At 43.1% G+C, this 64,459-nt stretch overlaps 2 protein-coding genes across 3 annotated transcripts; one reads left to right on the top strand and one right to left on the bottom strand.

Annotated features, from left to right (window-relative positions):
• Positions 1-8,286: 8,286 nt before the first annotated feature.
• Positions 8,287-16,089, bottom strand: LOC122735416 (zinc finger protein 501-like). Its single transcript, XM_043976958.1, has 5 exons — positions 15,958-16,089; positions 14,805-14,896; positions 12,318-12,444; positions 11,760-11,852; positions 8,287-9,698 (listed from the first exon to the last, which is right to left on the bottom strand). Exons 2-5 carry the CDS (start codon positions 14,862-14,864, stop codon positions 8,539-8,541), a joined length of 1,440 nt encoding a protein of 479 aa, XP_043832893.1. The 5' UTR covers positions 14,865-14,896; positions 15,958-16,089; the 3' UTR covers positions 8,287-8,538.
• A 22,668-nt stretch (positions 16,090-38,757) lies between these two features.
• LOC122736927 (zinc finger protein 879-like) lies at positions 38,758-56,546 on the top strand. Of its 2 annotated transcripts, XM_043979326.1 has the most exons (5): positions 38,758-38,884; positions 40,664-40,757; positions 41,820-41,946; positions 42,239-42,334; positions 51,836-56,546. In XM_043979326.1, the coding sequence occupies exons 2-5, from the start codon at positions 40,725-40,727 to the stop codon at positions 52,834-52,836; spliced, it is 1,257 nt and encodes a 418-aa protein (XP_043835261.1). In that variant the 5' UTR covers positions 38,758-38,884; positions 40,664-40,724; the 3' UTR covers positions 52,837-56,546. The 2 variants fall into 2 exon arrangements, with proteins under 2 accessions (XP_043835261.1, XP_043835263.1); XM_043979328.1 differs by lacking the exons at positions 38,758-38,884; positions 40,664-40,757 and having other exon boundaries at positions 41,845-41,946; positions 42,092-42,334.
• Positions 56,547-64,459: the final 7,913 nt, after the last annotated feature.

The raw sequence follows: 64,459 nt of genomic DNA, 5'->3' as shown, positions 1-64,459 counted from the left end.
TGAAAGAGACTTGAAAACCCTAATGAGTCTGCTTAGACAAGAGACTAAAGAGACCTCATCTCTCTCCACTTCTCACCAACTTTGCCCCATTCTTCATTCAGGGACAGGACACTGATCTCTAGCAATGAGGTTTCGAGTCTCATGACAATGGATGACCTTAGTAACTGTCAAAAATGAAATTTTTAACATGAATTATTCTTTTTCACATGAATTTTGTTGATGCCTATTGTTTTTTTCTATCATTTCTAATATTAGTAACTGCAGAGCAACCTGCTCCCATGCCAGCCAGCCTGCCCTTGTAACAAAAGTTAGAAAATGAAAGAAAAAAAGAAAAACCAGGTCAGCCTAGTCACCCAACGTGCTGACCATGTCTGAAAGAACATGCAAAGCCCCACTCGCAAAGTCTCCCAGCTCCGCAATGAAGCTTGGTTCAAGTCTTCTCCAGCAGTGAGAGTTCTGTTGTCTTGTTCTTCCCATTGTTTTGGTCATTGTGGGTATTGCTTCCCTGGCTCTTCTCGGGTAGCTCTTTGGTTCATCTGAATTTTCTCATGTTCCTCTGAATTCTTCACATGCATCATACTTTCCAGCACAGTAATAACCCATTACCTTCACATGCCCCAGCTTGTTTAGCCATTCCTCAATCCATACACACCAATTTTGTTCCCAGTTTTGTTTTCTGCTGCCACATAAAATGTTGCTATATTTATTTTGTTGTGGGTGGGACCTTTCTGTTTCTGGGTCAAGGGTACAGCCCTTGACAATTTGTACAATGCCTAACCCATAGCAATTGACTGACTTTCTTAAGTGCATTAGTGGGCTTCCTTATAGTTCATTTTAACCTACTCAGCTTCTCTTGGATGAGAACAGAACTAATTTTAACATTTTTTACCGAGCAAAAGAAAAAAATCTAAGGAGGGCTAGAAAGGTCTCAGACACTGGGAAAACAAATCATTTTTTCCTATGAAAGCAAAATTTCCAAACTATTAGATTACGGCCTCAGGAAAAGTTGGAGTTAATACCTCACGAGGGTCTAATACAATATTTCTTTAAAACCCCATTCATGATGACATCTGGTGATGGTTCTATATTTTTTCATTTCTCTATGAAGAACAAGGCTGACTCCATCTTCAAGCAACCTTGATGATAAGATCATTCTTCTGAAGTTATTGTTGTCCAGTTGTTTCAGGTCACGCCCAACTCTTCATGCCCCCTTTGTGGGGTTTTCTTGACAAAAGTGCTGGAGTGATTTCCCATTTCCTTCTCCAGCTCATTTTGCAGATGAGGGAACTGAGGCACACAGGGTTAAGTGACCTAGTCAGGGTCAAAAATTCAGGTCTTCCTGACTGCAGGCCCAGTTCTCTATCCCCTGCACCACCTAGCAGCCCTTCTTCTGAAATTACAGGGATATTTTGGAGATGTTTTAGAATGTGAATCAAACTGCATGTGGGAGCATTCTTGTCATGTTTCCATATGGCTTAATCCATTACTCCAAACCTACAAAAATGTTAGGTGGTGCCACACAGAATGAAAGGCGGAGTGATCTGTTTCCCCTTCTTTAAATAAGAAAATTCTTGTGGCTTCCACAACCTAGACTCAGTCTGGTTTTTGCCAATGGTGGAGGTCCCCATTGAGATGTGCCCAGTGTAACTAACCCCTTCAGACCATCAGAAGCTGCGCACTTAAGCCCCACCGGGAGCCCAACTAGCCTATCATCTCAGCACTCCAGGGCCAAGTATCAGGAATCCCTGATGAGGCATCTAGAGCCTTTGGATCTGTCTAATTGGAACTGGCTTTGATTGTCATGGGGGTTGAAGTGATTTGTTTGGGTTTGTCTAAATAGGAAGTACTAGCGACCAGCCTGCTCAGCCCCTCTGAAAATGGTGCGTGAAGCTAAAGTCAAAGATCTTCCCAAACCCCTGAAACATGATTTTAATCCCTTTCACTTTAGGAGAAACTCAAACTGTTTTGTACCCCAAGTGGGTGCTGACCACAGTATTTGTTTTGTGTGCCCTGGTCATCTGGATGGAATTCTTGTGTTCTGTGAGCTGAGCAGCCAAAGGAAAAAGGGTAAAAATAAAAAGGAGAATATGTAAGCTGGAAAGTTCAAAGCTTTGAAAGTATTTGGTCTTATCTCTGCATTCATAGGGGCAGCTAGGTGGTACAGGGGATAGAGAGCTGGGCCTGGAGTCAAGAAGACCCAAGTTCAAATCTAGCCCTAGACACTTACTAGCTGTGTGACCCTGGGCAAGTCACTTTACCCTGTTTACCTCAGTTTCCTGGTCTGTAAAATGAGCTGCAGAAGAAAATGGCAAACCTCTCCAGTATTTTTGCCAAGAACCCCAAATGGGATCACAAAGTGTCAGATATGACTGAAATAACTAAACAACAACTGCATTCTTAACTCTGGTCAATTAAGAATTCAGAAAGAATGAAAGATTGGAATTCCTCTCCCATCTGTGCATATACACATATTTGCAGTTTCTGGAAGTGGAAGTTAAAGAAAGTTAACTTTGTCATTCAGTTATGATCTTTTAATGAGGAAGTCCAAAGTAAGATGCAAGTGAGTTTTGAGTTTATGCTGAAACAATCTGGTGGTTTGGTTTTACTTATTTTTTTTGGCAGAGTATTTATAAGAATTGTAATAGAAATGATAACTAGTATTTACATGGTGCCTACTCTGTGCCAAGCGTTTTATAAATATTACTTAATTTAATCCTCACAACAACCCTGAAAGGTAGATGCTACCCCCATTTTATAGATGAGGAAACTGAGAATTCCAGGTTAAATAATGTGCCTAATATCCCACAGCTAGTAAGTAGCTGAGGTTAGATTTGATTTCATGTCCAGAGCTCTATCTACCGTGTCACCTAACTGCATCTGCTTAGGATTATTAAAAGTAGAGATGCTGTGGAAGTTTTATAAAAATACACTGAGATCTTTCTGCCTCCTTCCTTCTCTCTGTCTCTACCTCTCCATGTCTCTGCTTCTCTCCATCTCTGTCTCTCTTTATATCTTTGCTTCTGCCTCTGTTTCTTTCTGCCTCTTTCTTTTTCTCTTTATCTGTGTCTCTCTTTGTCTCTGTCTCTCTGTCTGTGCTGCTTTATTGTTCAATGGAAATTTACAGCTTGAAATTTGATATGACTTCAGAATCACTTCTCACATTGAAATTTAACTCCTTCCCCCGAAAGCCTGACAGAATGTGCATGTGTGTGTGTGTAATAAGAGCTTAGTACATTCTAACCTGAGACTAATTAGGAAACCAGCTCACAGAGGAACTTACCATCCCCTTTCCCTCCCCCCACCAAAACACACTCACTTAAGAACCTTTTGTTGTTGTTGTTGTTGGCAGCAAAAGGTTTATTTAAGGATGTCCTTGAATATTGCAATTGTTTCATACATACTACCTCAAATACTGAATTCACAGTTCTCTCCTCTTTATATGGTTAAGAGATAAAGATTATTCTTAATAAAAGTGTTGCAAAATAGCGTAAAATCTTGATTTTTACAACTGCCTTCTTTTCACAGGCAAAGAAATGAATACTTTCTGTATCATTCTCCTCTAGTTCACTTGGAAACAATCCCAGGCAGTTCACATTCCCTTGCTGAGTAAAGAAAAGGAAAAAGATTTATAAGACAGCTTTCATTTTTCTACCAGGATAATTCACTTTCCAATTGTTACTGCCTGAGTCCTAACCCCACCCTAGGTGGTCACAACCATTCTGCTCCTAGGTCATGCCTTAACTTCTCTTTAAACTTTTACAGGCCACGTGCTCAGATTCTAAGCCTTCCCCCCTCACTGTCTGTCTGGCAAAGTAAGCTCACAATGTTCATCCCAGGAGGAGAGATTCTCTGTCTTGCACAAAAGAGGGACTGAAGAGGAGGAAGAAGAGCCATCGCATCTTGGAGATGATTAGAACTGATAGGAGGAGCACATTTTTGTGAAAGCAAAGGGATCCACAGGAGGCCAAAGTTTTAGAATGTAAATCGACATTGATCAAAGGCAAATTAGAAACAGAGAAGTGAAGAGTGTTACTGTCCTGAACACATTTCCAGAATTGCTGATTCCATTCTCCCTTTAACGCTATAAAAAAAATCTGCCATGGAGAATGGGAACTGTGCCTGACTCTGTTTCCCCTCTTTAAACAAGTAGAAGTTTTAGCTCATGTGACTGTGACTCGTTCTGGTCTTTGACACCTGCTGGACCATGGAAGATAGTTAAGAATGGCACGGGTCAGTTTTTGGCTTTTTCTTGATTTTTTCCTGAAAATTCTGCTTTGTTTTTTTGGCTTGTGTCCTTTTATGTGTCCTTTTGCGAGATGTTCTCTTGTTTCTAATAATACTTGCCCGCTTTACTATAGCACTGGCTCTCTCTCTCTCTCTCTCTCTCTCTTAAGTGACTTGCCCAGGGTCACACAGCTAGTAAGTGTCAAGTGTCTGAGGCCGGATTGGAACTCAGTTCCTCCTGACTCCAGGACTGGTGCTCTATCCACTGTGCCACCTAGCTGCCCCAGCAGTGGCTCTTGACAAATATCTCCTTTTATCCTTAAAATAATCCTGGGAGGTAGGTGCTATTATCCCCATTTGACAGATAAAGCCAAATATGAACTGAGGCTTTCCTGACTCCAATTCCCAGCACGCTCTGCCTCTTTATTTCTAGGCTGCAGCTGCCTTGTGAATTGATACCCTCCTTCTTCCCCAACCTCTGCCCTATCAGGGTACAGTTGAAGCTGGGAGCTTGGCCAGAACTGAGGTGTCTGTGCATGTTTGCATATGATTTACTGGGGACCTGTGGCTTGGGGTTTGAAATATCCAACTCTGAGCTCCAACCACTCTTTCCTTTGGGTTTCAGTATAACCAGGACTAGCAGAGATGCTGTGTGTCACTGTGGGATCAATGATTTTCATTGGGTTGGTGTGATTTTAGCCAGGGGTGGCTTTTGCCATGTTCTCCATCAAGTTTTGGCCTGGGGGTCCTGGTTCCAAGTCCTGGGGAAGTTGAAGTTGGGGTTCTCTCACCTAACCCTAACCCTAACCCTAATTTCTTGCTTGAGACACCTCCCTGGATTGCCGCTCTTTTAAATCCTTCCTTCTCCTGGAAGCTGAGATTCCATCCTGGAAGACGTGAGACCTCCCTTCCATGCAGGGACTGGGTTCACAATCCTGCACATTCCTCTTTCAGACTTGTTCCAGAGCTTCCCACACACCCCACACACCTTTCTCCTCCAAGGGGGAAAACAGTTATCACTGCTTTGTGGTTTAAAGACTGCATCAAGCTAGGGAAAGCTCAGAGTGAGCTGGTGCTGCCCTCTCCATAGGATGTTGCTTGGGGTTAGAAATGCAAAGCCATCTCATTATATGGACAACATGTTTAAGTTTCAGCTTCAGTATGACCTTCCAATGAATAGCCTGAATTAATTTTATTAGATCTCCTTGTTGTCCAAGGGACTCTTAAAAATTTTCTCCAGCACCACAATTCAAAAGTGTCAATTCTGTAGCACTCAGTTCTTTATCAAGAAAATCCCATGGACAGTACTCAGATAGAATATTTAAATAATTTCATCAGTGCAAATTAAAACAACTCTGAGGTATCACCTCACACCTATCAGGGTGGTAAATATTGTACAAAAATATTTATAGCAGCTCTTTTTGTGGTGGCTAAGAATTGGAAATCAAAGGAATGCTTATTGATTGGGGAATGGCTAAACAAGCTGTGGTATATGATGGTGATGGAATATTATTGTGCTATAAGAAATGACAAGCAGGATGATTTCAGAAAGGACTGGAGAGACTTATATGAACTAATGTATAATGAAATGAGCAGAACCAGGAGAACATTGTGCAGTGACAGCAATACTATTTGATGAAGGGCTATGAATGACTTAATTATTCTCAGCAATACAATGATCCAGGATAATCCCAAAGAAAAATCTGATATTGATTGAACACGGACTGAAGCATCCTATTTTTCACTTTCTTTCATTTTTTCTTTTACTCACATTTTCTTATACAAAATGACTAATATAGTAATGTTTTATATACTTACACATGTATAACCTATATCTGATTGCTTACCACCTCTGGAAGGTAGGCAGGGAGGGATGGAAGGAGGGACAGAATTTGGAACTCAAAACTTTAAATAAAAATATTTATTAAAGTTAAAAAAAGAAATTAAACTTCTGATTCCTGGTGTGTGTGTGGGGAAACAAAACCAAAGGATAAATAATAGAAACATATGTAGAAATAACACTGGACTCAACAGGGAGAGAGGGAAAGGGAGAATAAAGGGAAGCTTAAGTTCAGGGAGGGATTAGCTATAAGGAAAACCACCCCATAAACTTGGAGTAGGGCATCTTGAAGAGAGGTTTAAAAGGAAAGACTAAGAACCTGTGGCACTGGTCTGGATGAGGGAAGAAGAGGGGCAGGGAAACCACAAATCCCAGCAGCCTTCTCATCCGGAAGGGTCCCCCTGACTGGCAGACCCCTACTCTGAGGGCACCCAAGGCAGCATTCTTTGCTCTGGGAGCCCTGCTCATGAAGTCTCCAGACTTCTTTCTCCACCGAATCACCCTCCATTACTCCTTTTGGCTTTATTTGTTCTCTTCTCTATTATAAGTTCCTGGAAGGCAGGGAATATCTTTCTTCTTCTGTTTATATTGTTAGCACTTATCACAATGTCTAGTACACAGCAAGCACTTAAATCAATGCTTACTGTCCTGCCTTAAATCAATGATCTAGGAAAGATCTTGGAGAACAGAAGACATGCTCCGGGACTGGAGGAGGGCAGGTGTTATCTTGGTATGAGAGAAAGAGAGAGCAAGAGCACATGCATTCGTGTGCACAAGGGGGGGGGGAAGACCCCCTAAATAATAAGGTAGTGAATTTTATTTCAAGCTCATGGGGAAAAAACCTAAAATGGATAATTAAAGCTATGGTTAATGAATATTAATAAAATAAAACAGAAAATACAAAGGGCCAGGATGTCTTCATCAAGAACTGATTATATCAAATTCATTCCCTCATTTGGTGGGGTTAATAAACTAGATTAAGGGAATGCTGTAGGGGCAGTTTACCTGTTTTATCCAATTAAAAAAAAAGTGTTCAACTGATGCCCTTTATTTCCCACATCATTCATTTCCCACCCACCCTTTGTCTTTTATGACAAAGAAAAACAGTTAAACAAAATTGGATAGAACTTGTGTCAATATATAAAATTTACTGTCTTAGTGCCCACATCTGTTTACCTATATTTTAATAAATTGTTTGATCAAATATTTCACACTCTTCTTGTGGAAAAGAGAGATAATTATGAATTAGAGGAGAGTATAATTATAGTATTTGAAACTGGCTGGATAGCCAGACTCAGAGAGTAGTCATAATGGCTCAATGTCAGTGTGGCAAGAGGTCCCCAGTGGAATGCCCCACAAATAGGTTCTTGACCCTTTGCACTCTAGTATTTTTTATCAATGACTTGTATAAAAGTATAGATTATATTCTTATCAAATTTACAAATAAAATAATCCAAAACCATTTGTAATGTACCTACCACGTGCCAGGCACACTGCTAGGTGCTAATGGCACAAAGACAAAAATGATTCCTGCCCTCAAAGAGCTCCTATTCTATCAGAAGAAACAAAATGTACTCATAGGCACATACAAAGCTGGGAAGGATAGCTAACCTCCCTAAATGAAATTCAGTTATCATAAATATTTCTTATATTTGGATCCAAAATGTCAGCTTCTTCAGTGCATTATGGAGGAGAGATTGTGAGGTAGAAAGGGATCTGGGTGTTTTAATGGAAGGTGATCAACAATGCAATGATGCCTCCTGAAAAGCTCATCTGACCTTGGACTATATTAAGATAAGCATCAGTTCAGGATAAGGAGAGAGTTCCTCTGAACTGCTCCGAGGCCAAACCTCACTCACCTGAACAACTGTGTTCAATGATGGCACCACAGTTTAGGAAGGATAAACTAGAGTATTCAGAGGAGGGCAAGCAGGGCAATGAAGTGCTTTGAGTTCATGCTACATAATGATTGGTTTAAAGGACTCTGGACTTTTAGCCTAAAGAGGACAATACTTCTAGGGGGGGACATGATGGCTATCATTGAGTATTTGAAGGGCTGACATACGGACCAAGAATTAACCTTATTTTTCTTGGTCCCAGGGGGGCTGAAATGAAGAGAAATTGCTGGAATTTGGTGGGGGGGGGGGAGGCAAATTTAGATGGCACACCAGAGGAAAACTTTGTAACAATTATGGCTATCCAAAGATAGAGGGGCTGATTTTGGAATCTGTGGGTACCCCCACACTGAAATTCTTCAATCAAGCTAGATGACTGCTTGTTGAGTATATTACAGAGGGATAATTCATCCTTTTTCACATGTGGATTAGACTAGATAGCTACTGAGGTCCCTTCCAACTAAAAACTTTTGTGATCCTAAAAAAGTTGATCCTCTCCAATATAAATTTTTTCATGTTAAGTAAAGTGTATACTCTAGCAGAAAAGATTTCCACATTAATTGCATCCATAAAACTCTCTCAAATATGAATTGTCTGGTGTTTAGTAAGTTGTGTGCTCCAACGGAAGGTCTTCTCACATTTATGACATTTATAAGGTTTCTCTCCAGTATGAACTCTCTGATGCTGAGTAAGTCCAATCCTCCAGTGAAAGGCTTTTCCACATTCATGACATTTATAAGGTTTTTCTCCAGTATGAATTCTCTGATGTTCAGTTAGGTGTGTGCTCTGGCGGAAGGCCTTCCCACACTCATTACATTGAAAAGGTTTCTCTCCAGTGTGAATTCTCTGGTGTCGAATGAATTCTCTGCTTTGGCAGAAGGCCTTCCCACATTCATTACATTTGTAAGGTTTTTCTCCAGTATGAATTCTCAGGTGTTGAGCAAGTTGTATGTTCCAATGAAAAGCCTTCCCACATTCATGGCATATATAAGGTTTTTCTCCAGTATGAATTCTTTGATGTTGAGTAAGTTGTGTGTTCTGGCAGAATGCTTTCCCACAATCCTTACATTCATAAGGTTTTTCTCCAGTATGAATTCTCTGATGTCGAGTAAGGTGTGTACTTTGGCAGAATGCTTTCCCACATTCTTTACACTCATAAGGTTTCTCTCCGGTATGAATTTTCTGATGTTCAGTAAGTCCTGTCCTCCAATGGAAGGCCTTCCCACATTCATTACATTCAAAAGGCTTCACTCCAGTATGAATTCTCTGATGTCGAGTAAGGTGTGTGCTCCTGTAGAAAGCCTTTCCACATTCATTACATTTATAAGGTTTCTCTCCAGTATGAGTTTTCTGATGTTCAGTAAGGCCTGTCTTCCTGTAGAAGGCCTTCCCACATTCATTACATTCATAAAGTTTCTCTCCAGTGTGAATTCTCTGGTGTTGAATGAATTCACTGCTCTGGCAGAAGGCCTTCCCACAGTCATGACATTCATAAAGTTTCTGTTCAACATGAGTTTTCTGACATTGAAGACACTGCACCCTCCAACTGAAGGCCTTGCCACATTCAAAAGGTTTCTCCCTTCTCTTCTGCTGCTTCTCTAATCTGGTACTACATTCCAAGGTTTCTCTCAAATTGAGGACACAAGAGCCATTTTGTATGATTTTTTCCTGGAATGGTGCTTCCACAGAAATTCCCATGTTGGGATCTGACTTCTTGTTAGGCTGTCTACTCTTCCAATCTGAGAAAAGAAAAACATAAATCACTCCGGTTCCCCCTCCACCACACTCAATCCTGTCTCGTTTTCTTCAACCAGAAAAGTGATTGTCAACAACATTGAAGAAGCAGTCACTGTAAACATAAGAGGTATAGTGTTTTTCAGTATCTGCTGCTTTCACATTGTTTTCCCCTGTTCCTCTGAATTTCTCATTGTCATTGTCTTATAGCTTAGTCATAATTCATTACATTCAAGTTCTATAACTTATATAGCCTTTCACCGACTGAAAGGAAGTGACTATTTCCAGTTCTTTGCTATCCCACAAAAGTGTTGCTCTGAGTATGTGCCCAAGAGTGAGATATGAATCAAAGAAAAGGGACATTTTAGTCCCTTTTTAGCATAATTACAACTAGCTTTCCAGAAAGGTCAGACCAATTCATACCTCCATCAACAGCGAATTATTGAATTAGAATGGTGAATTAGCCTGTCTTTCAGAAGCCCCTCCCACACTGACCAATCCCATTTTTGGCTAATTTTCTGGATGTGAAGTAAAACCTTAGAACTGCTCTGATGCTGTCTTATATATGCTTGTTGATCCTTCTTACATGGCCCCAGTCCACATGTGCACTGACTGAGTTATGGGTGAGCATGTGACTGACCGATTGGGCTACTCTGTCACTTCATAACAAGAAGGCCCATTTGATGTCAGGCCTGAAGAGTCACACTGGCTTCCTGCCTGTCACTCCAAATAACACTTGATCTCCTGCTTCTCCAGTGCATTTGATGGTCTCCCACCTCATCTCTGCCTACGAGAATCCCTAGTTTCATTCAAAGCTCTGATCAAATACCACCAGAAGACTTAGATAAAGCCTTCCCTGATCCCCACCCACTCAGCTACCAGTGCCTCCTCCATTCCTAATATGCTGATAATTGTTTTGTATGTATTCATACGTATGTCCATTATCTCCCCTCTTAGACTATGCAACTCTGTTGTTGTTAAGTCATTTTTCAGTCCTATCCGACTCTTCATGGCCCCATTTGAGGTTTTCTTGGCAAAGATACTGGAATGCTTTGCCATTTCCTTCTCCAACTCATTTTATAGATGAGGAAACTGAGGCCAACAGGGTGAGGTGACTTGCCCAGGGTCACACAGCTAGTAAGTGTCTGAGGCTAGATTTGAACCCAGGAAGATGAATCTTCCTGACTCCAGGCCCAGTGCTCTGTGCACTATGGCTCCCCCTAGCTGTCCTAACGAGGGATATTCACAGTATCCCTTGTGCCTAGTACAGCAACAGACATATGGCAGGCATTTAAAACATGCCTGTTGGTTGGCTGCTATGTCCTCAGAGCGTTATAAAAAAACCAGGATTATTTCTAATTTTAAAAACTGGAAGCACCCTAAGGGGACAACAATGGAATCATCAAATCAACTGTGAATAACAGGATACAACTGAGGTAAATGATTATGAGGAAGAGAACCTGAGAAAACACAAGCCAGAGCAGGGCGTGGACTGAGTCAGGCCACATAACAGGAAACCCCAAAGAACCCTGACTTAGAATGACTGAAAGGTGATTTTGTGAAACGTAAAGGCATGAAAAGTTGACTAAATCGTGTTCATTCCTAACATGAGGTTGAAGACAAACCACCAAAAATGAGAGAATGGGCAAGCGAGGGGCCCAGCATCACAGAGCTGTGGAAGGGACCTCAAAGGCCATCAAGTCCAACTCCCTCATTTTACAGATGAGGAAGCCCGGAGAAGTGACCTGCCCAAGGTCACCCAGGTACTGAGTAGCAGAACCGAGATTCCAGCCCAAGCCATCTGACTGACTCCACACACAGCACTCGCTCCATTGATCATGCTGCCTGTGAGAATGCGATGTTAGAAAGAGACCTATCCTCCCCGGAAGGAGGCTGGAGGTACAGCCCTGTGAGGGAGCGATCTGCACAGGTGAAGCATGGGCCACCTGGGCTCCTCTGCACAGACCTGGGGGACATGGGGGAACCAGCGATTAAGAGAGCAGCCCCCCAAGGTCCGGCTGCGATGTTGCTCACAACGACTTCTCCAATAGTCTCCGTTTGCTCACCTGCACAGTCCCCTCTTTGACTCTCTCCTGGTGTCCAGGGCGCTTCCCCTTGCTCCAGCTGGGAGATCAGGTGTGGCTTGGAAAAGGCAAGGCCTGCAAAAATACCGGGATCAGAATTCAGTGCTAATCCCCCTTCCTAGGGACAGGAGGACACATCAGGAAGGCCCAGACAACTGCATGAAGGACATCTGAAGGCTATTTGGCATCCCAGCATCAATCTGAACTCAGTAAAGAAAGGCGTTCCCAAGCCCCTGGCCTTGCTTCAGACATCTGCCCAGGGAGGGGCTTCAGGGGAGAATCTTTGGCCCAAGGGGGCAGAGAGTGAAGGGAGATACAACCCCAGGGACCACCCAATCAAAAGGCCACTTTACACAACTAAGGCCACTCCCCTCTACCAGGGGAAAGTGCCCAGTCCTTTGGCCACAATGGGATTATGGACCTTTGTGGCCTTCACGTCACACCACAACCACTAAACACTAGAGGTATCCCAGAAGGATTGCAAGGGAAAGAAGCAAAGACGCTCAAGGAGGTTCTGGGGAGGGGGGCAGCCGACCATACCCAGGCAGACCAGGTTCCTGTAGTTCTCCAGCATCACCTCCCGGTACAGTTTCTTCTGAGAGGGACCCAGACGTCCCCACTCTTCCCAGGAGAAATCCACGGCCACATCCCCGAATGTCACGGATTCCTGAAACACCAAATATGTCAGTGGGTACCAAGGCTCCTCCTATGAACGGGAGAAGAGAAGGAGCTGCCAGGATGGTAGGAAGTGATAATGCTCATACTGTTCAGCCATCAGTGTGCTCCAAATCAAATATGTACAGAGACCTACTGTTTGTCTAACTGTGTATGTCATGTTTCATTCTGCCTATAGCTTATTTGCATGAAGTTGTTTACTTATGTCTCGCTCATTAGGCTGGGAGCTGCTCAAGGGCAGGGGCTCTCCTTTGCCTGTCTTTGTATCCCCAGGGCCTGGAACACAGTAGGTGTTTAATAAATGCTTGTTGACCTGGCTTGACATTCCTCCCCACAAACCTGTGTGATGAAATAATGGGATTTAGCAGATACTCAAAGACCCACCTGGAGATTAATCTAAACTGATTGAATCAAGTGAGAGTGATTGACTGCTGATTAGCCTACTTCAAAGTTAACTAGATTGTAATCACACCTGGCTAGCCCTTAATGGATTTGGAGGATGCCAACCAATCAGCTTGAAGCAGTGTGTAAGGACCGCCTCTGTTCCAGACCTATAAAAAGCTTCCACAATCAGTTTGCTAAAGAGTTCCTGATTAAAGCAGGCTCATGGAGGAGGACTTGAGGAAGAACCCAACCAGGCTAGAACTCTATTGGAGATAGGCCTTTTCTTAACTTTCTGAACTCCATGGGAATATCTATATGCTTTAATAAATGTTTAATGCCCAAGGACTGGTGCTAAAGCTTCTAATTTAAGGCGACCACAATTTAGATTTTAAACATCACACCTGTAAGAATTGACCACCGCAGTTTTAGAGGTGAGGGGCCACTGGAGTCCCACCTGGACCTGCCTCAAAACCTCCTCTCCCATGAGGGGGAGCCCAACTTCTCCCCAAAGCAGCATGTTCTTAACCAGTAGAGAGAGCATGGAACTGGAGGCAGGAGGAGCGGGGTTCAAAAGGTCCCACCAGCTCCTGATGCCTCTAGGAACAAACACCAACTCTTCTGTTCAGCTTTTCAAGCCCCTCATGACTTGGCCCCAAACTACTTTTCCAGACTTGTTCCACATAATTGCCCTGTCTGCCCTCTCAAGTCCAGACAGACTAGCCTCCATGCCTTTGCCCCGGCTGTGCCTCATGCCTGGGATGCCATCCTCCTTCACTGCCACATCTCAAAGCTTCGCTGTTTGTCTTTGTATGCCCAGCACAGCATTTTTACTCTTCAGGGCCCCCTGCTGAGAAAGCATGAGGTGACCTTTCTGAGGTCCAATTGGTGTCCAGGAAGTTGCCCCACAATTCATGGACCACCTTTAAGTCATGTCAATCAATGGACTTGAATGTTACCAGCCAATTAGCTTGAAGTTGTGTGTGAGGACTGTCCCTCTTCCGGTCCCACAGGGAACTTCCGGTTGAACTGGGCCAGGCTCTTTCTTTTTGATAAAGTGACCTGCTAGGTAGAGGCAGCTTTCTTTCTCTCTCTCCCGCATAGATCTGAGCTAGGTTTTTCTATTCTTTCAGAGATGTGTTCTCCCATTGCTAACCCCTAATAAATGCTTAATGCCTAAACTGTTGCTGAAGCTTCTAATTTATAAGTAAACTCTAGCTAGTTTCCCCCCACACACACACTGGGGGCAGAAAAAGCAACCACACATTAGATTTTAAATGTCACAACTTGGAGTCAGGATATCCTTAAATTAGGGTCTTGTGCATTCCTAATAATAATTTCTAATTTGACAGCACACAGTAAACATTCTCCATTAATAATCAAATATTACTTGTACTAGAAAATCAACATTAACAGTTTTTTTTCAATTAAGAGGCATTTATTTTCTCTCCCCTGCAAAATGAGGGCCTAAACCAAGAGCTCTTAACTGGAGTTCCATGACCTTGTTGTTAAAAGTATTTGATAGGGGCAGCTAGGTGGCGTAGTGGATAAAGCACTGGCCCTGGATTCAGGAGTACCTGAGTTCAAATCCGGCCTCAGAAACTTGACACTTACTAGCTGTGTGACCCCAGGCAAGTCACTTAACCCCCATTGCCCCGCAAAAAAAAAAAAAGTATTTGATAGCTGCATTCCAACATAAAATAAAATGCAGAGGATCACAAAGGATTCCTTCTTATTTCAGGATGAAATGCAGTTTCGACATTGCAAAGATCCCTTCGTGATCCTGAGAAGAGGTTCATGGCTTCACCAGAACACCAGAGGGGTCCAAGCCAAAGGCAAAGAGTCCCTTCTCTGAGTGGTCTCCGAATGTGCTTCCATCAGGGTAACTTATGGAATATGATAAAGACATGTGTTGACACTCTGAGGATATTTCCAAAATGGTATTTCATAGAAGAGGAAATTTCCACTTACCTGGGAGGCTCTGGCTGTCAGGAGTACAGGGGCCACTGCTCCCCATCTTGATGCTCCCATATCTTGGAGAACAGAGTCCTCCAAAGGCCAAGCTGGGGGAGAAAAGGGAACAAGGAAAGGAAGTGACTCTGCTCAGCTTGCCTGGCCTCAATGCTGCCAGACTCAAGGCCAAGACATCACCCTCTCCCCGCCTGCTGGAGGGCAGGAACTAGAATTTGTGGACTCTTCCCCGGATTTACTTCAGCAAATATGTACCATGGTCCTACTATGTATGGGCACTGCATGGGGCTCTCAGCTGCTCTCTTAGAGCAGGGATTGAACATACACACAGATACATCAGTGCTGGGGAACACTCGGGAGACCTGCATGGCTGAGAAAAAGGGTCACACTAGATGCAGGGCAAGGCGTGTGCAAAGGCACGGAGGTGGGAGACAAAACGTCAACTTCAGGCAGGAGGAATCAGTGTGGAATCTCTCAATTACTTCAAAGCACATCAGGGGTCACCTATCCTGATGCTCCAGGCTGTTATGGCTGCCAATCCCATGACCTTGTATTCACCTTGAAGGTCCTTGATAAGTAATATTTGTGTCCAACACTACCACCATTGAATGTAAGTTCCCCATGGGCAGGGGCGATTTTGTTTCTGTGTCCCCAGAGCCTAGCACACAGTAGGCACTTAATAAATGCATGTGGAAGTGAATAGAAGAGAGGTGACCTGTGGTCAGGAAGACCTGGGTTCGAGCCCTGACTCTGGCATGTAGTTACTGTAATCCCAGAAAGGGGTGGGGGTGGGGGGGAGTGATGCTTTTACTTTGGTCTTTGCAACTACAGGGCCTGGTATACAGTAGGCACTTAACAGATGCTGGTTGACTGATGTAGGCCAGGCAAAGGAGAGACGGGTTTAGGAGCCAAGGGAAGCTAAGGCAGGGCTGGATGGCAGCGGTGCCTGATTGGCTCATGATTCTAGCCCCGACCGAGCATTGTCCAATGGCTCAGCAGTCCTCAGTAAGGGCGTGGCTATGAAGGGCGGGGCGCACGCGCAGAACTGTCTCACTCCTCCTCGTCTGGGCACGCGCAGAGGGAAGCGGGCTGAGTAGTATGGTGCCCGGTGCTCCGCCCCCTCCCCGCAGCCCCGTCGCTCGCCCGGCCCTACCTCGCGGTCCGCCCTCTGGCTGTGGTCTCTCCAGCCAGGACCCCTGGGCCTGAGCCAAGCTGGGGCCTGAGCGGGGCCAAGGCGGCCACAGTGGCACGAAGACAAAAGCGTCTGGCTTCCCATGCGGGGAGGAACCAGGCCGGAAGTCACGTAAGCTCCCTTTTTCCTCCCGCTCTGGCAGGGGCTGCTGGGAAACGTAGTTCGCAGGCCAGTGGCGGTTTACGCATGCTCTGGAGAGCTGCCTCCCAATCCTTTAGTGTCTAGGAAGCTGGGCCGACATCAAGTCTATTAGTCTCCTTTAGGGCACACTGGAGACGTCTCAGACTCCCCCCTCCCCTCCCCGCGCCTGCTCTGGCTGGTGTTTCCATCAGTTTCCCAGGGCTCAGTTTTCCCTGCCTGGAATGACTGGTCTACCTTCCCCCAGTGCCTCCCCCGAGCAGTCCCCCGGGATTCCACTGTCCTGTAACCGTGTCAGGGCCGGTCACTTGTCCGCTAATAGGGACAGCAAAGTCCCCCCTGTCCAGAATGCTTCCTCATCTCCGCCTCCCGGCTTCCTTCAAATCTCCAGCCCAGCCTCCTCCAAGAAGCCTTTCATTCTAACCCCTGTAGGGGGGTAGGGTGGGGTGGGGATAAGGGAGCACATTCAGAAGTGACTGTGATGGGTTTTGTTTGTTTGTTTGTTTGTTTTTTACGGGGCAATGAGAGTTAAGTGACTTGTCCAGGGTCACACAGCTAGTGTCAAGTGTCTGAGGTCGAATTTGAACTCAGGCCTTCCTGAATCCAGGGCTCCGTGCTTTATCCATTGCGCCCCCTAGCTGCCCCAATGATGGTGATGTTAATGTAAAAACAAGATAAAAATCTTTGTAATCAACATGCCCAGGGGGCTGAAGCTTCCCAGTTGCCAGTTAACTAGCATTTATTAAGTACCTATTGTGTTCCAGGCTCTGCTGGGTACTAGGTTGCCACAGGAGAGAGTCTCAACTGAACTGCGACTTTTTTCAGAGATTGGACATCAACACACTATCAGCCGGTATTTAAGCACCTACTATGTGCCAACCACTTGTTTGGGGTTACAACAGAGAAAACTATCGAAGATAAATGCTTTTGTTCCCGCTGAAGAACAACCCTAAGTCTCCCTTTTCTTGTGATGATTTCGAGGTTCCATAAACTAGATCCTCCAACATGGGCCTAAAGATAGAAACATATTTATCTGCCATTCAACATGAAAGGCAAGAAGAAATGAAAGAAGTGTGTTCTCTCCCCTCCCTTGGATCAGATACTCTCTCCTCTCCTCACGTCCTCTGCTGTCCTCTCCTCTCCTCTCCAAGTTAGGATGATGAGTTCCAGCTTCATTTGGATTACAGCTTGTTGTCAGAGAAGAACTTGGGCTGGCCAGGGTGGCACACATATGTCCTCTTTGCTGCTGGGGCGGCTGAAGCTGATGGGTCACGTGGGCCCAGCCAATCAAGTATACAAACTAAGATTGGCACTGATATGCAGATCCTCCTGTGTAAGGAGGGGATGATCTGGCCAGGTTGGAAATGAAGCTCAGGTCCAGGTTAAAGGGAAGGGAGGAAAGGAAGGAGGGAGGGAGGAAAAGAAGGAAGGAGAGGAAAAAAGGAAGAAGGAAGGAGGGAAAGAAAGAAAGAGGGAGAGAAGAAAGAAAAAAGAGAAGGAAGGAAAGCAGATAGGAAGAAAGGGAGGGAAGAAAGGAAAGAAGGAAGGAAAGGAAGAAGACTAGTCTGAAGAGGGCAACGTCACTATGCGTCACTTCTGTTTATTCGTATGTTGATTCTATTACACATTACTTTCCTGCATATGTTTCCCATTCCAGCCAAACTAAATAATGTTCTGTCTGCAGCCAATGATATTCCACCCTCCATATGTGCCTTTATGTTCCCTCTGCCTGCAGTGGGCTCCCTTCTCACCTCCATCTCTTGTCTCTGTATACCTGTACTTGTCTCTTGATGTCCCTATTCCTCTCTCTCTCTCTTTCTTTCTTTCTTTTTCTTTTTTCTTTTGGTGAGGCCATTGGGGTTAAATGACTTACCCAGGGTCACACAGCTAGTAAGTGTCAAGTGTTTGAAGCTGGATTTGAACTCAGGTCCTCCTGAATCCAGGGCTGGTGTTCTATCCACTGTACCACCTAGCTGCCCCTCCCTATTCCTCTCCCTTGCCAAATGGCTGTTCATTTTGTGCATACTTTGTGTTTCTCATCTGTGTCCATATTGTTTTCCCCAGCAGAATAAAAGCCCCTTGTATTCAGTTCCTGACTCATTTTTCCTTTCACACCCCTACTGTTGAGCTCAGGAGTCCTGAGTGCATGTATGATGGAGAGTCAAGGAGGGAGAGATGGGGGGCAGCAGGGAGCAGGCACGTCAGACCTCCATCCTCTTGATCACTATCATCCCTCTCATCCTGGTGGGGTCAGCCCAGGAACCTGAGCCCCAGAGCCTTAGGGATGGTGATGCTTCCAACTGTGTTCCCTCATCATCATCCTAGGAAGCAGCCCCAGTGGAGATGCTCCAGTAGCTGAAGACTCAGAAAAGAAAACCCTTGCCACCAACGTCTTCGTCACTGTCAAATGGTTCAACACTAGAAACTGATAGTTTTACCAATGGAAACAACATTGAACAAGAGCCCCGAGCATTTGCATTGCTGTTGTTCCTTGGCCATCATGGGACTTTTCCCTCTGACTCACAGCTGAAACCTTCCATGTGTGTTGTCCCCCACCCCAATTAGAATGTAAGCTCCTTCCTTGAGAGCAGGCACTGGCTGACTCATCTATTCGTGTCCCTAGCACTTAGTACAGTGCTTTGCCCACAGCAGACACACAATAAACACTCCATTCATTCATTCATGTATTTGGCCGTCTAGTTCAAACCGTGCCACGCACCCAGTATTGGGCCCAGTACATTTTGGACTGGAACACACTGAAGTTGGAACCTTGTGTTGCAATTTCTGGCAGTTTTACCTCTTCTCTCATGCTGAGATGGGGGATGCTCCTTGGGTGCCCACGGATATATTGATGACATTCAAACTGTGACTGTGGACTTCAGCACTCTTTTCAGGGGCTGTACTGGAACATTATGCTAGAGAACTAGAGGATCTTTGCCTCCTTCCTCGGCACATAAGAGAGGGTATCTTTGGTTCTTATTTGGCCTGCAAGATCAGTTGTTACTTTTTTGGCAGCTGGGCGACAGTATTTTTTCTTAGCTCCTCAGGTCTAAGATTCTCCCCTAAAGCCCCAGGGCAGACCTCTGAAGATAGGGAAGGTTCCTGTTAGCAAGATCTGAATGAACTGAACTCATTTTTTATCTGGTCCCTGAATCTGGACAGAGGTTCATGCCTTCATCCTTCCCAGGAAGCACCTTTCACCATTACCTTGTCCCATCCTCAATGTCTTTTCAGTATATACATTTATCATAGATAGAAGGAACTAGCATTAAATTCTAAGCTGCTTTCTGAACCCAACACTCTTCCATTGTCAATGAGGAAAACTTTCATTTTTGAATGAGATATAATTGACCCCTTGGAGCCAGGGGAAGCACTTGGGATGCCAGGGGCCAGCTGTTCTATGAAGACCCACCTTCAGAGCTGCCATTAACTGAGAGCTGCTACGTGAGAAATTGTTTCCAGTGACCACATGAACACCTCAATTGAATATTAAATGGATGTTGGGAGTGGGTTACTAGGAAACAAAGTCACTTGATCATTGTATTACCTGGAACACTTACTGAAGGGGACTTCCCCCTCTGGTATTATATGTCCTCCATAGAGGACCACTCTCTCTGCATCCTTAGGCCTCAGTGAGCCATAAAAGCCCCCAGTTTTTTTGGATCAAAGGAGGGAATTGTGAAGTTAATTTCGATACCCCCACTAAATTTACTTAGTATTTACTCATCCATTGTGATTTAATGGGTATCGGTGATTGTGTTAGCAAATTAAGCAGAATAGAATGAAATTTGAGTTAGTTGATACTGCTAGGACAAGAGTTATGATTGATTAACCCACTCCCAACATGTATTGATTATATTAATTATATTAAATTTGTTAGTCATACTGTATTAGACCTGTTATAAGGCTTTATTACCCCTCCTAATGCCTAAGCATTGTCTGCTTCAAATAAGATTCAAAAGCTTCAGCAATAGCCCCTCCCCCTTATGAATCATAACTACCTAAGTGACCTTTGCTTCAAAGCCACAACTTCTTTGGTCCCCTAGGATACTGCTGGCCAAACATTAGTGTCTGATGGCCTGTGGGATGTTCCTGTTGAGGCAGCCTGCAGTTAATGGCTTATAACTGATGACCTGTGAAGGACGTGCTGATGATTTGGTTGTGATTGATGGATGTTGCTCTTAACCAACCAGAGGAGCCTCTCCCCTTCTAAAGATTAGCCAATCATGTTTCCCTGCTTCTGAAGAGACTCCCAAAGGACTCTCCAAGGTCTATAAAACCCCTCAGCCCCTTAGATTGGGTTCCTTGACCATGAGGAAGGTCTTAGATCCAATTGATTAGAGACCACTGGTCTCCCTTATAAATTGATATGTGCTGGGAGCTCTGACTCTGTTGCATATTGGATGTTGGGGGGCTCACACAGAGGCTCCCAGTAACCTCCCTCTTCCTCCCACCCTTTTTGAGCACTTGGGATCTATAAGCACCTGGGATGGCTCCCATCCCAGCCCTGTGGGGTAAGGAAGAACTGAAATCTCATGAGAAACAAGGTATACAAGGGCATGGAAGGGCAGTGGTCACCTCCTTCATGGCTAGAGATATAGAAGATATGAGAATGGGTTGGTAACCGGTAACCAAACAGGAGAGCTGCCATCTTGGGTAAGGTCCAGCAACATCACTGTGCCTGCAGCTCCTGCTAATGCTACCCTTACTGGGAGGCAGGCAGTGGAATGAAACTATAACTGACTGTTTGCTGAGAACAATGCTTGAGTTCCTGTCCCTCAGTCTTTTACCTTGCTCAGGCTTTCTTGCTAAACCTATATCCCATTTCTCATGAGTTCTTTTCTATTTCTGGATGCCCTTGAGTTATCAAACGGAACAAGTCTAGTGTACTTATTGTGTGCATATACATCCTTGGGGGATTAGAAACAGCTAAGTGAGGTAACAGGCAACAATTACTCCAGGACATACATAGAGCCAGGGAGATTCTCTTTTGAAATTGCTGAGATTGCCATCTTGGGGGCTGGAGATGAATCAAAAAAAGGTCATATTGACGCTCCAAAGCAGGGAAAATATTAAATGAAAAAGGACCATCCTGTGTTTCCCTGGAAGCAATGAATCTGTAATATTCTCATTGGAAGAACCTTTGTAAGAAAAACAAAATGGTGGAAGTACAGTTTTGTCCAGCAATCCTGGAAATGAGGAACTATGGCCCTAAAGCTACTAAATTCTCACATTTCAATATTACCTCCCTTTTCAGATGCTCTGTGTTAATTTATCTAAGACACATCCTCCCACCCCCATTCCTTTGACCCCCTCAGGACATGAATACCCAGCATGGTGGTTAATACACTTTTATTGAAGTGAATTGAAGATTAGACTAACAGTGACATGAGTGATGGTTTGGTGGGGAGAATTGTAAAGTGACAATCGGCACAATCACCCAGCTTTCCAGTAATTAGGGTTTGAGGAAAGCACTGAGACACAAGTGGTGGTGACAGATGTCTTAGGTGGTTGGCATGATGTTACCTGGAAGCACAGTCCTGAGGGTCAGATGCACTGATCAGACCCTAACTTGGTTGCTCATAAGTCTCCAGTAGCTGGTTCCCTACAGATAGAGAGACTTTCCAACTCCTTTGCCAGGATTTTAGATGTTCCCTAGTAAGGTACCCATACTGAGGTTATTGGCAGTGCAAATGAGGAAGAGTGTGATCTCAGCAATTAAGCTAAAAAATGAGGTACTGCGGCTCTTTAGAACTGATAAGTGAGGTATGACAAAAGGCAAAAATAGCGGTTAGGGTTTGAATATGGTAAAGCATGAATGGTGGGACCACTGGTGGAAATGATGAAAATGAGGGGCCTCTCAGCAATGCTACTACTGACCTAGAACACCAAAGCAAAGTGGATACAAAGCATTAGCTATGCAAAAGTGATAGATGAAGCCTTGGGACTTATTTTTCCTCAACCATGGTTACTGGAGTCAGAGAGCAATGAAGAGGAAACCTTGACTTAGCATTTGCCCAGTTCACTTAGCAATACTAGCAGCTATGGGGAATAAGTATGCAACATGAAACATACACAAAATTCCCCTTCTGGAAATACAGGACTTCATAGTTAGTAAAACGTGCCCTTCCCTCTTTCAATCACCATGATGCTTGCAGGTATGGCCCCTTTCCAAATGTCACTCAAACAATGGTGGAGGACATCTTGTCTCTACACTTTCCCATCATTAAAATGTTCCTGACACAAATATGCTTAATCCAGCACATGCCATATAGAAACACACACAATATACACACACATATATATGCACCATGTATCTATGCCATACCTCTCTATATACTGTAGTAACAGCCTGGTAGATCTGGGTCCAGTTAGGGATGCTCTGGCCCTGAGGGCGACACTATGACCATGGAGAAATACAGTTGATCAGCTTGCTGGGGTCAGGTAGAGATGATTCTTTCCTTGGAGAAGCAAAGTAGTTGGTTAACCAAGTAGTAGTTGGTCAAATAAATAATAAAGCAGCCACCCAGCAAGCTGGGCTCCTTGAATTGACAACATGAGCTTCCTTTGGAGCCAGTTGTGTTTCCGACGTGATTAGGACCAGGTGGTGACAACAATCTAAAATCAGAAACATGGAGTTTTTATTATTCATAGATTCAAATAGCTAGCATCATTTTCCAAACTGTTGTAACTTTTTCAGTCCTAAGCCTCTCCCCCATCCACTCATCTCTTCTATAAAATTGTCATCTTCTCATTTGTTCAAGGAGATGAAGTTAGACTTCTTCTCCTGGCCATACCTTTGTGTGCTGAATAATAAAAACTTTTACTTAAATTCTGATTGGAACGTGTGGGCGAGTAATTCTTTGAAAGAGGAATATTTTCAAGAACCAATCTAACGGTAACATATACCTGTATATGTATGTGTACACACACACACACACACACACACACACACACGCCATATATATTCTTGCTAAGCCCTTTTCAGGGCTGCTCATCTACCTTTGGTGTCCACCTGTCACCCAACTCTCATCTGTGGCTTCAAGAAGCTGCAGCATGCACAATGGCTACACCCTAGTCAAAACATCTTAGCAGATAGACTAAACCAGGTTGAGGGTACCCAACAGACCTCAAACATATCAGTGAATCTACCCAAAACACATGAAGATTTCCCCCAGAGGAATGGGTGAATGAGAACAATTTGCTCCAACACCCATGAAAGGGACTGAAGCAGGCACTGTGAAGCCTTAGAGCTTTGTCAGACATGTAAGATGCCAAGATCATCCCCTGCATCCTAGGCCACCTCCAGTCAACCTGACTTTTGTCCTGCTACTGGACTTTGATGACTCAGGAAGAGAATGAGGTTGACAGCTTTATGCAACACTGCCACACTTAAATCCAATTCAAGACATCACCTGTGATGCCATTGGTCCTCTTCAAAATAAAGAACAAAAGGACATATGAAGAAAGATGCTCTCTGCAACCTAATAAAGGAGTGATAAATAGAAGTATATATAGAATAATTTTACATAAATGTATGTGTATATATGTATACATACACATAGACACACATATACCTATTTGTGTCTAATGGTGGCCATCTCTAGGGTGAGGAGTGGGGGAAGAAAAAGGAAATTTACATGATAACTTTGTTGTAGATTTAAAAGGACTAGTAAGTTATACATAGTAGAATTGCAGTTTCATGTACAATCATATTTTTTAAAAAATATTTTATAGAAATATTTTATTCCATAAATTAAAAATAAAATTTTAAAATGTAATTGGAGAATGTTTTTTAAAATAAAAATAAAATAAAAGATAGAAAATGTTATTTTGTGGTTTTCTAAGTCAATATCTATCTGGTCCATAGGTATCTGTTTCTATTTGACACCAGTGGTTTTAAGGAATGGAATTGAGCACTGGTGAGATTATTAAAATTTTCTTAGAGAATAGCACAAGTCATTTGATATAAGCATGAGATATGTGAGAGAGTTATTTGGGGATTTGAAAAGAGTAAAAGGTTTAGAATAACCACTATGGAAAATTTAAGATTGTCTTTAAGGTTTTCATTTGAAATCTAACTTGTTTAGGTGTGGGCTATGACTAAAATAGTTTTGGATGTTCATGATCTTCATAAGCCTTGCATTCATAGGGGTTATCTCCATTATTAATTGTCTAATGTGAGCAAAGTCCTACCATCTAACAAGAGGCCTCCCCACATGAAGTATTTATAAGTTTATCTCCAGGATGAATTCTCTGATAAACAGATTATAATGCATGTTCCAGTGAGAGGTCTCTCTCACATGCATTTCATTCATAATTTCTCTCCAATATATATGCTGTAATGGGATGTAAGTCATGAGACTTCTCACATTTAGTACATTCATAAGGTTTCTCTCCAATATAAATTGTCTGCTGTTTAATATGTGGGCTCAAAAGCTTTGCTATATTCAATTTGTAAGATCTTTATCTAATAGGAACTTTCTCTAGTGCTGAATAAGTTATGTACTCTGTCAGAGGTTCTCCCTAAATTCATTAGATTAACAAGATTTCTCTCCAGTATGAACTCTTTGATGTAAAGTAAGACATGCTCTATGACTTAAGGACCTCCCCACTCAATAATCAGGTTTTTTCTCCAGTATTAATCTTCTAATGTAGGATAACTTCTTTCTCATATTTAATACATTCATAAAGTCTGTCTCCAGTATGAATTCTCTGATTTTGAGTATTGTCTATACTTAGATGGAAAGCTTTCCAATATTTATTATTCATAAGGTGTTTCTCCAGTATGAATTTTTTCCCCCTGAATAGCAGATTTTTCTGTTTCCTTTGCTGGGTCCTCCTCCAGATAACGTCCTCTCACCAAAGGTATCCCTCAGGACTCTGTCCTGGGCCCCTTCTCTCCTCCCTCTATACTACTTCACTTAGTGATCTCATTAGCTCCCATGGATTTAATTATTATTTCTATGCAGCTGATTTTCAAATATAGCTATCCTGTGCTCACATATCTGCTGATCTCCAATCCTGCATCTCCAACTGCCTTTTAGAGATCTCAAACTGAATGTCCAGTAGACATCTTACACTCAATATGTCCAAAACGGAGTTCATTATCTTTCCCTCTAATGCACCCCCCCCCTTACCTTCCCTATTACAGTCAAGAACAACACTATCCTCCCAGTCCTTCATGCTCACAACCCAGGAGTCGTCCTGGCTTCCTATCTCTTACCCCATCCCAATTTAATCTGTTAAAAGGTCTGTCAGTTTGACCTTCCCAACATCTCTCGACTATGCAGTATTCTCTCTTCTGACACTGTCCCCACCATGGTGCAGACCCTGATCACCTAATGTCTGGACTCCGGCAACAGCTGCTTGGAGTGGGGGGAGGGTCTGGTCTCTCCCTACTCCAGTCCATCTTTCATTAAAGCCACTAAAGGGATTTTCCTAAAGTTCGGGTCTGACCACATCACCTCCTGCTTTAAAAACTCCAGTGGCTCCCTACTGTCTCAGGATCAAATACAAAATGCTCTGCTTGGCATTCAAAGCCCTTCATAACCTGGACCCTTTCTACCTTTCCAGGCTTCTTACACCTTATTCCCCAACATGTACTCTTCAGTCCAGTGATACTACCCTCCTGGCTGTTCCATGAACAAGACCCACCATCTCTCAGTCGTGGACATTGCCTCTGGCTATCCTAAATGCCTGAAACACTGTCCTTCCTCCACTCCAACTACTCCACCTCCCTGGCTTCCTTTAAGTTCCAACTAAAATGTCACCTTGAAAAGGAAGCCTTCACCAACTTCTCTTAATTCCAGTGCCTTCCCTCTATTGATTATTTCTATTTATCTTGTATATTGCTTGCTTTGTATGTATTTATTTGCATGTTTTCTCCTCTATTAAATTGTAAGCTACTTGAGGGCAGGGGCTGTTTTTTGTTTCTTTTTGTATCCTCTGCACTTAGCCTGGCACCTAAGAGGCACTTAATAGCTAAGTACAAAGCATTGTGGATACAAAAAGAAAAATAAGACAGTCTCTGTTCTTAAGGAGTCCAACATTCTAATGGGAGTGGGTGAGAAAACAGAACTTTTTAGCTGTAAGCTGGATGGAAACTCCCCTTAGTCCTTAGGGTGTAGTTGAAAAAGACAGTAATGTCTTTTCTTTAATGTCATTTCCACTGACAAAATCATGAATCAGTTTCTGATGTTGAACCATTTTCTGGGACTTCAAGAGCCGAGGCTGCATCTCCATGAGAGATGCTTCATGGGATAATGGCCATGGTTACTGCCACTGTCAGGGCTCTTGGGCTTCCCTGCATGTACTTGTAGTGTTGCAGACATTGATCCCCTTCTTCCAGGGATTGTTCCCCTCAAAGAAAGCTGCCAGGCCTGGGTTAGAAGCAGAGCAAATGGGGCAAAAGGGGGACTGCTGACCCAAAGGTCCCTGAGTTCGGGGTCCTGGGTTTCTTCAATTGGGATCTGAAGGGAGGACATGGCAGTGGTTCACCTCATCTTGCAGAGGCCACCTCATTTCTCCTTCACGAAACCGTTGCTTCTACCCAGCTGGCTTGTTTGGGGGTGGGGGATGGGCAGCCGATGTCAGTCCCCTCATCCCCAGGAGTGGCTTCCCCCTAATGGCAGCAGGCTTGGGCCGGAGGCAGACCTCACTGTGTGGCTCCACGATGGCTCCAGTGTCTGGAGGTTGTTTGCAGTCCATGCACCCACACTCTGAAGGCCGGTCATTAATGCCATTTCCAAGGGTGTCCGGGTGGCTGCCGGTTGGGAGGGAATCTGTTGTGCCACGTGATCCTGGGCAGGTCACCCAACTTCTGTCTTCCTCAGTTTCCTCATCTCTAAAATGGGGATAAGAACATTCCTTATCTCCCAGGACTGTTGTGAGGACGGAAGGAGATATTTGGAAAGCGTTTTATAAATCCTACTATGACGCTGACATTCTTATTACAGTGTCAGTGGAAAGAGTTCCTGCCCTCAGGGGTCTTCCAGTCCACTATGGTAGGCAGTTTCGAGCTGGGGTCCTAGATTCATTCAGTCTCGGATGTAGCCCAGGTAAGAGCACCTACAGCCCAGGGAGACTATACAGTCTCCAGGGACAGGAAAACCGGATACGAAACTTGTTCACTTCCGGTGTTGTGGCCAACCCAGGGCACCGGAAGTAACGGGGTGGGGTTTCCTTTTCCAAGGTGGGCAGCAAGGTTTTCTGGGAAATGTAGTTCTCATGCCAAGGGAAGTGTGTGCGTGTGCTTGACAGAACCCTTTTCAGTTCTCTAGGCTGGGGGGAATCTGGAATCATATCAATTCCTTCCATCACAATACATTCCCATCTTCCTGAGGCTGCCAAGAACGGGAAAACTGAGGCCTTTCAGGGGACTCCTCCCTCTGGTTCCTTTCATTTCAGGCACGTCCACTGCCTACAACTGGGACCATCATGATAGAGAGGAGCTGCTTAGAGATCCCGAGCCCAACTAACCCCCTCTGTTCATCAACCAGTCATTCAATCAACGAGCAAGCTTTTTGCTGAGGATACAAAGACTGAACTTTGAGCCTAAAATCTTGGAGCTTGGAGTCTAGCTCGAGGAAACAACACGTGCATGTGGGGGTGCGGACTTGCACCTGCCTTGCATGTAGCAGGCTTACCTGGCAGAGATGACCACGTGCCACGGGGAAGGCTAGAGGGGCGTCACCTATATTTAACGTTATTCTCCACATCTTGGAGTGCTTCTGATGAGTAAACTTGCCACTCCTCAATTAGTTATCAATGATCTCACATTCCCACTCTAATATTAATTATTTTAAAAAATAATTTTCACTGGGGTTAAAACCACCACTATATCCCCCAGTATCCCTCCTCCCCCTTCCAAAAAGCCATCCTATATAACAAATGCTATTTTAAAGACAGAAATGTCAATTATTTAATGAAATGAAGACTCCTTCCCCAGTTGTGATTATCCTTATTTATATTTAAACAAATATTTAGATCGCCAATTATGCACAATTTATTGACAAGTGGAAGCACAAAAACATATATAATTAAGAAATATTTTGACTGTAACTGATGTCACCACCAAAGGCATTTCAGACCTTCAATATATCACCTACCTCTTCTGGTTGTTGCAAGGCTCAAATGAGATAGTATTTGTAATGCACTTAGCGTAGTGCCGATGGTACAGGTGCTTAATAAATGCTTATCCTGCTTCTTACCTTCAACCATCAATAGTTGAATTCCTTTTCAATGATCTGGAAACTCATTCTCAAATCATCGAATTCATTCTAGATAATAATTAAAGCATCTTAATATTTCTCATAATTTGGAGTACTGATAATCCTTCTAAACTCCCTTCTCATTCAATATATACTATTCCATGATGGCTCCAAAGATAGTACTTCCTCTTTTTTTTCTTCTCTTCAATAACAAGAAAGTCTTTGCAACAAATACTGTACTGTGAGTTCCTCACAGATTCTTCATAAAGTTCTCTTTTAAAAGTTGCTTTATAGGCTCACCGTTAAAATAGTTCTAACAGGGAAAAGTTTCTTCTCACCTCCTTCCTGTATGCTCCAGAGTCTTTATAGATGCATATGGATCAGTGTAACCATGTAATTTCCCCTGGCTCCAAAAGAAAAAGTACAAATAGTATAAAGTCTTTACAGATTTCCATAGGTCACAGATAGACACTCTCTCCATTACTCCAAATGCAAATGAAGCCATTTTTAAACTATCACTTCCACTTTCAGCCTAAACTGCTCCCCTCAATTCTAACAACTTTATAGGTAGAACATCAATAATAGGAGCTTAATAAATGCTTGTTAACTGACAACATCTGTAGTCTTTGTGATATAGACATATAAACAAAAGTTACATCCTTCCTGCAGCCATAAAAGTTTTAGTCCCCTGAAAATAATTGAAGCATATATCAAATCTATAGTAATCTTTCACTCATATCAGAATATATAATGCACATTGGTTGTTGTTCTGTTGTTTCAGTCATGTCCAGTACTTTGTGACTTCATTTGGGGTTTTCTTGGCAATAATACTGAAGTAGTTGGCCATTTTCTTCTCCAGCTCATTTTACAGATGGGGAACTTAGGCAAACAGGGGGAATTGATTTGCCCAGGGTCACACATATAATATAGAAATGTTAGTGCATAATATCCCTTCACAGACAGCTTTAAATATAGAGGAGTAATGCCCTAGTAATGAGCAGCTAGGTGGCATAGTAGATAGGGTGCTGGGCCTAGAGTAAGGAAGACCCGATTTCAAATCTAGCCTCAGACACTGGGCTTGAAGTCAAGAAAATTCATCTTCCTGATTTCATATTTGGCCTCAGACACTAACGAGCTGGATGACCCTGGACAAGTCACTGCACCATGTTTGCTTCAGTTTCCTCATCTGTAAAATGAGCTGGAGAAGAAAATGGCAAAACCACTCTAGGATCTCTGCCAAGAAAATGCAAATGGGGTCACAAAGAGTCAGACATGGTTGAAGTGACTGAACAAGCCCTAGTAATAATGATAATTGCTAAATAAAATAAAAATTGCAACATATGTAATTTTGGGGGTGGGGTGGGGCAATGAGGGTAAAGGGACTTGCCCAGGGTCACACAGCTAGTAAGTGTCAAGTGTCTGAGGCCATATTTGAACTCAGGTCCTACTGAATCCAGGGCTGCTGCTTTATCCACTGTGCCACCTAGCTGCCCCCCACAGCATATGTAATTTTAACCATAATAATAGATAATAGAATAAGATAGTTATAAAATACTACAAAACTATTTATATATGTATATGTGTACATATCACACATATATACACATGCATATATCACACCTGTACATAAAAACCTAAATAACTATACATCTATATCTCTATCTACAACACTGGCATACATGTAGCTGAAGGAGTAACCACTTCTCCTATGCTATTATAACCTAACCTAACTATAGGTTGGGTTAGGTCTGCTTCTCCTTTGACTTATTGAACTTTCTAAATCTCTGTCTAAATGGATCGACATTATGAACTCACTATCTTCTTTTTAATCTTTTATGGCTTTCTTCTAGTTGGCAAAGATGACAAATGTTGAAGTTATTGTGGGATAGCAGACACACTAATGTACCATTGGTGAAGTTATGAATTGGTCCAGCCATTCTGGAAAGCAATTTGGAACTATGACCCCAAATTTAGTCAGCTGATGCCATTTGACCCAGCAATACTCCAAGTAGGCCTATGCGCCAAGGACATAAAAAAGGTAGTATATGTTAAAAAATATTTATAGCAGGGTAGCTAGGTGGCGAAGTGGATAAAGCACCAGCCCTGGATTCAGGAGGACCTGAGTTCAAATCCGGCCTCAGACACTTGACATTTACTAGCTGTGTGACCCTTAACCCTCATTGCCCCACCAAAAAAAATATATTTATAGCAGAAGCGAAAAAGAAACAATTCTGACAAGGATGAAAAAGAAGAATTTTCAAAAGAGTCAAGTCAAATCAAATCAAGAAGCATTATTAAGCATTTACTATGTGATAGGCACTATGCTGTAATGAGGCAAGGTGGCGCTCCAGCCGCTACAGGGTCCAGCTGAATTGAATAGTAGGCTATAGGGCATTGGTTAGGCCCCAGTGACTGAGTCAGGACTCCAGAAGCCACCCCCCTTTGTTCATGCACAAAGAGAGTGAAAGGCTTACTATAATCTGGTAGTCCTAGGGCAGGTGCTGATAACAAGGCCTGTTTTAATTCTTTTATGGCTGAGAGATGCTGGGGATCCAACTGTAAAATGTCTGGAACAGAACTTTTTGTAAGAGCTATGAGAGGTTTAGTAATTTCACCAAAAGAGGGTATCCATTGTCTACAGTACCCAGCTGCTCCCAGAATGGCTCTTAATTGCTTCTTAGTAGAGGGGGCAGAAAGTTGTTGAATGGCCTGGACTCTCTTAGAAGAGACAGAGCGAGTTCCAGCAGCCAAAATAAATCCTAAATATTCTACCTGGGGCAAACACCATTGTACCTTTGTCTTGGAAACCTTGTGTCCTCTCTTGTGCAGCTCCAGCAGTAAGTGACGGCTGTCTTCCTGACAAATTTCAGCATTAGGAGAGGCCAAAAGTAAGTCATCTACATATTGTACTAGTGTGGAGCCTTTAAAGGTAATAGAGGCCAGATCCTGCTGTAAAATTTGGGAAAACAATGTAGGACTGTCTACAAATCCCTGTGGGAGTCTAGTCCAGGTCCACTGTCTATTTTTCCAGGTAAAAGCAAATAAATATTGGAAGTCCTCATGTACTGGTATGGAGAAAAAGACAGAGCAGAGGTCTACCACTGTGAAACATGTAGATTCCTAGGGAATGGAAGAAAGTATGGTAGAAGGGGAAGCCACTATAGCATGTCTAGGGATAACATAATTATTAATTGCTCTAAGATCTTGCACAAAACGATAAACAGGTTTACCATCTGGCCCAGGCTTGGGTTTTTTAACTGGCAAAATGGGAGTATTGCATGGAGAGTGATGACATGGAATAATAATACCCTGGCTTTTCAAAGCCTCAATTATAGGTGTGATCCCTTCTATTGCTTCCCTAGACAATGGATACTGTGGAATGGAGGGGGGTGGTCCCCCCTTAACTTTAAAGGTAACAGGTATGGCAGACTTAAGGAGCCCCACCTCATTAGGGGATGAGGCCCATAAAGACTCAGGAATGTCAGAGGGGATTTTGGATACCTCCCCTGCTGTTCCTTGAGCTTCTGTAAGTAAAATTGGTAATAAATGAACAGTATCCTCTGGCAATTGTAGGGAGACAGCCCCATCTGGAGCACAAGATATGGTTGCTCTAAGCTTACAAAGGAGATCACGACCTAATAAATTTACAGGGGCATCAGGCATGAGTAAAAATGAATGTTCTACTGTTAAGGGCCCCATAGATACCATGCGAGGATTCAATTTTGCCACTCTCTGGCTCTTTCCTGAGACTCCTACTACATTCAAAAATCCTACAGGTCTACACCCAGCATCTGGTTTGCTTATTAATACTGATTTAGAAGCTCCTGTGTCTAGTAAACAGTCATAATACGTGTCCCCTACTTTGAGGGTCACATGAGGTTCATTACTCTGGGGAGGTGAATGAACTGGCACAAGTGCATTCAAAAAATCCGGATCTGGGAATATGTTGCTTTCATTATCTTTGTTCCATTCCTCCCCTTCCTCTTGTCAATCCTGTGCCCCCCTTTGAGGGAGTCCATGGTTACCCTGATTCTGGTTCTGTCCTTCTGTTCCTCCCTGATAGGGTCTACGGTTATTCTGATACTGTCTCTTTGTATCCCCCTGAAAAGATTTATATCCATTTTGATTCTGCCTGTAATAAGGGTTATAATTACTCCGGTTGTTTCCTTTCTGATAAAAGTTTCCAAAATTATTTCGATTTCCCCCAAAGAATTCCTCAAGGCTCTCGGTCATTGTCCTCTTAAGGTCTTGTTTTCTAGTTCTACATTCCCTCAAGAAGTGTCCTTGTTTTTTGCAGTACTCACAAAATTTAGGGGGTTGATAACGATTTTCAATTTTCCAGTTTCTCTGCCCTGTTGTTTCCTGTACTGGAGCTAAAATGTCCTGTCTGTTCCTTTCTTCTCTCTCATTTCCTTCGTAAATATATGTTGCTATTTCTTTAAGTCTGTCAGGACTCAAACTATTCCACCCAGGACATTGCCTTTTAAAATATTTCCGAATTTCTGGTAATGACTGGTTTACAAAATGAGAGCAGATAATATGGGCGTCTCTACTGTCTAATGGGTCTAGTCTAGCATATTGCCTGGCATACTTACACAGCCTGTCATAAAATCTATTAGGTCTCTCATCAGGTCCCTGAACTATATCTATAAATTTTTGCCAGTTATCAGTCTTTCTAATACAGGATTCCATTGCCTTCAGCAATGTTTCCCTTGCATCTTTCAACATATCAAAATGCTCAGGGTTATTGGGGTCCCAGTCAGGGTCTTGAATAGGCCACCCAATATCAACCTTTCCCGTGGCTTCCAGGCTGTTTGCTGCAGCTACTATATCTGCTCTTTCTCCTGGGGACAATATTATTTCCATAAGGTCAGTAACATCATTCCAAGTGGGCTGATATGCTCTAAAAATTGCTCTAAACTGCCTGATAACTGCTGTGGGATCTTCATCAAATTTAGGAGTGCTTTGTCCCCATAAAGCCAAATCCTTGGGTGTAAAAGGTGTGTATTGTCTGAGCTTACGTATAGTACCTTTTTGACCATGGGCGAGGATCTCTTGAAGGGGAAAAATTTTTACTTTCTCTGTCTCCTCCACAGGGGAATCATTTCTTTCTTTCTTTATTTGTTTGTTTGGCATGGAGGAAGTAGAGGGTGAGGGAATAAGAGTTGGGTCATTTGGAATTTCAGTCTGAATGGCCTTGGATTTAGTTGTACTATTGGGTGTTTTGGTTTGGCAATGCTAAGTTCTAGGAATACCAAAAAAAAAGGGGGGGGGGAGTCCCTGCCGTCAAGGAATTTATAATCTAATGGGAGACAATATGCAAACAATTATGTACAAACAAGACATAGACAGGATCAATTATTGGCAATCTACAGAAGTAAGATTAAATGTGTGTGTAATTCAGCTAGGCACATGATTTACACTTTTCAAAGGTAGCTCAATGCTCTCTTACCATTATCAAAGCAGAACCCCCCAACCCCCATGGAGACGGTTCACATTGTCTTTGATGATCAGATGCAGTTTTGATTAGTTCCATCAAATAGCTGTCTGGGGTTGCTTAATAAAGAGATCAGACTCTTTCAACACCTAGCATGCCTTTCCCTTAATCACAGCCTGCAGTCCACCCCCAGTCTGGGCTGGCTGGAACAAGGGAGGACATCTGGGGAATGGGCTTGCCTGACATCCCTGTCTCTGAGGGAAGCCACAGCCTCTTCCTACCACTTCAAGCTACACCCTCCTGGCCCAAACACTGCCCAGGACTAACGGTCCAGATTCCTGTGGTTCTAAGTGATGCTTTGGAGAATTATAAAATACAACAAGCAGCAGGAGCAATAGGATTTCTCCTCATTTGGCTCCAGTCAGGAGAGAGCTCTGACCAGTTAGACAGAAGAGCTGAACTTCTGTCCCTTTATCTCTGTCTGCCACAGATTGTTTATTTACTTCCCCCTTCCTTTCTATGATCCTCTGACAACTAATGAAAAACATAACCAACAGCAGTTAGGATCCATCCTTTGCTTTGATACTAATTAAAACCACCATTTCCCCTTAGACACTGACAGACACAGCCCAGGATCCTGAACCCAAGAGCCTTGGGAGGAGCCATATTTCCAACCCAGTGGCTCAATCATCACTTTGGGCAGCTACCCTGGGGAGATGCAGCCTGGCCAATACTCCTGCTGGGGTTGCATTCAGAGTCCTGAAACCCACTAGTTTCAGCTCAATTGATCTGCACTTGTGGTCAAGGGGGTCAGAAGTTTTTATTCTTTCTTTGATCCTGAGGGGGGAGTCAGGTTTTTCTCTCGGTCTCGTAAATTCTGAAAATGATCTGCCATGAATAGGTTTGAAAGGTCCTCCTCTCTGCCTTAAATTGGACCATGCTCCCCCCAGAAGGGTCTTGCTCATTTCATCCCCTATTTTATTCCTGTCCAGACTGCTGGGGTTCCCATCATTTCACCATCTAAAGGCATTACTTCTCTGATTAGGCTTTTCATTCTGCTGTGAGTGCACATTTCACTTCTTACACTCTCACTCAGTCGCAAGGCTAGCTTAGCTTGGTCTGGGATTCTGCCCTTCCAATAACTTAAGAGTGCAGCTTCAGCACTGTTTGGGCCTGCTCTCATCCTTGTTCTCTTTCCCTTTGCTCAGGCCTTTCTCTACCTGAATTCAGGCCCAGGCGTATCTATCTACCGGGTCATTTTTTACCAACCTCACTCCCTCAGACATAGTCTCCCAAGGTTTGACCGTGCTTTTGTTAGGTTGGGCCTTCTCCCGCCTTCCAGTGTGGAAGAGCCTGAGGAACCTGCTTGTGGGAGAGTTAGGATAATGAGCAATTGAAGCACCTTAGAGAGAACTGAGCGTTTGTCGAGATCTTGTCATTGGTTCTGGTCTGAGCTGGGCAGCTAGCACGGGGGCTACCTTCAGAAAGCACCAGCGACCATAGCCCTCAGCTTTCTCCCTTCAGCTGCTCTCTCTTGGTTTGACCCTAGCTGAGGATATCAGGTAAGAGGTAGTGCTGCAGGGGAAAGCCCTGGACCCTTCCCACGGAGGCTGACGTATGGTCCCATAAAATGGAGCTTGATCCTTTGCCCCTGCAAACTGCCTTGCAGTTTTAGGCAAAGGGATTAGACACTATCACCTTATGAGTTTCAAAAGCTCATGAGACTGAACCTCTGGGAGTCCAGGTGTCCCAGCATCTCGATTTTGAAGCCAGCCTAGCCACCTTTGGGACTCAGGCCAACGGTAACCCTGGGGTGTTCAGGGAGGATTGGCACCTCTGGTGGGAGGGAGGGCTGCTGTGCCCTTTCCAGGGCTGCCCATCTATCTTTGGTGTCCACCTGCATTCTGCTCTCACCTGTGGCCCCAAGAAGCTGTAGCATGCACAGCAGCCATACCCTGGTAAACCATTCTGGGAGACAGTCTAAGTCAAATGGAGGGTAATTGATGGGCCACAAACCTGTTGGTGAGTTGTGGGGTGGGGGTGGGAATATCTATCCCAAGCATGTGAAGACTTCTTCTGACAGAATGGGTAGATGAGAAGGTGACTGAAGCAGGCCCTGTGGAGTGCTCTTCCTACTCTCTCTCTGCCACCCCATATAACAAATAATATTTTAAAAGAAATAAAGGAGAAGCAAAATAAATTAGAACAACTGACTATATCTTACAAAAATCTGAAAACATATGCAATGTTCTAGGTCTGTCTGGGTGTGCTAGGTGTCCCATCAGGGAGACTGGAGTTTCCAATTCTGCCTGTAGGGGCCAAATTTTAATTGGGGAGTTAGTTAGGCAGCTCACCGCAATGTTGGGGCAAGGAAGGAGATTAACAGCCTCTTTCAAAAACAGAAGAGGGTTTATTAACAAGAACGAACTTAAAAACACAAGTAAGATTAGTAGAATTAAGGAAAAGGGAAAAAAGGGAATGGGGAAAGGAAAATTATATTACCTACTGTCTTACTACATGCGTGACCTTAGACAGATCACTCAATCTCTGCCTCAGTTTCCTCATCTAGAAAATTGGGATAACAATAGCACCTGTCTCCCAGGTTTGCTGTGAGGATCAAATGAGATAAAATTTGTAAAGTGCTTAGAACAATTCCTGACACATGGTAGGTGCTATATAAATACTAACTAGTTATTATTCTTCATGTTTCTTCTTTAGTTTGTCATAAGTAATTTTATAATAAGTAAGGAAACAAAGTCCAAGCTATGTGATTTATTAGTAAAGCAGCAATTGCAGGACAAATTGGTCTTGGGCTCCTCAGCAGGCATAAGGACCCCAAATTCAGATTTTACAGAGATATTTATACAATAAAAAAAAGGGGGGCAGCTAGGTGGCGCAGTGGATAGAGTACTGACTTGGAGTCAGGAGGACCTAAGTTCAAATACAGCCTCAGACACTTGACACTAGCTGTGTGACCCTGGGCAAGTCACTTAACCCTGATTGCCTCACCAAAAAAAAAAAAAAAGAAAAAGAAATAGGATGTGAACAGGATGTAAGGCTTGAGAAATTTCATTCCTTATTGGAGGAAAGATTTGGGACTTTTGGAGATGGGAGGGGGAGAGTGAACAAGTGTAATACCTTGAAATCAGGTGATTAACAGGAAAACAAAGCTGAAGTCTCAAAATGGAGGTTGTTTACCAAATGGAGTCATTTTGGTACTTACAAGGTCCAGACTGATTCATTATAATTTTGTGACATTCACTTTTGATTGTTTTGTGGTTTTTTTTTCCATTAACATTGTTGAAATCATCAAATGTGTTGTTTTCTTGGCTTTGCTTACTTCACTCTGTATCAGTTCAAGTAAGTCTACACTTCTTCACACTTGTCATATTTGTCATTTTTATATAGAACAGTAATATTCTACAACATTCATGTGCCATACTTTGTTTAGCCATTTCCCAATTGATGGGTATCTACTTTGTTTACAATTCTTTGCTACCACAAATACTGCTACAATATATTCATGTATATTTGGACTTGCTTCATATCAGTCAGGCAGTTAGTTGGTGCAGTGAATAGAATGCTGGACTTGGGGTCAGGAAGACCCGAGTTCAAATCCAACCTCAGACACGTACTAGCTGTGCGACTGTGGGAAAATCGCTTAACCTCTATCTCAGCCTCCTCATTTGTAAAAGGGGTACAATAACAGCATCTACTTCCTAGGGTTGTTGTGAAGGTCAAATGAGATAATATCTATAGTGTTTGGCACACTGTGTAAATGTGATGATGATGATGTCATCAGCAGCCTCTTTGGGGTAGAAGCCTAGTAATGAAATCTCTGCATCAGAGGGTGTGAACATTTACTCACTTTATTTGCACAATTCCAAATCACTTTCCAAAGTGACTTCACAGCTTCACAGATCCACCAACAATGCACTAGTGTGCCCATGAGTGTGCTGGAGCCAGTTCGAACCACCTCAAGGAAGCTGATTATTAAATTTTCAGCATGAACAGTTAGTTACTCTTTCAAAATGGGCAAATGCCTCAAACCAGGGCTCCATATATTGTTTTTATTGCATCGTTGATTGTATAGAACTAAGAAAGTGATGGAAAATGTTCATAATGCAGATTAAACTGAAAAGTGTGTTGTGGGTTCTAGAAAGCCAGTTGTTCAAACATTTCCCAGCACACCACTGGGGCTGCTTAACTTCCCACAGCCCCTCCAACGTTGCCTATTCCGACTTTTGACATTTGTCAGTTTGCTGGGTTTTCAATGAGACCTCAGGGTTGATTTCTCCTGTTACTAGGGATGCAGAGCATGCTTTCCGATGGCTGCCCATCAGTTTGCAAGTCTTCTTTTGAGACCTGGTCGTTCGTATCCTTGGAGCACTTATCTCTTGGCTGACTGGCTTCTGGTCTCATACAAGGTGTCCCCTAAGCCTTTGTACATAAGCCTTTGTAATAACGTTAATAACTTAGATCTTAATTTAATCATTGATAAACAAGTTAATGGTTTAAACATCAGGCTTCAGTGGATTAAAAGTGCACTTAAACTTGGGATGGGCAGTTATCAGGGACAAGGAAGAGAAGGTGGGAGAGCACGAGCAAGCAGGCTCGCCTCTTATTGGGCCAACGTTATAACCCCGCCTCCCGCACGGGCCAATGGGCGCAAGGTGATTTGGCCTTTTTCGGGGAACAGTTCAGCCTAACTGAAGACCCCATTTCCCGCCTCCAGGCAGTTCCCCGAGGCCTGGAGACTCCGAGGCCACTGAGCCCAGGCTGTACCTCCCACGTGGAGACCCTGGGGTTCTCGAGCATGCGCACCAGCCGTCCACGGCCTCGGGACTACATCTCCCAGAAGGCCGTGCCTGCCGACGGGCCAGGAGGCCGGCCCCACGTGGGTTTCCAATTCCCTGGGCGCCTGCGTCACCGGAAGTCATGCACGCCCCCTGCTCGCGCGCCACCTCAGCTAGGCGGGGCTGCCAAGTGGCAGAGGCCAGAGTGGAAGCGGTCAGTCCAGACCACTGCCGACCCGCCCGGTCTCGGAGCTCCAGCCCCGGCTGTGACCCAGGCCCTGCGCACCCCCGCAGACACCGACGTGGTGAGCTACTCCTCTGGGCCGGGCCCCTGGCGGCGGTGTCCGGGCGACCGGACCCTCGGCGTGAAGCCCACTCCCCACCCTGACCCGGCACCCCCCGGCCCGGGGCGCCCCTCCTCCGAGCGCCCTCTTCTCCAGGACCCCTCCTGCGATCTCCCCCCCAGGACCCCTTCAGTCTCCTCGACCTCCCCAAGAGTCCCTTCCCTCCGGGGACCCCCTCAATACCCTGGACCTTCCAAGCGTTCCCTCCAGGAGCCCCCTCCTCTGACCCCCCTCCCACCTCCCTCAATCTCCCGGACTTCTCCAGAAGCCCCCTGCTCCGAACCTTCCCCCAAGAGTCTCCTGGACCTTCCCCCAGACCCTCCCCTCCACTGAGCCCTTCTCCCGGGAGCCCCTTCCCCTGGTGACTCCTCCGAGCCCCTTCCTCCAGACACCCCCCACCCCCCCGCGCTCTGCCCCAAGCTCCCCCCACAAAGACCTCCACTCCAGCCTCCTCCCCCAGGCCTCCCAGACCCCCTGATGCTCCGCAGTCTCCTCTCCCCTGGCACCCCTTCCTCCAAACTTGCTCCTCCCAGGCCCCACTCCCCGAGCGAGGACCCCCACCCTAGTCTCCTCCCCCAGACTCCCCTTTTCTTCTTCCCCCTCCCACTTTGATTCTTTCCCGGACCCTTGGAGAGCCCTCTCCCTGCAGGAGACCCCTCATCTCCGGCCCCCAGGACTCTCCTTAGGCTCCTCCTCCCCAGGAAAAGCCCCCTGGTCCCAGACTGGTAGGAGCCCAGCTCCCCCCATCTAGCTTGGACGGGGGTGGGGGGAGTAGCGGGGTAGTGGGCGGGAGTGAGGATGAGCGGTTTTTCTAGAGCCTGAGTCTCACTAGTTATCCCTTCCACAGACTTGGAGATAGATATAGATACAGAGATAGATAGATACATACATACATAGTTAAATAGATAGAGATAAAGAGACAGATACATAGATGCATAGATAGAGATAAAGAGACAGATACATAGATGCATAGGTAGAGATAAAGAGACAGATACATAGATGCATAGATAGAGATAAAGAGACAGATACATAGATTCATAGGTGGAGATAAAGAGACAGATACATAGATGCATAGGTGGAGATAAAGAGACAGATACATAGATGCATAGGTGGAGATAAAGAGACAGATACATAGATGCATAGATGCATAGATAGAGATAAAGAGACAGATACATAGATGCATAGATAGAGATAAAGAGACAGATACATAGATTCATAGGTGGAGATAAAGAGACAGATACATAGATGCATAGGTGGAGATAAAGAGACAGATACATAGATGCATAGGTAGAGATAAAGAGACAGATACATAGATGCATAGATAGAGATAAAGAGACAGATACATAGATTCATAGGTGGAGATAAAGAGACAGATACATAGATGCATAGGTGGAGATAAAGAGATAGATACATAGATGCATAGGTAGGTAAAATCTCTCAGGTGGGCATAAGAAATTAAATGGGAATTTTGGGGAGTTTTGAGGAAGCCACAGTTGACACTCACACTAAGGCCAGCAGATGACATAGAAGTTCAGAAACTCAAAAATGCATAAAATGTGTGTATAGTATTGTATAATATTAACATGTTTTCTGTTTTAAGACCATAACAATTCAGACTTCTTTTCTGCTACAGAGGGAGGGCCAAAAAATTTTATGGGGGGGTGGGGGTGGGGCCTCCACACTCCTAGTCTCCCCATGATTGTTGCTGAAGGGGTAACTGCCTTTCCTTTATTTCTGTAGGTCTGCAGGCAGCCGCCTCTGCTTTCTCACAGTAGGTAGTGGGAGCTTAGTGGTGTAAGCAATGGCCTCTGACCTGACAACCAGGATGCACCAGGTGAGTGGGAGTTCTATCTTTGAACCGTCCTGTCAGAAGCGCAGTCCTGGTGGTCACCTCATGGCATAACTCAGGACTTTGGGGCTGTTATAGGTGGATTATTGAGGTAGAAAGTTGCTTAACCATCTCTAGGCCAGTTTCCTCAATCAGTCCTGAAGTGTATATTAAATAAATCTTCCTAAATAAAGGGATTCTACCTTCAGCATTCTGGTGTTTCCTGGAAGAATGCAGTAGTTAAACAGTCAATCAGCTGAGCTCGGAAGTAAGAGGGAGCGCCCTCGCCTTCCCTTCCTCTAGTAACATTACAGCACACTCCATGACTGTTCTCTCTGGGTGGCTATAAGGTCCTTAGAAGAGAGTAGTACCTCTTTTAACTATATCATACAAGCGAGCAGTTCTGTTCCTTGTTCATTTAAAAAGTTGTCTTAGAATTATGGTACTGTCTCATGACAAGGGGCAGCGGGGTGGCCCAGTGGATAGAGTGCTGGGCCTGGAGTCAGGAAGATCAGCTCAAATCTGGCCTCAGACACTCACTGACCCTGGGCAAGGCACTCAGCCTTGTTTGCCCTCAGGTTGTCCTCATCCGTAGAATGGGCACTCACAGGAGTAGGGAATGACCCACTCCAGGATCTTGGCCAAGAAAGCATCACTGACAAAGTCCATGGGATCATGTAGGATTAGACACAACTGAACAAGTGAACAAGCAGCATGACCGTTGGTATTCTTTCTGTATGGATCTTTCTCTTCACTTGTTTTATTGTCCATGCCTTGTGAAAAGGTGAGAAAGAAGGCAAAGAGTCCACCTGAGAAGAGTCTGAGGTAAAGTGGTCGACATCTTGCCCTGATCTTTAACACTTAGAAATGAAGTTCTTTTAAATTATTCTTAAATTGTACTTTTTTGGGAAAGTACTACCATGTGCCACCAGCTGTGCCAGGGATACAGAGACAAAGCTTTGAACACTGGCAGAACAACAGCCTAGACCTCTTAGCGACCTCGCTTCTCTTCTCAGATTCGTGATAATAATGATCTTTGGGTAGCCATAAACATATCTGGTGTTTCAGGAATTGCCGACATTCAGAGATGTGGCTGTAGGCTTCACCCAGGAGGAGTGGGGACACCTGCACCCATATCAGAAGGCTCTTTACCGAGACGTGATGCTGGAGAACTATCAAAACCTGGTCTTCCTGGGTAAGGATGGGTTACAGGCTTTCCTGGCCCCAGCAACTGTAGGCAGGGATTCTAGAGGGCTAAGTGGGCTAATTTGTACTCACTATTCAGTCATCTCTGTCTGAGCCCACAGTCTTGTCTGTGACCCTCTTTCTTCTACTTCTAGGAACAGACAGCAGAGCATCTCTGAGCAATCCTTTCTGCCGCCCTCTGAGCATTCCCAGCATGCCTGCTTTTCCCCACACAGTGAAGGGACTAGGATTGACTCCCGAGCTGATTCTGAACCCAGCATTTTTCCATTTCCAATGAACAGGACTCGTTGTTTCCAAACCAGCAATGATTGATCAGTTGGAACGAGGAGAAGAACCTTGGATGCCCGAGGCCGATGTCCCCAGAGGCCCCCGTCCAGGTGAGGGAGTGAATGTCCTTCCTTCTCCCTCAGGCTGGAGAGGAGCCGAGGCACCCTCCTTCCCACCCCGTTGTCCTGTCCTGGCTGTGTCCTTCTGCTTGAGTCTTTTTGCTTTGCACTATTTCATAAAGGCCCTTTGTAGTTCTCATACTTGTCCAACTTACCAAGGGGCATCCATGATATCTTGCCAGACATTTGCTGCAGCCTCTCCACTCTCTGGGCTGCTGCCGGTTTCTGCAGTTACAGTCACTTCTCTCCAGACCCATGATTTTTGGCCTGGGAATTGTCAGCGAGCAGCCTTGCACCCCTCCTGCCTGCTTTCCAAACAGTGCTGCTGTTGCAATCTTTTCACGTGTGAATTGCCCATGTCCATACCAGATGGACACAGAGTAGTAGATGAAGGTAACCCCAGAGGCAAACACCGATCTCTGGGGACTGGGAAAGGCCTCTTGCAGGATGTGGGTGGCATTTGAACGAGGTCTTGAACGAGGTCTTGAATGAAGCCAGGGAAATGAGGCAGAGACGACGGGGCAGGTCATTCCAGGCGTGGGGGATGGCCAGTGCCAAGGCGTGGAGGTGGGAGATGGAGGTGCACCAGGATCACTGCATCCCAGAGTGCTGGGAGGGGAGCCTAGGAAGGTGATCCTGTGCGGGAGCTCCCTGAGCAGGGGTCGGGGGAGCCACACCTGGGCTTTAGGAAGATCATTTTGAAGAGACCCGAGGCTATGGCCCAGGCATGAAATAACGGAGGCCCCTTTGAGGGGCTGCTTCTGTGAGAAGGGGGCGTAGAGGGGAGATGCTGAGGAGGAAGGAAGAACAAAGATGTGCCAACAGATTGGCGGAGTTGGGCTCCAGAATGATATGGAGGGTGCAGGCTAGGGCGATGGGGAAGCTGGTGATGATCTTTACGGTAATACATTTCAGACTTCTCACCAGGCTTTAGCAGTGTTGAGCGTGAACGAGAGTTTGTTTTGTTTCTGATTTTCTCCTCTTAGAGGAAGAGTGAATTTGAGTGGATTTTCAAGTGATTATTAACAATTGGTGTTTCTTTCTCTGAAAATTGTCCCTTCATATTCTTTGTGTATCCATTGTGGACTAGAAGTTATCTTTGTAATTTTTAATGGTTCTTTATATATTTAACAATGCCATCTCCGTAGTTAACTAACTGTGACTATGGTCACTAACTGTTAATCCCCTCTAAGCCTTTGGCAGCTGGTGGTGCTCAGCATTAGTGGAGGGAAATGTTTCTACACTGATGGGGGATCACAGAGCTTTGAAAAATTGCCATTATACATTTTACATGTCAAACTGTTACCTCCTGTGCCATCATATGCATTGGTAGAATATTGGTATTGAAAAGACAGGCATCTTGGGGCATCTTAGGTGGCACAGTGGCTAAAGCACCAGCCCTGGATTCAGAGGACCTGAACTCAAATCTGGCCTTAGACACTTGACACTTACTAGCTGTGTGACCCTGGGCAAGTCACTTAACTTTCATTGCCCACCAAAAGAAAAAGGGGGGGTGGAATAAAAAAGAAAAGACAAGTCTTTGTTTAAAGGAGAAATTTGAGGTCCTTCAAAAAACCCAAAACTTGTTAATTTCCTAAAGATAGTCTGTTCTGTTTCCCTCATTTTAAGTTCTGGGCCCAACTGACTCTCCATCTGTTATATCTATTCAAGATATAAATGTTAGTGAATGATCTCCATGGGTGGTTCGGCTGGATGTCATAGTCTGAGCAATTGGTGTTCTTCATCCATTGAGATTCTAGATCTTTTTTTTCCCTCTCAAATTAATTTTGTTATTTTATTTAGCTTTAGAAATGATCCCTTTGCCCTTTGAGAGATGTGTTTGTGTGGTATATGTGCATGTATCACTAAGCCTGTAAAGTAATTTTGATAGTATTGTCATTTTCCCCTTATTGGTGGGTCCCAGACATTAGCAATGAAGTTGAGATATTGGTAGCAGTTTCCCTCAGGATTGCTTTGATTGCATCCCCAAAACATTAGTGTTGGCTCATCATTATTCTTCCTTCTCATGTAGTGGTTAATTGTTTCTGTCACCTGCTCTTTCACTTGCTCCATATTCAGGAGAGTCATATTAAGTCTCCCTTTAGCTGTATCCCTTTTGCTTGTGTTCCCTGTATCAGACTGTTCTCTCCTACTTCTCCTCTTATCAGACTGCTTCTTTTCAGTTTCCTTTATTCATGTCATACCCACTAACTGGGGGGTGCTCCAAGGTTCTGTCCTTGGCCTTCTCTTTTAATTCTGTATTAAGTCACTTGGTGATCTCAAAAGCTCCCTTGGGCACCCTCGTTATTGTTTCTGAGCAAATGATTCTCAGATCTGCATATCCAACTTGAGTTCTCTCCTGAGTTCTAGTCCTTCATCTTCAGTTGCCCTTTGGGCATCTCAAACTAGATGTTCCCCATACAAATTCCACTTGTTCAAAACTCCTTATCTTTCCTCATTCCTTCTCTGCCCTGCCCCCCCCCCCCAACCTCTCCCAGGTGTCCTTGTTATTCTCAAAGGCATTCTCTTCTAAGGGAGAATGAGGAGCAGATGTGGCCAAGACTGGGAAGATGCTGGTACCTTCTTCAGTTAGAGGGACGTTTGATAGCTAAGGAGGAAATAGCTTAACTTTAGATGTGTTGAATTTAAAATGTCTCCAGGGCATACAGTTTGAAATATCCAATAGTGAAATGGTGATATGGACCTGAAACTCAAGGCCTGGTGCTGAAAATGTGAATCTGGTGGTTGTCTTTATGGAGGTGATAGTTAAACCCATGGGAGCTAAGAAGCTACCAAAAAATAGAGTATAGAGGGGGAAGAACAAAGGACCTAGAGAAGAAATGAGAGTGGAGGAAGGGGTCTCCTTCAGTTATGGAGGGAAGCTAGAAATGAGAAACTTTGGCAAAAGCCTGCATTTGGGCTAATCTTGCCATCCCCCGCAAGTGTTCTCTTTCCCAATTGGAAACTGATATTCCCCAATCCTACCACAATCTCCTGTCTTAAATTTACTTCTCCCAGTGATTCATCCTTCCTGCATCTATTCTTTGGACCTCATGAAAACTCCCGTCCTCTCCCCATCTCATGACTTTCTCAGGCTCTGACTTCATGTGTCCTCTGCTCCACCCTAACTCTGTAGCCATTTATTTTCTCCCTCCTGTCCTCTCTTCTTGAATCTCCTACCTGCTCATCTCATCTCTGCTCGTCTCTTACCATACCTCAGCCCTGGATTATTCCACCATCTGCTTCTTCTACTCTACTCTGGTGAAAGAAATCCTACCACCTTGTTGATGGGGTACATTACAGTGTCATGTTACCTAATCTTCACTGTGGGCTCTGTACTTCAGCAAGGCAGTCCTTTTATTCCTTTTTTTTTTTTTTTGCAGGGCAATGGGGGTTAAGTGACTTGCCCAGGGTCACACAGCTAGTAAGTGCCAAGTGTCTGAGGCCGGATTTGAACTCAGGTCCTCCTGAATCCAGGGCCGGTGCTTAATCCACTGCGCCACCTAGCCGCCCCCTTTTATTCCTTTTTAATGGATTCCCTTTTTCACTTCCCACAGAAGCTATTCAAACCTCTTCTCTACTAAAGACTCTTCCTGCTGCCATTCCCTAAGCTGAGATCCCTGCCTATTACTTTACTTTTAAAGAGTACACAGTACATAGTACACACACACACACACACACACACACACACACACACACACACACACACACAGAAGCCATTCAATGGGAGCTCCCTCTTCAGCCCTTTCTTAGTCTCAAAATCCCTTGGCATCAGGTCCCATTCTGCCCTCCTTTCCCCCAGTCTCTGATAATGAGGTAGCCAGTAAATTCTAGTGGCTGCATGTTAGCTCTGAGGTTAATTATCAACTCTATTTGGCTTTTTAAAAATTTAATTATATTATTATTAATAAATAGTATTCCATATTATCCATGTTGCAAAAGAAAACAGACAAAAACCCCAAGAAAAATAAAGTTTCAAGAGTCTGCTTTGACCTGCATTTGGATGCCATCAGTTCTTTCTCTGGAGTTGGGTAGCATTTTTCATCACAAGTCCTTTGGAATTGTTTAGGATCATTATTGAGAATAGTTAAATCATTAGCAGTTGATCATCATTCAATTTTAGTGTTACTATGTATGATGTTCTCCTGGTTCTACTCATTTCACTTTGTATCACTTCATATAAGCCTTCCCAGGTTTTTCTGAAAGCATCCTAATTGTTATTTCTTACAGCACAATAGTGTACCATAATCATATACCACAGCTTGTTCAACCATTCCCCATTTGATGGGTATCCCCTCAGTTTCCAATTCTTTGCCACCACAGAAAGAGCTGCTAGAAACATTTTTTGTACATAGAGGTCCTTTTCCTTTTTCTTTGATCTCTTTGGGATACAGACCTAGTGGTGCTGGGTCAAAGGGTATGCACAGGGTTTTTTTTAACCATTTAGGCATAATTCCAAGTTGCTCTCAGGATGGATCGGTTCACAATTCCATCAACAGTGCATTACTGTCCCAATTTTTGTATCTCCCCTTCAACATTTATCATTTTCCTTTTCTGTTTGAGGTAGTACCTCACAACTGTTTTAATTTGCATGTCTCTAATCAGTGGTGATTTAGAACATTTTTTCATATGACTATAGATAGCTTTGATTTCTTCTTTGGAAAATTGCCTGTTCATATCCTTTCACCATTTGTCAATTGGGGAATAATTTGTGTTCTTATAAATTTGACTCAGTTCTCTATATATTTGAGAAACGAGTCCTCTGTTAGAGAAACTGGCTATAAAAATTATTTCCCAGTTTCCTGCTTTCCTTCTACTCTTGGTTACATTGTTTTTGTTTGTGCAAAAAATTTTAATTTAATGTAATCAAAATTATCCATTTTACACCTGGTAATGTTCTCTTTCTCTTGTTTGGTCATAAATTCTTCCTTTTCCCATAGATCTGACAGGTGAAATATTCCATGTTTCCCTAATTTGCTTATATCACCTTTTATGTCTAAATCATGTACCCATCTTGACCTTGTCTTGGTATATGGTATGAGATGTTGTTTCTGCCAAACTGCTTTACAGTTTTTGCAGTAATTGTCAAATAGTAAATTCTAGTCCCCAAAGCTTTATCAAACACTAGATTACAGCAGTCATTTCCTATTGTATGTTGTATACCTAATCTATTCCACTGATCCACCAGTCTGTTTCTTAGCCAGTACCAGATTGTTTTGATGATTACTGTTTTGTAATACAGTTTGAGATCTGGTACTGCTGGGTCACCTTCCTTCACATTTTAAAAACAAATTGATTCCCTTGATATTATTGACCTTTTGTTCTTCCAGATGAATTTTATTATTATGTTTTGTAGCTCTATAAAATAACTTTTGCTAGTAAGTTGGTATGTCACTGAATAAAAAGGAAATTAGGTAGAATTTTCATTTTTATTTTATTGGCTCTGCCTACCCATGAGAAATTAATTTCTTCAGTTGTTTAGATCTGACTTTATTTGTGTGAAAAGTGTTTTGTGGGGGCAGCTAGATGGCGCAGTGGATAAAGCACAGGCCCTGGATTCGGGAGGACCTGAGTTCAAATTCGGCCTCAGACACTTGACACTTATTAGCTGTGTGACCCTGGGCAAGTCACTTAACCCAATTGCCTCACTTAAAAAAAAATGTTTTGTAATTGTGTTCATATATTTCTTAGGTTTATCTTGGTAGGCAGAATCCCAAGTATTTTATATGCCTACAGTTATTTTAAAAGGAATTTCTTTTTCTATCTCTTGATGCTGGAATTTGTTGGTATTATATAGAAATGCTGATAATTTATGTGGGCTTATTTTATATCCCATAATTTTGCTGAAGTTGTTAGTTATTTCAAGTAGTTTTTTAGTTGATTTTGTAGGGTTCTCTAAGTATGCCGTCATATCATATAGTTTTGTTTCCTCATTGCCTGTTCTAATTCCTTCGATTTCTTTAGCTATATGTTAGCTATAGCTAACATTTCTAGTACAATTAAAAATAGTAGTGATAGTGGGCATCCTTGCTTCACCTCAGATCATGTTGGGAAGGCTTCTAGTTTATCCCCATTACAGACAATGCTTGCTGATGGTTTTAGATCGGTATTACTTATTTTAAAGAAAGTTCCATGTATTCTTGTGCTTTTTAATGTTTTTAGCAGGAATGAGTGTTGTAGTTTGTAAAAAACTCCTTCTGCATTTGTTGAGATAATTGTATATTTTGTTGGTTTTGTTACTGAGATGCTTAGTTATGCTTATGATTTTCCTAGTATTGAACCAGCCCTGCATTCTTGATATAATTCCCACCTAGTAATAATGTGTGATCTTTGTAGTATCACTGTCATCTCCTTGCCAGTTTTTATTTAAAATTTTTGCATCAATATTCATGAGGGAAATTGGTCTGTTTTCTCTCTTTGTTTTTGCTCTTCCTGTTTTAGGTATCAGCACCACATTTGCGTCTTTTATAAAAGGAATTTGGTGTAGGATTCCCTCTTTGCCTATTTTTCTGAATTGTTTATATTATTGGAATTAATTGTTCTTTAAATGTTTGATAGAATTTACTTATGAATCCATCTGGTCCTAGGGATTTTTTCTTAGGGAATTCATTGATGGCTTGTTCTTTTTTTTTTTTTTTAAGATGGGGTTAAGTATTATATTTCTTCTTATGTTAATCTGGAGAATTCATGTTTTTGTAACTATCCATTTTGCTTAGATTGTCAGATTTATTGGCATGTAATTGGGCAAAATAACTTCTAATAGTTGCTTTAATTTCCTTTTCTTTGGTGGTGAATTCCTCCTTTTCGTTTTTGACACTGGTAATTTGATTTTCTTCTTTCTTTTTAAAAATCAAATTAACCAATAGTTTATTTTATTGTTCCCCTCACTGCCATAAAACCAGCTCCTAGTGTTACTTCAATGATTATCTTTCTTTCAGTTTTACTTATCTCTCCTTTGATTTTCAGGATTTCCAATTTGATGTTTAATTGGGGATTTTTAATTTGTTCTTTTTCTAGTTTTTTAGTTACATGCTCTGTTCTTCGATCTTTTCTTTCTCTATTTTATTGATGTAAGAGTTTAGAGACATACATTTTCTCCCAAGTAATTCTTTGACTGCATCCCATAAATTTTGGCACGTTGTCTCATTGTTGTCATTCTCTTTAATGAAATTATTGTTTCTATGATTTGTTCTTTGACCCTCTCATTCTACAGGATTAGATTATTTAGTTTCGAATTAATTTTCAGTTTGTTTCCATAGCCCTTTATTGAATATAGTTTTTATTACGTTGTGCTCTAAAAAGGATGTATTGTGAAAGCCTTCATAAAGTGGGAATTTATGTTAGGACTAGGCTCTGCACACTTCTGGAGGAATTTGGAGCCTTGCGTCATGCTAGTCCGTATTATCTTAGGTCCTGCCACTACTTTTTCAAGTATTAAGTGTTATATTCTTCAAGAATATCGGGTCTTCAAGTTCACACCAGAGAGCTGAAAACTGAGTAGGCTCTAATCACTATGATCTAAGGAATAATCTGATCGTTTTCCCTCCTGGTTTGAGTTTTGGGGGTTCCTGACCCTGGTTTGGGTCTGGGTGACACAACTGCAGGTGTACACCTGGTTGGAACTCCAGCAGATAGTTGCTATTCTCATTTCCTGTCAGCTAGCCTAGAGACTCTGAAGTTGAGTGACTTGTAGAATTATCCATGGTCCTCAGTTCTTGCCCTTTGCTTCTCAGCAATAGGTCCTTCCTGAGTCCATAGGCTGAATCTCGGATTCTGCTTCAAAGTCAAACTGACTATATCACAAGTCCAATCCTCATTGAAGACCTTGACTTGATTACTTGCCTGTGACCCGAATCCATGATTTTAGGTTTGAAAAAGGTCCCGCTATGGTTTCTCCTTGGAATTCTTGATTATTACTTGGTCTATTGCTCTTCCTTTGTCATTGTTGGGGTACTTGTGATAGAGAGTTATGTTGTGCTGTTTCTTCCTAATCTATTGGATTTTCCAGTCTTCCCTAGAATATTTTCCTTCTCGTTCCTGCCTCTTGGATACCCTGGTTTTCTTCAACACTCGGCTCAAATCCCAGTTTCTGCAAAATTCCTTTCCCATTCGTCTTCCCTTCCCCCCTCACAGCTTCATAGTGCCTTCCATTCTGAGATTATAGTACCTAAGTTATTTCTATGTTGTCTCCTTTATTAGAATGTCTGCTCCTAGGGGGTAGCTGGGTGGCGAAGTAGATAAAGCACCAGCCTTGGACTCAGGAGGACCTGAGTTCAAATCCAGCCTCAGACACTTGACACTTACTAGCTGTGTGACCCTGGGCAAGTCACTTAACCCTCATTGCCCCACAAAAAAACAAAAACAAAACAAAACAAAACAGAATGTCTGCTCCTTTTCCTTAATAAATTTATATGTACCTGCTGCTTTTTTGGAATCACCTAATACATAGTAAATTTTGTCCTATCTTTATTCTTTCCCAGTCTTTTTATCACACACACACATATGTGTGTGTGTGTGTGTGTGTGTGTATAGATATAGATATATAGATATATATATTGGGGGGGGGGAGGTGTGAGGCAATTGGGGTTAAGTGACTTGCCCAGGGTCACACAGCTAGTAAATGTCAAGTGTCTGAGGCCGGATTTGAATTCAGGTTCTCCTGACTCCAGGGCCATTGCTCTATCCACTGAGCCACCTAACTGCCCCTCCCAGTCTTTTTAGATGTTTCTTTTTTACACTAATTTCTTGATCTTTTTTTTAGTCCATTTTGCCTCTCTTTCCTTTTATTGTTTAATCTACTTAAATTTAAGTTTATGATTGTCTGGTTTATTGTTCCCTCCATTTATACCTTTTACATTGATTTTCATCTCCTTCCTCCTAAGATAGAACTTTTTCTCTATGATTGATTATTTTGGTGTGTACTACTTTTATCCCCACAATTTTGCTGGCTTTGATGTCCTGGTGGATAGCAGGATAGGATTGAATTAAATAATTTCTTGAGAGAGAGAGCTAACATTCTATTTTACTATGTGGTTGCCTATCTGATTTGAAAAATTCAATATTTATTCTTTTCATTGACCTGAATGTGGCTTTCCTCTAACAGCTAACCTTTGGTTCTAATGTTGCCCTTGATATCCACACAGAATAAGTGCTGTCCTTTGTGTAAAGAAGCATCAAAGTGTAATGAAAACCACTTGAATTGAGCTCAAATGAACTTAGTTTGAGTCCCAATTTTAGTAGTTATGTGACACTGGTCTTGTCCATGAATTGCTCTGATCCTTGGTTTCCTCATTTGGAAAATATCATAATTGACCTCAGCCTGATATACCTCACAGTGTTTTGAAGATTGTGTGAAAACTTACTACACAAGTACAAAATGGTATTACATGTTCTATATTTAGTGTTTGATAGTCTTTTATTTATATAAGTGATAAAAAACACATTTAAGTGTGATATGAAATGGGATATTTACATATTTTTAATCTCTTTCAGATTGGGAGAGTTGGCCTGAAATCAAACAGTCGATTCTAAAACTGGGCATTTCTATGGAAGAGTACCAGGAAAGACTCACAAGTTATGGTCCTCAGGCCTCCTATCTGGAGGAACCCTTAGAAGGTGGGGCCAGGGTAGAGAGGCAACAGAATACTGAGGAAAAACCTTTTGAATGTAATGACTGTGGGAAGACCTTCCGCCTGAGCACAGCTCTTGCTATGCATCAAAGAGTTCATACTGGAGAGAAACCTTATGAATGTAATGAATGCGGGAAGGCCTTCAGGCAGAGGGCACATCTTACTCAACATCAGAAAATCCATTCTGGAGAGAAACCTCACGAATGTCAAGAATGTGGGAAGGCCTTTCGCCTGAGTGCAGCTCTTGCTATGCATCAGAGAGTTCATACTGGAGAGAAACCTTATGAGTGTACGGAATGTGGGAAGGCCTTCAGACAGAGGGCACATCTTACTCAACATCAGAAAATTCATACAGGAGAGAAACCTCATAAGTGTAAAGAATGTGGAAAGGCCTTTCGCCTGAGCACAGCTCTTACTATGCACCAGAGAGTTCATACTGGAGAGAAACCTTATCAATGTAAGGAATGTGGGAAGGCCTTTCCCTTCAGTACAGCTCTCATTATGCACCAGAGAGTTCATACCGGAGAGAAACCATATCATTGTAATGAATGTGGGAAGGACTTCCGCATGAGTACAGCTCTTACTATGCACCTGAGAATTCATACTGGAGAGAAACCTTATGAATGTGATGAATGTGGGAAAGCCTTTTCCCGGAGCACAGACCTTACTCATCATCGTAGAGTTCATACAGGAGAGAAACCATATCAATGTGATGAATGTGGGAAATCCTTCAGGTGGTGGACACACCTTACTCGACATCAGAGACTTCATACTGGAGAAAAACCCTATCAGTGTGAAGAATGTGGGAAGGCGTTTAGCCGCAGGACACACCTTACTCGGCATCAGAAAGTTCATAGTGGGTAGACATCTTAGGAATATGAGGCTTTCTGCTGGAGTACACACCTGACTAAACATTAGAGAGTTTATTCTGGGGGGAAACCTATAATGAATATGGGAGAGCATTAACAGGACCACAAACCTCACTCAATGACAGAAAATTCATACTGGAGACAAATGAATTTATCACATGTGGGAAGATCTGCTTGAACACAGCTCTTAGTATCAGAAAGTTCATACTGGAGAGATGCCTTACTAATGTGATGAATTTGGGAAGGCCTTCTACCAGACCTCATCTCTTACACTACATTAAAGATTGTATTGTATAGAATTCTTATTAGTATAATGAATCTGCAAAGGCCTTCTATCAGAGCTTAACTCTTAATTATGCATCAGAGTCCATACTCAAGAGATAACCTTCTGAATGTGGGGATGCCTTCTGTCAGAATAAGACATCCATTTGACCTCAGATGATTCATAGTAGAGACTTTATGCAGGAAGGGCCTGCTAGAACATAGCTCTGAATTTAATATTCACTTAATAATGGAAGTGATCAAAAAAGCCCAAGTGGCTTCCTAAAGAAGAGGTCATGGGAGATTAATCACATTTTCTTTTTTGACAGGTTTACTACAAAGTCAGCCTTTCAAATGATGTAAGATACTATTTATTGAGATTTCAGTTAAATGTTTGACAGAGTTTCTCATGTTCTTATGCAAAAAAATGGCAAGCTCCGGGCTAGGCGATGGTGCTGTTAGATGGTTTCAGGACTGGTTGGATGGCCGGACCCTAAACAGTCATTGCTAGTTCAGTAGCAGCCCGAAGGGAACTTTAGTGATGTGCTTCAGGGATTTATTTATCCCTGGCTTTGTGCTATTTAACTATTTTTTTCATTGACTTGGATGATAGCTTAAGATAACATGCTTATTTCATCTGCAGGTAATACAAAATTAGGAGGGATAGTTAATAAAGTATGAGGCAGGATCAAATCTAAAAAGTTCTTTATGGGCTAGAATTAGAGACCGAATAACTTCCATTAAGGAATCACTATTTGCCCCTTAGATAGTGGGGTACCGCAGCCACTTAGTTCCCTAAGGGGCCACTTTTACTCTGGACTCAGGTATTCCATCTGTACAGAATTCAGACTTGGTAGAGCATGCCCTCTAATGAGAGGAGACTATACTTATCTCATGCTCTTAAGCCCGACCCTGGCATCCAGGGACAAATTACAAGCTAAGATTTATATTTATATTTAGGTGCTGCAGGAATAAAAAGCTAGTAGTCCCAGTCACTTTGCCATTGTAGAACCTCATGGAATATTGTGGTCATTTCTGGGCACCACAGTTGAATAATGACATTTATAAAGTAGAGTGTCTGGAGAAGGGTGATGAGGTTCATTAAGGTCTTTTTGTTCATGTCACGGGAGGATCCACTGAGAGAATTGGATATGTTTAGCTTGCAGAAGTTTGGGGGGAGGGAAATCACAGCATTCTTAAAGTATCTGATGGGCTTGAAGGTGCTGGAGGGATTAGACTTATTCTGATTGGTCCCAGCGGCTAGACTGTAGGCAAGTTGTAAAGAGATCAATTTAGGCTTGACGTCAGAAAGACTCTTCTTGCAAATAGAGGTGTTTGATTGGTGCATCTTGCAGTGGCATTTCCCCCCTCCTTGCTGGTTGAATGGATGGTGAAGGATAGACAGCTACTTGTTAGGTCTTTAAAATGGGAATTCCTTCCATGCCTGTTGGGATTTCTTTTTACACTGAAAAAAATTTTATGAAAGAAACATTCTGAGCAGTGATTGAAGTCTCAGAGCACAGCTTTTACTCTACACCAGAATTCATACTAGAGAGAAATCAGAATATAATGAATTGTGGAAAGGCCTCCTGAAAGGGGATGAGACATTCAACATCATAGTTATACTAGAGAGAAACCTTGTGAATGAAATATGGTTGGGAAGGCTTTCCATAAAGTGGTACAACTTTTTAACTATAAGGAAATTTATACTAGAGAGAAACTTCATGGACATAGGAATGTTTTTCAATGGAATATTCATTGTTATCATAGAATTCCGGAGACAAAAGTCATGAATATAATCAACGTGAGAATATCACTTGCCAGAAGACAGGACTTTTTCTCACATTAGACAATGCTGAAGAGAAACCTTATGAATGCAAAGTCTTCAGAAGATCATGAACATCAGAAGAATTTTGCTCTAGTAAGCACTTAACAAACTAAAATGAAACCTAAAAATAAATCCCTAGTTTCACAGAGTGGTTGCTCCAAAACTTGAACCTTCCTGTTCAAGTTCCTAAGAATTTCCCTCACGTACGTCTCGTGTTTATATTGGAGGACTCAGTTTTTTTTGAGGAAAATTGTGGCAACCTCCTAAGAGCTCGTTCTCCCAATTTCTCTTCTAAACTACTCAAAATCTTCCATCGCCTGCTCTCTTCCATTTTAATTAGAGGGAGAGGTTATGAGATTCTAGATTTGGTGCTAGAAAAAAACCTCAGGAGATTCTTTGGCACAACCCCCTCATTTTACTAATGAAACCAGTTTAGAGAAATGTGAGTCGCTTGCCGGAAATCACACAGTAAGTGCCTGTGCGACATGCTTCAGCCCCAGATCATCTGAGCCCCTCCATGACAACACTAAGACAATCTTGGCCAAAGTGAAAGTCACTGCTTCTGCCCTTGATTCTATCCCTTCCACTGCAGACCTTAGTCCAACAATGATTTCCTCTCACACATCACTGGCTTCATACATACTGCTTACAGACACATCCCCAATTCACCTTTTTGGGTGATGTAGTTAAGCCCCGATGACTAATAGTTGTTTCAGTGGGAAGAAGCAGTAAAGGAGTTCATTCTTGCCCCACCTAAGTCCTTCTAATTTAGGGGATGGAGAGGAAGTAATTTCCATTGTCAAATGGAATACACCACTCTATCTTATGATGTCCCTAAGGAGATCATTTAATGGGGTCTGACCATCCCCGCCCCCCAAACTCCCTTTCCTAACTGGACTACTCAGAGCTGCCAGTAGGAGGCTGCATCATGCTTAGGCTTGCAGCTGGGTTACAGCTTTGGAAGAGCAGGTAACTGAGGATATTATCTAGTTGGACAAGAAAGGGCTTCTAGAGTTCTTCTTTTTGACAGTTTGTGCTTTTTTTTCCTTGCTGCCTCTTGAGAAAGTCGGAGCTGATCCGCTCTGCTCCTCTCGTTTCTTTGCTTTGTTGCCTTGTGAATAAAGTAGGAGCCACTAAATACACCCCTGTTCTCTAGCTTCTGCTCTGAATGGAATAGAGAAATGGAAGCATTTCTCATTTTCCCTCTTTCTCTCCAGTCCTTGTGTTTTTGAGTCAAGGCCCAGAAGCTTGACCACGTTTTCCTGTTACCATCAAGTGTTTATTATGTGCCAGGCACATGCTCGTGTTTGCTGTTTTTCTGATGGGAAGTGGAAGTTGGATAAACACCCCTCTCTCGAGATCAATAGTTTGTATTTCTTTTGTGGGGTGCAGTCTTGCTGGTGTGATATGAACATAGCTCAGTGATCCCAGGAATCCTTGTAACCCCAACAGACTGTGGGGTATAGCAGGTAACCACTGGTGGAAATTGGGAGTTTCTTTTCCAGCAGGCTTGGTAATGCTTCCCAGCACTTTAAAAAAACAACAGCTTCTCATGACTAGTGCCCTTTTCTGCTATGATCCCTTTTCTTTTCTGCCCATGACTGTCCAAAACTGCCTATTCTCTATTCCTTGGAATCTGGATTCTACTAGAACTGCTCTGGTGATTCAGGCAAAACATAGAATAGCTTCTCCGCACCCCCCCCCCCCTTCTTACCTCTGGGAAGTATTTGATATTTGACGGATCCTTGATTCCAAAGACACTGTGCTTGCTTACTTCTACATCTTTAAAAGCTTCTGTCTCCTTGGCTTTTTCCTGACTGTAGGTGAGGCAGTTGGTGCAGTGGGCCTGGACTAAAGTCCAGAAGTTGAAACCAGCTTTGTACACTTTGTAGCTGTGTGACCCTGGGCAAGTCATTGAACTTCTCTTGGCTTCAAGTTTCCTCCTCCGTAAAATGAGGATAATAATAGCACCTACCTCAGGGTTGTTGCGAGGATCAACTGAGATGTTTGTGAAACACTTTGCAAACCTTAAAGTGCTATATAAATACTAGCTGCTATTATTATTGTTATTATTAGAATTATTATTTTTATTGAGGTTTGTCATTTTGCCCTCTTCTTATTTTATACTTACCTGGTGAGAATCTCATCCATTTATAGTAAATAAGGTGTTACTTTCAACAGTAGTGGCTATACTTGCATAAGACATCAGGTTATTTTTGATGTATTGATTTTTCTGTTGTTTTTTTCTCTTCCTGGATCTGGGGAAAAAGGAAGAGGGTTTGGACAAACTATCTAATGACTTTTATAGTTATAACAATAACCTTCAGCCATACATATATATGTATTTGTGGATGCAAATATGTATATATATATCTATGTTAAATATGTGCATTACTATTTTATTGATGCTTTTGTTTTTTATATTATTTTCCCATATACCCTTCAGTATATCAAAATTTCCCTTATAACAAGTAGAAGTTACATAAAACTGATTGTTTCTGATGGCATGGTCAGTATTCTCAACCAAGAGCCCCCATTTCTCTCCAATGGGAAGGAAAGTGGTTTTTTTTTATCTTTTCTCTAGGCCAAAGATTTGTCATTCTTCAGCTTAATCTTTAGGGACATTTGGCCCTATTATTCCTCAGATGCATTTTATCTCAGGGAATACAGCAGATGACAGAATGGGAGTCCTGGAAATGGTGCCTCAGAGCAGACTCCTTGGACATCAGCAGGTGGGTGCTAATTCATTAGGAGGCCAAAAGGCCTATAACTAGTAAAAAGCCATAAGGGTGTGAACTGAGAAAAGGATACACTAGTGAAGTTTTGCTGACCAGGATAATAGAAGGAATTGATACCATGAAACCTGGACTGGGCACATGCTTGATTATGCATATGTATGCCAGAGTTAAGCTAATGATTGGACTAAACCAAGGTAGGACATCCTGGATCATTGAAATTTTAGAGAAAGAAAGAAAAGGAGTCATGCCTGTGAATGTTGTGGGGATGGAAGGAAGTTAGTGTGTTTTATTGAATAGGAAGTCTTTATTTCTAGAAGAAAGGGAATTGTATGTATGTTTTGATGTTAGATGCTTGTTCCCCAGAGCTACTAGTTAGAACTAAGTGGATTAATTAAAAAAAATAAACTTTGGTTTCCTTCCCCAGTAAAGATATTGATAAAATTTTCAAAAGAATTACAAATTATTCTTGGCCATATGAAGGAATACTCCAAATTACTATTGATAAGAAAACTGCACATCAAAACAACCCTGAGATTTCACTTCACACTCAACAAATTGGCAAAACTGACAAGACAGGAATAGTTGGTGTTGGAGGGGCTAGGGAAAGAGGGATACTAATGTATTTGTTGGCGGATATGAATTGGTACAACCAGTCTGTAATGCAATGTGGAATTATGTGATTGAGTTGTTAGGTATATACAAGAAGATCCTGTCTATATCAAAATAGAGTATCAGCTTTTGTGGTAGCTAAGAACTGGAAGCAAAGTGGCTGCTCCTTGAGTGAGGAATGGCTGAATTGTGATACGTGAATGGAATGGAATGGAATATTTCTGGGCTGTTAGAAATGAATATGATGAATACAGAAAAATACTGGAAGGTTTAAGTGAACTGATGCAAAATGAAGCAAACAAAGCCAGAAAAACAATGCCTCCAGTGACAACAGCATAAATGGTAAGAACCACAAAAATACCCAAAAGGAATGTTGCAAAGTAAGAACAAGCTTGGCCCCAAAGAAGAGGGATGAAAAGATGCCTCCCCTACTCCTTTGCAGAAGTAGGGGGGTGGGGTCATCATTTGGAATAGTGCATATTTTATATATTTTTGATGTGTTAATTGGTTTTGCTGAGGAATTTTCCTATTTTTTAAAGAAATTCTTTGTTATAAAGGATGGGCCTGGGAGGGGTAATGGGGAGGAATAAGGGGGAAACCTTGACAATATGAAAATTATAGCAATAAAAATATTTAAAATAAAGGAATGTGTTGGATGAGTGCTTAAAACAAAATCTTTCTCTCTGTGCTGCTGAGACATGACTTGAGGAATAAGTCCCAAGGCTTCATCTATCACTTTTAAGCAGAAAACTTTGTATCAACCTTTCTTGGGAGTTGTCAGCCAGCACAGCCTGTGATATCTTAACCTCATTGCTGCCAGTGACCTCACTGTTTTTTTCTACATTTAAAATCTTGCTGATATTTTAACCCTTGTTTTTTCTCAAGTGTGAGAACTACTTTCTAATTTCATATCTCTAGCATCAGCCCCCTCTAATCTGCCAGCAGCTTCATTATTGACACTAGATTTGGGAGAACCTTAAATGTCAGGAGTTTGAAAATTATTGTAGCCAATAGTGAACCACTGGAGATTTGTGAAAAATAGAATAGTGATTTGATCTCTGCATCTGACTTGTTGTTAGTTCCAAGTCAATATCACTAACTTTCTATATATTTTACATCTTCATTTCTTTATAACTGGAATGTCTGTGTATGGTTCCAACAATGAACTTAGAGTTCTTTTACTTATCCACTTTTTATCTCTCCTCAAATCCTATCTCATTCTGGCATTTTTGACACTGCCAGTTTAATCTTATTTAGCCAATCCAACCAACCTACTCTGTTTTGGGATTGCTTAGGTCCTGAGGACAAAAATATGAGAAGTAATTAGTGTCTGCTCTCTAGAAGCTTTGTTGTATCTCAGGAGAGGGGAGGTACAGTCTGTGGAAAGTAAATAGTTTGGGGAGGGGAGAAAGTACCAAACATTGGGAGAGGGAGGAGGGATATTCAGTACCTAAACTGATTCTTTAAGGGGAAAAAAAAAAGCTATGAAATGGAGGTGAAAACTGAATGCATTTCTGGAATGGGGAAAGTCTTTGAAAGGTCTGAGAAAATATTAGGGTTTTGGGACTGCCCCAAGCCCCAGCTCCGTGGGATTGAATGGGTGGATTAAGATTGGATTAATTGACCTATCTGATTAACTCACTTAAAGTTAATTCAATTAAAACCACACCTGCCTGGCCCTCAAGGGGGTGTGTTCTCAGAGGATGTAAACTCTGACCTCAACATGGGACCACCCTAAAGTCCAGTGAACCAATGGATTCAGTTGATGCTAGCCAATTAGCTTGAAGCAGTGTAAGGCCCGCCTCTCCTCCAGGACCCAGAAAAGGCTTCTACGTGCAGTTACTCTTAGACTCTCTCAGAGGCACTCTTGGTGGCAGAGGACTTGGAGGAAGAAGCAGGCCACGCTGAGCTCTATTTTTCCTAAGCTAGAAGGCCAGGCTGGGCTCCATTCTCTCCTCTAGCCGAGATAGGCCTTTTCTTAACTTTCAGAGACATATGTACTCTTTACTAATATTTAGTATACTTTAATAAATGCTTAATGCCCAAAACTGGTGCTAAAGCTTCTAATTTGTAAGTAACAACTATATTAGGAACCCCAGCTAATTTTCCCCAAGCTTGGGATAGTAATAAGGCGACCACACATATAGTTTTACTAGCACAGGATTCCATTTTCTTCAATAATGTTTCCCTTGCTTCCTGCAACTCATCACAATGCTCAGGGATGTTGGGGTCCCAGTTAGGGTCTTCTAAAGGCCATGGAATAGCAACTTTTCCTCATGTTTCTAGGGAGTTGGCAGCAGCAGTTATATCAGCTCTTTCCCCTGGGGATAATATCATTTCCATGAGAACAGTAACATCACCCCAAGTGGGCTGATATTCTCTGAAAATTGCTCTAAACTGGTTGATAACTGTTACGGGATCCTCATCAAATTTAGGAATATCTCGTTTCCATGAACTCAAATCTTTGGGCCCAAAGGGTGTGTATTGTCTGAGCCTTACTACAGCATCCCTTTGATCATGGGTGAAGATCTCTTGAACAGGAAGAATTTGGGGCTTTTCTGTCTCCTTTAAAGGTGAATATTCTTTTACTGTTGGCATAGGGGAAATAGAGGGAGAGGGAATAGGAGTTGGGTCATTTGGCGTTTTAGCCTGAGAAACAGACTTGCATTTATTAAAGAGTAAAGAGAGAACACATGGAGTTCAGAAAGACAGGAAAGTCTATCTACCCTAGAGGAGAGAGGAGTTCAGCCTGGCCTCCTTCTTCTCCCAAGTCTTCTGCCACCACCATCTGAATAGTTGCTGTTTGTAAGGTGGCTAAGATTCTAGCTACACTGTCTAAAAATCTAATGAGTGGTCGCCAATAAATTAGAAGTTTTAGCAAGAGTTTAGACCTTTAAGCATTTATTAAGGAGCATAAGAATTTGGTGAGGAGAGTGGAGGCCTAGATTCATCTATCTCAGGGAGCCAGCATTTCTGCTCCACTCCTCATGAGGTCCTGGTGAAAAAAAGAGAGAACCTCACCCCTTCTTCATCCCACAAGCCTCCTATGAAAAACCAGAAACATCCCGTCCACCCACATACAGCTCCAAGCTAATTGGCTGGTAGCTTTGATCGACAGTACCCATGAGCAAACGTCACTTCCTGACGCCAAGGAACTGACCTCTGAAGCCACATGGCTTGCCCTCAGACACCTTCTCATGGCAGAGCTTTCCTACAGTATCTCTCCAGCAAGGGGCATCACTCCAATTTTCACAGTTCGAGCCACGAACTATCTGTCCAAACTCCCTCTGCTCCTGGAGAAGAGGCAGTCCATACACACTGCTTCAAGCCGATTGGCTAGCATCCCCCATATCCATTGGTTCACTGGACTTGAAGGTGGCCCCGTGTTGATGTGATAGTCCACAGTTTCTGAGAACACTCTCTCTTGGGAGTCAGGCAGGTGTGGTTTTAATCAAGTCAACTTTAAGTGAGTTAATCAGCAGAGTCAGTCAGTCTCACTTAATTTAGTCAATCCAAATCAGTCTCTGGGTGGGGCCTTTGGGCTTTGGCAAAAAGCCCATTATTTCTTACATTCTCTTCCCCATCAGAATGTAAGCACCACGAAAGCAGAGACCATCTTCTTGTATTTTTATTTCTAGCACTTATCACAGTGTCTAGCACACAGCAGGTGCCTAATCAATGCTTACTGCCTCACCTAGGCTTGAGAAAAGGACACCTAAGCACTGAGAACCCCAAGGGGAGACCAGGGAGGAATGCTCCTTGGGTTCCCACGCTACTGACCCCACTTTCTGGGGGTAACTCAGGTCAAGTGGGGTCTCTGCAGAGCATGCGCACAAAGACCCTCAGCAGGCAACTAGCCCCAGCCCTCACTGGTGAAGGGAAAGCTAGCACCCCGACACCTCCCAGAACTGGAAGTCAGTCACCCTGGAGCTTGTTCCCGTGGTGCTAGGGGCCCTCATCCAGACGGAAGCCCCCTCTTGGAATACACTGGGGACTCCTGAAGTGGGGGACCCTGGATGGGCTCGGGCTACAGCCATGCCTGGAAGGGAAACAAGACTGGGAGAAGGCCCCACCCCCAGCGCATCTTGGAAGTGAGGGGCAATTGGGGCGTATTCCTAGCTTGCTGAGAGTGAGAGCACACCTTTCCCCTTGTGTCCTTCACTTCCCCAGCTCTGCTGCCAGTGGACCCGTCATCCCATTTGGGGTTTTCTTGGTAGAGATCCTGGCGGGATTTGCCATTTCTGTCTCCACTGGACTGAGACAGATGGGGGAAGGGGCTTGCACAAGGTCACACAGCTAGGAAGTGTCTGAGGCCAGATTTGAACTCCAGGCCCAGCCCTCTAACCGCCCCATCACCCAGCTGTCCCCCAGTGGACTCTACTCTTCCCCTATGGGTGGGAGCCTTGAGGAGGACCCCTCCCCTCCCCTCCCCCCCAGGGGGAATGTCCTCTTTGAGGTCATTTCTGCGGGGTCATCACAGTGTGGGTTCATTGACAGCAAACTAGAACTCAGGACATGGAGCCCCTCACAGAATCATTAACAGTCTCTCTCTGGCCTCTGTGGAGGCGTGGAGACTGCTGGTGGCAGAGACAGATAAGAATGAAATAATTTAACTGAGTCATACCATAAGCCTTAGCACTTGTATATCCTCATAACCATTTCCTATGGTCACTCGTTGAATGCTATTTGGCACAAAACACAATCTTTTCCACTAAAATCTGTTCTCTATCCCTCCCGTTCCCTCCCCAACAATGGGAAAGAAACAGAATCAAAAGCCTTGTAAGGAACATGCTCATCAATGGCTGTGTCCAGAGGTAAGTTTCACCTGTGCCCGAGCCCACTGGCTTTTCTGGAGGTGGTTTGCGGGCCTCCGTGTCCCTTTTCTGCAATCCTGATGGTCATTGAGTTCTTAAGCCTTTCAAAGTGGATGGTCTCTCCTCTGTTTCTGTTATTGCATCAATTGTCCTTAGGTCTTGCTCACTTCTCTCTGCATCAGTTTACACAAGCACAGAGGTGGGGTCCCTGACCATTCCAGCCTCCTTGATGGCCCAGCCCGGAGGTGCACCACAGCCAGCCGTAGCTGCCCTTGGACCAACCAGAGGCCCCAGCTCCCAGCATCCTTGGGAGAGTGGTCAGCAGCATGGTTAAGATCTCACTTTATGGATGAAACCCTGCCTCTGGCCCTAGTCGGATTGATGGGGGACTTTCACACGCACTATTGGCCCACCTCAGGGCTGGGAGTCTTATTAGTGCTCCCAAAGCTTCTGACCCCCAGACCCTGAAGCACCACTAGTGAGACCTGCCCCTGACCCAAGGACTGTTCCTTCCTTGGGGGGACTTACCCGGCAATATCAGGGCCCTAGGCAATCGGGAAATGAGCCCTATGAAAGCTGTACCTGCTTCCCAGCCCATCCCCCAACTTAACATTGTTCATGCATAGGACCATGCCAGGTTCTACCCATAAGGCTCTATCACATAGCCAGATTCTAGTACCTTCATCATTTCTTATAGCATGGTAGTATTCCATTACATTTATATACTGCAACTTATTCAGCCATTTCCCACTAATCACAATGGATATTAAACTTATCTTTGACAAATAATCCATTCTTCCAGGCTTAGGCAGTGGATAGAATGGAATCCAGAAGACCTGAATTCAAATCCTGGCTTAGACATTTATTTAGCACAATATCGGCAACATAATAGGTGCTTAATAAATGTTTATTGACTGAGTTGTCAAAAAAGAGATAATATATGTAAAGCTCTTTGCAAGCCTATGTAAGTGCTTGCTCTTATAAAGCCCATAGGTTTTCAATGGGATTTAAGTCAGGTAACTTGAAGAATGTTTATTTCCATCCCTTAACCTTCTGTGATGTTTGACATTGGGCAGGGTCATACTGCAGGATTCTACCTTCATTTGCTAGTTTCTGTCATTCCAGAAGAATTGTGCTACTCAAGGTATCACTATATTTATCAGAGTTCATTGTTCCCTCAGTGGTTGTAAGGCTTCCAGGTCCATTGAGAGTTAACAGGGCCTTTGTCAAATGAATAAATGCATTTTATTAGGTGCATGCTATATACCAGAAACTGTTTTCAGCCTATCCTCTAATAGAGGAAGACAATATCCATTGGGGAGTGATGTCCAGGGAAGGGAATTTTGATCTTGGAAATCACAGAGATGG

Source organism: Dromiciops gliroides, chromosome 1, assembly GCF_019393635.1.
Source record: "Dromiciops gliroides isolate mDroGli1 chromosome 1, mDroGli1.pri, whole genome shotgun sequence".
NCBI classification, from domain to species: domain Eukaryota; kingdom Metazoa; phylum Chordata; class Mammalia; order Microbiotheria; family Microbiotheriidae; genus Dromiciops; species Dromiciops gliroides.
This window is presented reverse-complemented; position numbering and strand designations above follow the sequence as displayed.

Bases quoted from the DNA above. Each gene is read 5' to 3' on its own strand.
- LOC122735416 (XM_043976958.1), bottom strand. From the start codon at position 14,864: ATGGGAGCATCAAGATGGGGAGCAGTGGCCCCTGTACTCCTGACAGCC. The intron at 12,445-14,804 runs GTAAGTGGAAAT...TTGGTGTTTCAG, and splicing joins TGACAGCCAGAGCCTCCCAG to GAATCCGTGACATTCGGGGA. The intron at 11,853-12,317 runs GTATGGTCGGCT...GTATTTTTGCAG, and splicing joins CAGGAACCTGGTCTGCCTGG to GCCTTGCCTTTTCCAAGCCA.
- LOC122736927 (XM_043979326.1), top strand. From the start codon at position 40,725: ATGGCCTCTGACCTGACAACCAGGATGCACCAG. The intron at 41,947-42,238 runs GTAAGGATGGGT...TCCAATGAACAG, and splicing joins TCAAAACCTGGTCTTCCTGG to GACTCGTTGTTTCCAAACCA. The intron at 42,335-51,835 runs GTGAGGGAGTGA...AATCTCTTTCAG, and splicing joins CCCCAGAGGCCCCCGTCCAG to ATTGGGAGAGTTGGCCTGAA.